This window comes from Coptis chinensis, chromosome 1 (genome assembly GCF_015680905.1).
Source record: "Coptis chinensis isolate HL-2020 chromosome 1, ASM1568090v1, whole genome shotgun sequence".
In the NCBI taxonomy this organism is placed as follows: Eukaryota; Viridiplantae; Streptophyta; class Magnoliopsida; order Ranunculales; family Ranunculaceae; genus Coptis; species Coptis chinensis.
The window spans coordinates 3,979,501-4,051,589 of NC_141456.1; the positions used below are offsets into that span (position 1 = coordinate 3,979,501).

A 72,089-nucleotide genomic window follows, 5' to 3' on the forward strand; every position below is an offset into this window, starting at 1 on the left:
CCAGTTTCTGATTTTCCATTAATTATTATTTTTAGGTTAATTCCAAACAGTTGGGTTCAATTTCTGATTTGGCATTAATTATGTTTTTAGTTTAGTTCGATGCGTTTGCTTTTAGTTTTCGATTTCCTGTTAATTATTCTTAGAGGTTAGATCGATGCATTTACATCCAATTTCTGATTTCCCATTAATTATTCTTTGAAGTTAGTTCAATGCAGTTGCATCACCTACTTAGCTTGCTCATGTCACTAATAGAGTGATCTTCCAAGAAACCCTTCCCTTTCTCACTGATCCAAAATAAAACCCCACCTTACACACAAATCTAAACATTCTTGGAGCATTATGTGATTGTTCTCTTTTTGGTCTAATATTTTAATAGGTTATGGACTATCACTACACAGTAACATAAGATTAGTATCAATTGTCTATACAGTACAAAGAGATTTGGGCCTTCTATAGATTTGAGAATAATGATGTTTCGTATTTTACCTAATATATGTTTTGCAAGGTCTACATGTCTTAGAAGTTGTCATTTTTTCATAACAATCATTAGTTATTTTCATTATTATCGTGTCTGGTTGTCATCATATAAAAACACATGATTGACATTTTCCCTTGACATTGAGGATATAAAACATGATATTGCTACTGAAAATATAAGTATCAGGACAGTGAAATCACCATGTCACAAACATGATTATCTACGTTATTGAACTCGGCTTTAATATTTAAATAGTGAACATTGTCCGGGTTGAATGTGTCTCCAGCATACTACTTGACTTCTGTAACCGTATTACCTATTACGGTTAGAACTTAAAAGTTGGGTACTCGAAACTCGTTTATAATTGATCAAACTTTGTTAACAATAATTTTTAGTTAAAATAAATAAAAATAAATAAATAAATATATATATATATATATATATATATATATATATATATATATATATATATATATATATATATATATATATATATATATATATATCTTGTAACTCTCTGATATGGGGGTTTTGTTTCTTTGGGGTTATTTTCTATGTGGGTTTTCTAGGGTTTATCCAGCTAAAATTTCTAATTTAAAAGAAAAATTGAGAAAGAGTGTTTTTGTGGGACTCCTTGTTGAACCCCATTACATGAATAATGGAAACTCCTAATTTGGAATTCATTTTTTTTTCGTAATTAGTAATAGAGTTTACAAAAAATTGGAGACTCTGTGAAGCCTTGAAAAATAGAGCCAAGAGAGTATAGCTTTACCTATTACTGTTTGAACTTAAAAGTTGGGTACTCGAAACTCGTTTATAATTGATCAAACTTTGTTAACAATAATTTTTAGTACAAAATCTTGTAACTCTCTGATATGGGTTTTTTGTTTCTTTGGGGTTATTTTCTACGTGGGTTTTCTAGGGTTTATCCAGCTAAAATTTCTAATTTAAAAGAAAAATTGAGAAAGAGTGTTTTTGTGGGACTCTTTGTTGAACTCCCATTACGTGAATAATGGAAACTCCTAATTTGGAATTCATTTTTTTTCCTAATTATATAATATTTATTTCAATGTAGAGTCTTATAATTCTATGACAATGTTTCACATAATTGATTACATATACATAAGTCGATCTTTTAGAGTTTCTCGGTTCTTATATAATAATTTAGATCTTAAATTTTTTTTAACCTGTTAGTGATATATTTACTATGATTTGTCTAAAACATTACTGGCCAAAAGAAGGAGTTTAAGAGGTTCTATTTGCTTTAATATAAAGCTGGGTTCATTCGACATTCCAATAGAGGACCAATTTATTCAAGGATAAATTAAAGACTATAAATTCACATTCACAAAACTAATGTCTCTAAAATAGCCTGTAATTAGAATTATTCAGCATTACTATGCAAATTGCATGTGTTTTGGTGCGTGTTGTTTTCAGAGTTTCAAATTTTGTGATGTATAGAAATGTATCCTTAGTAAGTCCTATTGAATCAGCTCAGATGTTGAAAGAGGAGGATAGAGGTGTTTCCTTATACCAAAGGGAATTCGGTTTTGTTCCTTGGTGGAACAAATTGTTTGAATGTGGGAAGAAATGCCTTTCTATTAAGCCAAAGATGGGAGATGCTTTGCTGTTTTGGAGCATGTGGCCTGATGCTACTCTAAATCCATCAAGTTTGCATGGTAATTTTTTTTGTTCCAGTGCAAATAAAAGATTTAAGGTTCAGTACACAACTTTAATCTTGCATTCTCTTAATAGTCTATTCTTTTCCATTCAAAGCTTGCACTTAAGGTACAATATTAGCTCAATTTGCGATGTTTCTTTTAAGTTTGTTTCATTGTTCAATACATAATAGAGTTTGTTTCTTGCATAACTCGACCACGTGCTTCTACAAATTTGATAACCCAACCTGCTGAATCATGGAGGTGGTGAACTCCTTCACATGTATATTCTCTTTGCTGCTAGAGATTGACATGCGCTCCTTTTGTGTGTGTAGATGGTGTATGGATGATGTAGATAGATGATGTAGATGGATGATGGTCGTTGAACAAAATAGAAGCGTATCAAAACCTAATTATCCCTCAATAAGTAAAGGATGAGTAGGGTATCGTTCCACTTTTTAGTGTATGTTATGTGAAAGACAAGACTGGAAAGGGGGTTTGAGGGATTAAAAACTATGATTGTAGAGATTTTAGATTCTAATGCTAAACTAAACTAAACTAACTAAACTATTGAGAATTTATAAGAGGGAATTCAAGATATTAGAATCCACCAATACTTTTGATCTATGACCTTATTCTTCATGGTTGTTCTCACAAGTAGACTACAATTAGGCAATCAAGCGAGTGCTGATGCCCTCTTGGACAAAGCATCGTTAATAATTAACTCTACTCAAGGTTGTTCCTATGTTCATGTTACTAGTATCTTCTTTCCTTTTATGTGAGCTTGAGCAGCTATTCAATGAATCACCATCTAAGGCAAACACAATGAATATTTCTCTTACTCTAAAACACTACACAACTAGAAGAAAAGTAGAGAATAATAGTATAATATTCAATTACAATATATAAAACCCTATTCTAGCATTATATTCAATTGCAATAAATAAAAGCATGTCACTAGCAAATATTCAATTGCAATAAATAAAACCCTAAACTAGCATGATATTCGATTGCAATAAATAAAAACTTTAATCTATACTTCCATCCCTTGGTCTGGGCAATGGAACTAATAACTAAAAACATAAAAACTAACCTGATTGAAGAACACCATAAACCAGAAGAATCATTAAACCTTAAGCACCGACTTCATCTCTTCCCTTAAAGGAGAAGATTAGCCTTCCATAAATAAGGAATAACACGAAGAACGAGAAGAAGAAAAGTCAAAGAACATAAGACTAGAAAAACTAATTTATTAAGACTCGACTAGTTAAAACCAAATCTTTTATTATTAATCTCTCTCTGCCTCAAGTTTTGGAGACAAGAGTATAAGTGAATTGGCAAATTACATGAGGCACTTAGGTCCTCTATTTATAGGGGTTACAATGAGTTCTAGAAGCATTCCAAACCGTCATTTGTTTCCTAATACAAATTAACTTCTTTCAGAGTCCAACTTCATCTCCAAAACTGAGAAGGAATTGGCTACAATATCGTTTCATGCGTCTGGACACACGATCCATGCGTCTCAAATGCATGAGTCATGTCTGGACGCACGATAGTCGCGTCTCAGATGCGAGACTCTATTTTTCCTCTTTTGCTCCATCTTTCTTTTCTCTTTTGAGGGTTTTGGTCCAAGTAACGAATCCTTTTGCCTTGGGCTTCCAAATAGGCTTTAAAATATGTCCAAGTCGCATCTTTAATAGCTTTAATTCCTTGGCCTTCTCCATGATTGTCCACGGGCTTCCCATGTGATCCTTAATGCTTCGAATTGCTCCATTTTACCCTTTTTTCTCTAATATTCCACAAAACTCTCTTTTTCACCTATAGAATCATAAAACATAACTTACAAACACTATTAGTCCACTAAGATGGCTACACAAGAGGTATAATCGAGGGTTAAAATGCACTTTTTGAGCACTTATCACAACTCCCAACTAGCCTTTTGCTAGTCTCTTAGCAAATAAGATAAAAAATAGATAAGTGATCAAAATCACATCCTAATAACAAAAATAAAATTCTAACTCACTTTCGTAGGCATCGCGATTGCATTTACCATATGCAACAAGGCTTTAAACCTTTAAGTTCCCCAAAAAGGACAAGTTATAGTCTCGTGAGGGTTTTCAGGTGATATACCCACAAAATCAATCAATAGCATGTTCAAGAATGATAGTATTTTTCAGAGAGAGAAATTCCTTACTCACTTAGTGCTTACTCCAACAGACGGTCTCTATTGCTAACTACATTGATGCAAATATTATAGATTATGATGGGAGATAGTAAAAATTGACAAAATTCTCAATCAAGGCTTATGTGTGTACTCAGTCAATCTCCTATACTCTTCTATCCAAGAAATGGAATCCCTAGTTTACCATAGGCAGATAATCTCGACTTTCAATCCTCACCGGTCATACTCTCAGAAAAGAATCTCTCAGAAGATGGTCTACTATTTTACCTCATGTATGTGGGGAAAAGAATAATGCATACGAACATCCCACATACTACCTTGAAAAACAGACTTCTTAATGAAAGTAGTCTCATGGAAAGAATGTCAATCACATATGAAGTGTCGGGTCCTTCACTTTAGCATCCTCTCACCTATTCTAGACTTCGTATCATACTGTAGTGATAAGTCATGGGTTGTAACTTGGATTGGGTATTGGTTTATGAAGGAAAGGTAAAAAGGATTCAAAGGTTGTTTTTGAAAAACACTAAGGGTTTTGCTTCATTCTTTGGACGATTTTTTTAAATTCTGTATTGCAGAGAAAATTCTTCCTTTGTCTTAGCTTTTCCATCCATTCTGTTCAATTTTTTTTTTTTTTTTTTTTTTTTTTTTTTTTTTTTTTTTTTTTTTTTAAAAAAAAACTCAGTGGTATATCCTTGATTAGTACTGGATATGCTTGTTTTCCACTAGCTTCTTTCATTTTGCACAGAATGATGGTATTCATTGTATCTCTCTGGTATTTCCTTGTAATCTTCCTTTTGTGTTATTTCTTTCTCTTTGTGCCCCTCGTATTCTCAGAAACATATGGGTATGGCTGATAAAGATTTTGGCTATACTCCTTGTCTGGAGTTGGGTAAAGGGTAAAGGGTTTTATGAAAGAAAATGACTTATTGTAAGGCTCAAAAAGGTTTAACATGATGGTCCTATTAGGTGGGATAAAGGCTAAATGGGTTCATTACTTGACTTATCAGTATGATACTCTGTTTCGAATAGACTACAAGACCTAATGACTATCTCCCCAGTTGATGTCACTTCGTGATTAACCAAATCAATGAATAATGAGACTATATTACAACGATATAAAGAACTGAAAGATGTTGAGTCACTAAGACTCGGATTTTTCATAAGAACTCTCCAAAGATTGGGTATAAAGCTCAAGTCTCATGGGCTAAGTCTAAAAAAATCTACTTCCAGTTTACTAGGGGTTAAATCTCTTTTCTAGCAAAAGTACACAAAACTGACCAAGTACTATGGTGGTGCCTTGATAAAGAATTCTATTAACAAGAACTATGTCCGAGCATAATAAATAGTCTAAGCGGTAATGAAATCAATAATATCAACTATCTATCAAATTCAATACTAAATATAGAATCTATATCCCAGACTCATCATTAAAATTCATTTTTCTCATGCTATTGATATAAAAACTTTTTTTTTTTTTTGAAAACTAATTTTCGAAATTCATTTCTCAAGTACACCCTCCCCCTACTTATGCATGCATTGACCTCAATGTATAAATAAGTAAATGAAATGGATGAGAAAAAGGTAGGATATTACCATTGATACTGAATTTTTAGGTCTTTTTACGTCAGATCCCCAAGACGTAATGTATTATCAATTTGGAGTGAGGAGATCAGATTTTCTTACCTAAATCTGACGAATGTTTGGAGGACGAGGAGGTTTCACCTTGTGGGTCGTCAAAAATACTCCTTGATATGCTAGAAAGATTGTTGGTGAAGTTGCTGTTCTACCTTGAACTATTTCAGGTCTAATCATTCTGTGATAGGCCTTGTGGTTCCTTTGTGTAGAAGATTGACGAAAATCTTTTTTTTTTCTAACAGGACAATAGTATCTTATGTGCCCTTTACCACCACAGTAATGATAATGGATGCCGGCCGATCACTTACTCAAGGTGGGCGGACCGGTTCACATACTTCTCTCGTTCAGACAATGATGGTGTAGAAGAAGTTTCAACAGTGCAATGCTTCTTATCAATATGGCCCACTTTTTGCTTCAGAAGACTCATTTCAGTTTCTAGATTCTGTTGTTTTTCCAAAACTTCTTTAAGCTGATTCTCTAGCAACTGATTTTTCTGGGAAGAAGTCTGTTGTTCATCCTTAAATGTAGAGTTCATCTTCTCAAGATATGATACTCTCTCTATCAATTTTCCATTCTGCTCACTTAAATCTTGAATTTTCTGCAGAGATTCCAAGAACATGGCTAGTAATTAATGCCTCTGTGGAGGGGTTCTTAGGTTCATCACATTTTTCTGTAGATTGAGCACTCTCAATTGTATCTTCGAATGGGAATGATTCTTATATCATGCTATCAAGGAAGTACACATCTCCACCTTCGGTGTCATCACAATCCTTATATAACAGGTGAAAGATATTTATGTCTATGGACATCTTACCAAAGTTGATCTTCATTTCACCGTTGTGACAATTTATCAAAGTTTTTGCGGTAGCGAGGAAAGGTTGGCCTAGAATAATTGGTATTTTATCAAAGGCCTCCTGGGTGTCTATCACAATGAAATCTACTAGATAGTAGAAATTGGCTACTTGAACAAGAACATCCTCAACTATGCATCTGGGAATCTTGGTAGAACGGTCAGCCAACTTCAATTTGACTTTTGTAGGCTTTAGGTTCTCTAGGCCCAACGCTTGGTACACATGTTATGGCAAGAGATTAACACTAGCACCAAGGTATAAAAAGCATTACCAGTGAATTTTTCTCCTATCTTGCATGATATTGTAGGACTTCCTGGATCTTTGAGCTTGACTAGAGCTTGTTAATGGATAATAGATGTTGTTTGTCCAGCTAAGAATGCTCGCTTTGGAACATGAGTACTTCGCTTTATGTTGCATGCATCCTTCAAGAATTTGGCATATGATGGCAACTGCTTGATCACTTTGAGAAAGGGGATATTGATGTTATCTTTCTCAAATGCCTCCTTCATCTCTAAAAATTGTTTGTCCTTTTTGCTTTGAGCAAAAAAAATAGGAAAAGGTGCCTTTGGTACAAACACATCAGCATGTGTCTGTTCTTCTTTCTCTTTGACATTCTTGCATATCTTGTCTTGATCATCTTGACAAATAGAAGTGGAAAGGATTTCCCCCACTTCCTTTCGAACTTCATTTGAAATCTTGACCGATTGTTTTGTAGCAATGTCATCATGAGAAGGTAAGTCAACCTTGTTGTCTATCTTCAATCCTGATCTAAGAGTAGTAACTGAGCTAGCATGATCATGGAGTTGATCAGTACTAGAAGTTGTCCCAATGTGGCATACATCTTCACTCTTCGATATTGGTTCCAATAAGCTAGGTTGAATGGTTTGTGTCTTTACAGACAAAGCAGTAGTAAGTTGGTCGACCTTAGCCTCTAGAGACTCCATTCTAGAACATTGACTTGCCTAAGATTGTTGGAGATTGAGCTGAGACTGTGCAAGAAGCTCTAGAACACTTTCAAACTTCTGATTTTTCTGTGATAACAAAGTAATTGCATTCTCCAGGTTGGCAGGTGCAGCATAATTTCTCCTAGGATCAGGCACTAACTCTCCACTTGTATTGGAATTTTGCAGAGAGTATAATTGTTGTTGAGGAACCAACTGTGAAGCTTGACTTGTCTGTGGAATATAACTTTGATCTTTAGAACCTGGGGGTCCAGTGTTCTGTCTCCAATAATTACCTTGAAAGTTATTACCACCTTGGTTGGGCCTCTGAAATGAGTTTATATTGTACTCTCCAACTGATGAATGTTGATAGTAACAAGGACATTCTAGAGTTGCATGGGAAGTGTCCGAATAGACTTCGCAGTATCGGCTAGCTTGCATGACTGGGAGAGATTTAGCTTGAGACTTGTTGATCTTGGAAAGATTCATGGAGAACTAGTTGAATTTCTTACTCAGAGTTTCAATGCTGGTGGCCAGGTTGGCCAATGTAGACTTCAATTCTTGATCTGATTGTTTATATGCTTGGTAACCAAATTGCTTTGGCTCCCCCTCCATGCTAGCTACATCCTCGTTGCTAGTAGTCCACTGTTGTGTTTCTTCAGCTAAATTCTCGAGAAAGTTGTAAGCTTCCTCTCCATCCATTGATGTAAACTTGCCTTTATGCATTGATCAGATTATCTGCTTGTTCATCGCCAAGAGTCCTCGATAGAAAAAAATGAGCCAGTGTGCTCTTTGTCGTTATCCATGATGTGGACCACGAGACTAGCGATTGTTGTTGAATTGATCGGCTGTGCAGTTAACCATTCAGATGCTTTACCTTCGAGTGAGAGTGAGAACATAATGATCTTGATACTCTCATCCCTGATATTCTGGTTCTTGAAAGTTCTGAGGACTGAAAGAAATTTGTTCATGTGAACATAAGGCTGAACATTGTCTGAACCATTGAACTTTGGAAGCATAGAGATTACTGATGCTCTAAGTTCAAACTGGTTAGATTCTGTCTCTGGAAAAACAATACTGTTGGGTGGGTTTCCAATGATTGACGAATAGAAATCGCTCAGCTTCTTCCACTGTTGTGCTTGCATGGCTAGGATAGCTTTAGGATTATTGGTGTCCAAAACACCTCCATCATTGCGTGTGGCCATTGTATCAATCTCGTCTATTATTCTTGTGAGTTGGTTGTTAAACCTTGTCCACTGTTGTGTTCTTACCGGACGATGATATGGGCGACAGGGCACTAGAAAATGATGTACGAAAATAACGAAAAACTATCCTACAATGCTTGAATAATATGCAACTATTTTAAATTATACTAATATGCAAAACTACTTTCCTTCAACTGGGTTGGGCTTTGCAACTAGTATCTCGCCCGTTTTCTAAAGCTGTCTCTTCTAGGGTTATGGTGAATCACTTGGATTGCTTAAATACCACGGCCCACAGACGATAGTTTGTTTGTCAAGATTCAGACAAGAAACACTAGAGTTTGATGTTTCGCTGTGTTAGTTTACAACTTCAATTGTTGAAAAGGTCCTAAATAAAATTATACTAGAAAGTAATAATACTAAACTACGATGCAACTATACTAAGAATGAAATAAAAAGAATGAAGATTCCACTAACTTGGATGGTAGATCTTGCCTTCGAGATGTCCTTCAAGCTTCTTTCTTTCTTAAAAGGATGGATGATGCGGTTAAAATTACCTTAATATCCAAAATTCTAATCTTGAAAGAAAACGTTAAACATAAACAACTTAAAACTGCAGCGGCACCATTTGACACGCGCTCCTTTTGTGTGTGTAGATGGTGTATGGATGATGGTCGTTGAACAAAATAGAAGCGTATCAAAACCTAATTATCCCTCAATAAGTAAAGGATGAGTAGGGTATCGTTCCACTTTTAAGTGTATGTTATGTGAAGGACATGACTAGAAAGGGGGTTTGAGGGATTAAAAACTATGATTGTAGAGATTTTAGATTCTAATGCTAAACTAAACTAAACTAATTAAACTATTGAGAATTTATAAGAGGGAATTCAAGAGATTAGAATCCACCAATACTTCTGATCTATGACCTTATGCTTCATGGTTGTTCTCACAAGTAGACTACAATTAGGCAATCAAACGAATGTCGATGCCCTCTTGGACAAAACATCGTTAATAATTAACTCTACTCTCAAGGTTGTTCCTATGTTCATGTTACTAGTATCTTTTTTCCTTTTATGTGAGCTTGGGCAGCTATTCAATGAATCACCATCTAAGGCAAACACAAGGAATACTTCTCTTACTCTAAAATACTACACAACTAGAAGAAAAGTAGAGAATAATGGTATAATATTCAATTACAATATATAAAACCCTATTCTAACATTATATTTAATTGCAATAAATAAAAGCATGTCACTAGCAAATATTCAATTGCAATAAATAAAATCCTAAACTAGCATGATATTCGATTGCAATAAATAAAAACCTTAATCTATACTTCCATCCCCTGGTCTGGGCAATGGAACTAATAACTAAAAACATAAAGAACTAACCTGATTGAAGAACACCATAAACCAGAAGAATCATTAAACCTTAAGCACGGCTTCATCTCCTCCCTTGAAGGAGAAGATTAGCCTTCTATAAAGAAGGAAGAACACGAAGAATGAGAAGAAGAAGAGTCGAAGAACATAAGACTAGAAAGACTAATTTATTAAGACTCGACTAGTTAAAATCGAATATTTTATTATTAATCTCTCTCTACCTCAAGTTCTGGAGACAAGAGTATAAGTGAATTGGCAAATTACATGAGGCACTTAGGTCCTCTATTTATAGGGGTTACAATGAGTTCTAGAAGTATTCCAAACCGTCATTTGTTTCCTAATACAAATCAACTTCTTTTAGAGTCTAACTTCGTCTCCAAAACTGAAAAGGAATTGGCTACAGTGTCGTTTCATGCATCTGGACGCACGATCCATGCATCTCAAATGCATGAGTCGCGTCTGGACGCACGATAGTCGCGTCTCAGACGCGAGATTCTATTTTTCCTCTTTTGCTCCATCTTTCTTTCCTCTTTTGCGGGTTTTGGTCCAAGTAATGAATCCTTTTGCCTTGGACTTCCAAATAGGCTTTAAAATAGGTCCAAGTCGCATATTTAATAGTTTTAATTCCTTGGCCTTCTCCATGATTGTCCACGGGCTTCCCATGTGATCCTTAATGCTCCGAATTGCTTCATTTTACCCATTTTTCTCTAATATTCCACAAAACTCTCTTTTTCACCTGTAGAATCATAAAACATAACTTACAAACACTATTAGTCCACTAAAATGGCTAAACAAGAGGTATAATCGAGGGTTAAAATGCACTTTTTGAGCACTTATCAGAGATCTAATTGAAAAGGTTATTACACATGCTTTTACAGATTTGACACATTTATATGTATGTTCTAAGTTGCTTAATAATTAGCACGATGAATACTTGGGTACTTAATTCCCCCGATGTATTGGTGCACTTACCATTTTTCCTTTTTTCCGGAAATTGGACCTTATAGAGTTATAGATCATATCTACCAAAGTGAGGACAAGTGGAAGAGTATATTGATTGGACTTGATGCTTTGAACCACAATCAACCCGAATCCATTAAAAGAAAGGCACTTTGGTTAAGGCTAAGGTCTTCAATCACATCACAATACAACTTTAGAGGTTGTTTATTACAAGGTAATATCTTGATTTTTGTTGCAATACCAGCCGCTACAGTCTAACTACAATTACTGAGTGATGGTATTTTTTTATGTCTTCAAAGTTTATGCAGTTTTAGTGTTAGGCTTCCTTTTACACGCAACTTGCATTGCATGTCTTCCTTTTACATATACCATTTTACATTGTTATTAATTGATGGTGCATGCATTCTAGCAACTATGTGGAAGACACCTATAGACGTGATGTGTCAATTTTATTTAGAGATTTTAGTTTTGCTATTGTTGGAGTACTCTTGCTTATGGTTATGGAGTTACATGTTATCAGCTCTGTAGAACAGTTTCAGCTCGAAGGTAACTCCAAAAGTTATTTGATATTAGTAGCACAATAGCACCATTGACTCAAGCTTAGAATAATAGTAAATATTTTGGAATTTTAGACCATGATGTATTGATATTAGAAGGATTGCTACTTAGCTAGCACGATAGCACCACTAACTCAAGATTAGAAAAATAGTAAGTACGTAGTAATGTGCATGAATAATATGAGATAATCCTATAATTTTTTTTTAATGCATGAATAATGGGATTCACTAATATTCTTTTTGATTATTTATTTTTTTAATGCGTATAGGTGTTTTCGATTAAATTGTTGACAACGGTTTAATATAACAAAACAGATCAACATAATCTTTGTTTCGAGAATACTACCGAGCTTGATTACCTTCACACGATTATTCATCAAATCTTCAGCATTGCAGCATATGGTGGAGATTTCACTATGAAATTTAGCTAACTTTCTCATTTTTTATTCCTCTGTATATGTTTATATATCTAGCTTAGCTAACTTGCTGTATATCTATTTGATTCAAAATAAAAGGAATAGTCTTAAGGGTTATTTGAATGTTGCAGGGCTTGCATGTAGCAGTCATTCTAAAAAACTAAGACTCCACCATATCTAAGAGTTGCAAGGACCAAATATGAGATAAATGGATTCAACAACCATAGAGCAACGACTTGATAAGATTTTCCTTGAATGTATCTCTACAATCTCGAGATGATTTTAGCTGTGGTTCCCCATGTTCATAAAGAGACATCTTCAGACAAACAAGGTATGTGAAAACCCTAACTCAATTCTAACACTTTTCTATTTAAATTACTGATTTACATTTGAAAACACGATGCACAACTCTTTTTCTCTCTTTGATTTGAAAATTGATTCTATTAATTCGATTTTTTTTTTTTTTTTTTTCATAGTGAGCAAGTGTAGAAGAAAGGAGAAAATGGGTTGGAAGCAGCTCTCAAGTATGCTTGCCCTCTGTCCGTAATGAGTCTGAAGTCCTTGGGAGACAAGGTCATCCGGGAGCAACATTTTACAATGTGAGATTTCAACGAAGCAGTAAATCTGTGCTTTGAGTTCTATTACCATTTCTCTTCACCAACATTTACACTTCGGCACTTCAGTTTTAAATCTCATATTGTGGAACAGGTATTCTATGCATAAACTTAGACTGCAATAGAAGTTATTTGTTTAGGCTTAAATATATAATATTTCAAATCTATGTTAGCTAGGTATTTCCTTCAACAATATGGAATCGTCTTTTGATAGTAGGAAGAAGCAAGGTTTGATGGAATTCCACAACTGTTCTTTCTCTTGGTTGCAATTGGTAAATTTCTATATATTTCTCTTTTGTTGATGTTTTCTTATGGTAATATATATTTTATTTGATGGACGTCTATTTTGTGTGTGTTATATGTTTTTCATTTTGAAACTTCTACATGTAGAATGCACTAAGGTCTCAGGACACAGAGATGCTAGCCGTTTTACTCTAATGTGGACACGTAAGATTTAACAAAAGTTTGGAAGAAAAAAAGAAATTCCACGCCCTCTTTTCTTAATTTCAATTGTTCCCAAGTAATAATAACCCAAAAAAAAAAATAAAAAAAAAACCTTTCTTCAAAACAAACCCGAAACCTCAAAACTCTCTATTTTTCTCTCAAAACATCTAACATCTCTCACTCGAGCTCCATTTTTCTTCTTCGGCATCTTCTACGTGAATTTTATGTGCTTCTTTCAACCAAGATAATAGGTAATTAATAATTAACATATTATTATGTATTGACTAAATAGGGTATCGTATTGATTGAATTGTTGTTTTTATTTGGAAAAATTGATCATTGGGGTTTTATTATGAAACTAGAAGGCGTTGTTGTCAAAGAGATAACTCAAATTTTATCATTCAATTTTTAATTATTAATTTGCATGCTTTTTATTTTATTTTTTTGTTACTAGCTGTTGGAGCATTTAGTATTTTAGATGGCGCAGTAACACTTACAATATATTACTATGTTAGCAAGTTCTTCGTCTAGAGAGTTGTGCCGAGTTTCCCATAATGGCGCTTGCTTGCATTGGAAATGCTATTAGTATAGATTAGAAGAAATAAAGATATCGCCACCTCTCCTTGACCGATTAACAAAGAAAACCGATATTGACTTCCCTTAGAATTAAAAACAGCCCCGGCTATTGCTCCTCTGTTAGGAAACCGATACTTAAGAATTTGATGATTAATTAGGATCCAACTATAACCCAAAAAGAATTCCGATTGGCGTATAATAACTTACCCAAAACAAAAACCCTTCTTAAAAAATTCGCAATTGATCTTCCTTCAGCACTTTCTTCCTGATCGAAAGGATTTTGTCACACTATCTATTGTTGATAAAAAATATGAGATTTCTTTTATGAACTTTAAGGTTGTCAGTAGCATGTCTTTGACCTTGATGATATGCACAATGGGCATTCGGATTATACCACCTAGGCAAAGGATCAGGAATAGGCATGTGCTCCAACAAAGTTAGCAACCCCTTTCGAGGAGTTAAGGTAGAATTACACTCATTGGTTGATTGAGGGGAGTGAAATTCCTCCCGGGTTTAACCTGATTTTTATTTGGGACTTGAGCTGGTGGGTTACCAGGTTGACTATTGACTTTGCGGAATAGCAGGGGAGGCATAGTTTGAAAGAAAAGAAGAGGGAGAGATGGAAGGGCGACTTATAAGCTTCAGGTGAAGTTGCACAAGGTCAATCCCGTGATTGGCCTGTGATAGTTCATAGCTCTTATTATGCCCTCCTCACTCATTCAGACTTGCCGCCTTGAAGGCGCATACACATGTTAAGGTTCTAAGCGATATTCTTCTCCAGGTAATTTCAAAGTTCTTTTTTTAGGTAAAATAGTTGCCAATTAGTAAGACCTAATAAGAAGGGTTTTGAAGAGAATGCTTATTTTGCTCTTGATTACCATAGGGTGGATATATATATAAACACACATCAATCCCTACTATTTGTACAAGACATTTTTGTCAAATACACCAAGTCCAAGCCAATAATTTGATGTTATATGTTCAAGTCCTCTATATACCTGTTGTGAAATTAATAGTGTTGGAATCCACTATTATTTATGGAATTTTCTACTTTTGCTCTAATATTGAGTTTTTTTTTTTACTCCGATTATACTTTACTTTTTTTAAGTGTTCTTTCATTGAATGTCCTCAGATTTCAGAATTACGACATTCCTTTGCATGGTTAGTAATTTCCAGACATTATTCGAAGGACCTCTTGGTTTATGGTAATCAACAGTCACTACTTTATTGTTCTTCAACAATGAGTAAACCAGTTCTTACTATACTGATTTAGTGTCATTACTATACTAATGTGACGATGTATTTTAAGTTTGATTTTAACTTTTTAAGCAATTTTGTAATCTTTGTCTCCTCTTTGACTTTAAATTGATAATTCAGTAATTAATTAGCCACAATCATTGAAAAAGTTCAGGTGGGACTTGGACACTTGGTACATATCTTAATTGTTGTACCTTCTATTAGTCAGAGATTTTAAATTACTGAAACTAAATTGTTCAAAAATAATGTACCTGGTGACATATTGTTGATGGCATTTTACTATATATAATCTATTGTGCGAGCCTACCAGCACAAGTAATGCTATTGAGACCTTAAAGGAATGGGGAGATATGGGGGTAGCGCAACTATCATGAGTATTGTGGAAACAAAATGGTGGAATCTGTTAACTTATGAAGAGAGTTTAGATTGAAAATCAGTATCTCAATAGTTAACTGTTATTTTTGGGCTTAGTCATGCATGGGAAACATAATGATGAGATTAACTTAATCCTGCTGGAGTTCATAGCCACAACATTTTAATCAAAGGATTTAATTGAAAGAATTTGTCAGGTGGAAATTGATTTCAAGGATCTTATTAAGTACTACAATGATGAAGACTAGCGGCGGGTTTAAAACGTTCTTTTGTTCGCTATAACTTGACTTTGAAAGGTACATGTATGACATGGCTCATGGAATTTGCAGATAAATAGGCTCATAGGAATTGGCACCCCCCGCACTCAAGCATGACTTCTTAGAACATCTTCATCTTCTGTTATTGCAAGCTCAGTGACTTAGATGGTGTCTGGAATTTTTTTGAATTCATCTCTATTTATGTCTACCGTTTCTGTTGTGTTTGTGTGTGTGTGAGTGCAGCCAAAATTTGGGAATCTTTCTCACAATGAACTAAAGATTTTATCTTTGTAATATATTATATTTTGTCACCGTAATGAATATTATTTTATTATTATTTATTTTTCGAATGCAAGTTTGTGCAACCAGCAGTTTGGATAGTGGTGTTAGCCACATAGGCACACAGTATCCAAAAAGGTTGAAACAACAATAGTACAGGAAACAAGACAAGCATTGGATTAATAATCATAGTCATATATCTATGTACATATGAATTTGGTTAGGTACGGTTCATTCAAACTTTTTATTTTAATTAGTACAAGTATGTGTTACAAGTTATTCTAATATTTTAGCAAAATTGATTTATTGTCGAGGGATTTGGGGATAATGTTATCTGTGTGTTGGGAAAAATATTAAATAGGGCCGTGTGAGTATTAGGATAAAATATTTCACCACATTGAGGTGCATGAAGGGCACTACATCTTCAGCTCAAAATTACTTCTGTGTTTATAATGGTATTCGTATTTTTAATTTATTTTTTATATATTTATATTGGAATGCCTTGCTATGTATTTTGGTATGAGTTGTATCAATTCATCACAATGCTTGATTATAAGTTAGTGATTTTTTTCAAATGTTATATAGTTTTACACTTCGGTAATCCTGAAGTTTCAAAATGATACTGACAAGAATTCAAGCAATATAATTAAACTTATTATATCTAACCAATAAAAAATATTTTACTCCTACCTACCAAATGTAATGGCAACTACGACTATATAGTGTTTGTCTTTTAGCTATTTACAAAGTTCTTGAAAATTGCTTTCAATTGAATATTTGCTTTGAGTCGAAAGTAAAAATTACCAAAAAATATAATTTACATATCTCATACATAGCTTTGCATTATTATAATTGTTTTTTCAAAATAAAAAATAATCATATACCAAAGACCCGCTTGTAGGGCCGGGTTCAAAAACTAGTTAGCTATAAAAGAAAAACAAACAATTAAGTTGGTTTTGCCCATATGCAACATTATTACCCTTTGGACATATGCAACTTTTGTTACCCTTTTGGACATACTATCAACATTATGCAAAATATATTCAACTGCATAGAAGAACTTTTTAATTCAATGACGGTTTTGCCCATATTTTGGTCATTGTGAGAATGTAATATAACTAAGTTGGTTTTAACTTATTTTGTTAACTACTTAATGAAGTGTTTATTACCACTCAAACATTCCACACACGTCTTGTTTGTTGTTGTGTTGTTATTATGATTAGTGACGAATGTTTTTTTAGACTTAATTTTGCTTCAGAAAAAATTCGCTCCTACGTGTTTAGGAGCGAAAATTCTCCCAAGCACATCTCCACCACATATCTGTCCACCATATTTTCAACTACTAATTAACTCTAGCTAATGAAAATCTAAACAAAGATTTATCTAATTATCTCTCCAAAACAATTTTTTTTCTACAAATCTTTATTTTTTCAACAAAAGAAAAATGTTCTAAGTGAGACCATGAGACTCAAAATATATTCTTCTATCCCTCATTTTTCAGCTTTGGCGGAAAAAAACAAAAAATACAAAAACAAATACAAAAATCCTTATAAAATAAAATAAAATTTTCACTAACATTCATGTAAAAAAAACCCAAAAAAAGTTACAAATTCTAGTTTCATTGGCTATTAATATCATCAATATTTTTGTTTGTAATAAAGATGCAATGTGTAATTGCGTTTACATTAATAAACTTTTTAATAATTATAATAAACTTGAAGAGTTTTTCCTATTGATAATTATTAATGTTGGCAGCCAAAGTTTAAAGAAGGGGGAAAGAGATGAAGTGAATACATATGACTATACGAGGGAAAATTTACGAATTTATTTGTGATTTTTTCATTTTGTGGATAAAAAATGAAAATGAAATCCATTAATCTATGGGGAAAAACATTAGATTGGTGCCCATCCATCTCTAGAAAAAAAATCACTTCACTAGCTCTGTACTTACGCTACCCATTCCCATCTAAACTTTGTTTGCCAAGAACGTTGACAAGTATATAAGTAGATAACAATGGCCTTAGCATTCACCTAAACTAACTTATAACTTCTTTACATATGTGAATTGTCGAAGAGGACACTGTCACTATAGGACAAAATCGAGGGAAATGAACGAAATGGGGACAAAGTTACTGTAGCAAAATTCGCTTTTTTACTGTAGCAACTATGGATAATCCAAAAAAACCCTATGATTTAGAGCCAGAATTACCCAACATAAATGATAATGAGGACGGAGAGTTGATAGCAAAAGCATTTGAGCAAAAGTATGGCCATGGTTCGCTGGAAATATTTATGAGGAAGTGAATCCATAAAATTCACAAAGATCTATTAGTGCAAACTGAAGAAGAGGAGCATGTTAGCTTAGATGTGACCAACACAGATAAGTTGGTGACTAAACAGCAACCCAAATCTTCCTATGCAGATATAGCGAAGACCAAATCTTCCTCTGAAAGCATCCAAACACCTCTTGACCTACAAGGTAGCATCTTTTGCCCTTAGGGTTTCTTGGATGGAAAATCAAATACGATCCCAGAGAAAGGCCCAGTGAATGCTTCACTAAATGCTACAAGGAGCACCACTGATACAGACGAAGTACAAGGCACTCAGAGCAATGATGTACATGCCCAGAAATCATATGCAAATGTTACAAGGGCGACTTATGGTCGAGATGTTTATACAACAACACTCCCAACTCCTGGACATCAAGGTGAGTACCCTACCATCTCGATCCAAGCTGATGATGTGGATAAGGGTTTTGGAATATTGTAAAATGGGGCTGGTAGGTAGGCTTGATATGTCTAAACTTAATATGAAAGATGTGAACGAGAAGGTAAAAGAACTCTGGAAACCAAAAAGTGAGTGGCAGGCTACACCACTTGGAAGGGGGTATATAATGTTTCGTTTCGCTGATGAAAAAGACTACCTAAGGGTTTGGACACAAGGAACTTGGGTGTTCGATTCTCAAATCCTTAGATTGAGTAAATGGACCCCAAATTTCTCCACAAACAAGGAGAATCATTTGAATGCCCTTGTTTGGGTAAGATTTCCAGAACTCAGTCTTGAATATTGGGAGCTTAAGACATTGTTTTCACTGGGGAGAGCTGTTGGGAGACCTATCCAAACAAATGAGAACAGCAAAAAGAAAATTAGGATACTATGCCAGTGTTCAAGTTTATGTGGATTTAACTCAGAAAATCCCAGAAAAGATTTGGGTTGAAGTTGCAGGCAGAGACATTAAATTCTGGCAGAAAGTGGAAACAGGCAAACTCCCTAAGTTCTGCAATCATTGCAAACGAGTAGGTCACTTGGTGATGGAATGCAGAATCCTGAAAGAAGAATTGAACAAGAACAAGGAGAAAGAACTAGTTGTGAGCACTGAGAATGCCAACACTGGCATGTCTAAGAGACAACGAAAGAAGCAAATGAGGAAAAATAAGGATACAATTATTTCAAATGTTGGGGAGAGCATAACCAAGGAGCAAGGGCAAACCAGTGATGGTGAGCTTTTGAAAGAGAAAGATATGGTTAATGAAGTTGATCTAAATGAAGGCATAGTTGAAGTTCACACTTCAGCACCCATACAGAATCAGGAGGAAGCACCAAGTGTACTGAATGAGGAACATGTTGAGACTCAACGAGTTTCAGCAAGTATTGAAGCACAATGTATAAATACATCCCAGAAGCAGATTCAGGAGGGTATAGAAGTACAAGAAGAAATTCTACCTACTGAGATCCATGTACCTGAGGAACATATGGTATGTTGTATTAATGACAATTCCCCCGCACAAGTTGTTGTTGAACCTCTGCAAGTAAGCAACAACTTTTCTGTGTTGGAATTGGAAGAGGTTTTGGAAGCTGAGAAGTAGAATCCTCCGATAAGGACGTCTGAGAGAACAATTAAACCCACAGTAAAAGCCAAAGATATGCAACAATAAACACACAAGAAGAAGAGTAAGGGACCAAACTCTGCTCAATCCTCGGGTGTGAAAGTATCAGACAAGGTGCAAGGTAGTTCTTCCCGCCAAATTTCCAAATGAGGATTATTTTTTGGAATATTAGGGGGGTAGTGAAAGTAAATGCTAGAGAGAGACTGAGGGAAATGATTTCTTCTCATAACCCAGACATAGTTTGCTTGGTTAAACCTTTAGTGAAGCCAGAAACTAGTTACCTGAATGATTTTAGAATGAACTATTTTGAAAGTAATATTGTTCATAATGACTCCTCAAGTAGACTGGGGAACATTTGGATTTTTACTAAGATTGGTATAAGCATGAGGGTGGTGTTCACATCTGAACAACATATTTTAGTCCTTGTTAATGACTGCATTTTGTCGGTGGTACACGCAAGCTGCTCCCTTACTTTAAAAAACTCTAGAGGGAACTCTAGAGGGAACTTAAGGTTATTAATACTACCCTACCATGGGCTGTCATTGGTGACTTTAATGTAGTGCTGCAAAATGAAGAGAAAAAAGGAGTAAGACTGCCTAACAGAGTAGCTATGCAGGAGTTTAATAACTTAATAAATGAAACTGAGTTAATGGAAAGCAATTGGGGAGGCATTAAGTACACTTGGTGTAACAATCAGTGGGGGACTAGAAGGGTTTTGAGCAGATTGGATAGAGTCCTGTATAATGAAGCATGGAATCTTAAGTTTGCCTGATGGAAGTACAGTGCTGGAGCCAGATATGCATCCGACCACTCTCCACTTCTTGGATCACATCCATATGTCCTAAAACCAATAAATATACCATTCAGGTTTAATAAAATGTGGTGTACACACCCTACATTCCTTAATATGGTTAAGCACAACTGGGACCAAAATTTTGAAGGCTTTCTTCAACCTATTATCAAGGTCATAAGAAAACTACAGCGGCTGAAAGGGGAAATCAAGAAGTCGAATACTGAGGTTTTTTTATTGGTGGATGCAAATATCAGGAAAGTTCAAGCTGAATTACTTCGATTGCAAATGCTAGCAGATCAAAGTGACAATGAAGATGGAATACAAACTGAAATGATCCGGAAAGAAGTAGAGTTGGATGCAGCTAAGGATAATAAAGCATCTCTACTGAGACAAAAAAGTAGAACCAAATTTGAGGAAGAAGGGGACAGGAATTCTGCATACTTTCACAATATATGTAAGATCAGATTGGGTGCCTCGATGATAACAGAAATTATGCAAGAAGATGGAACTCTTTTGATTGAACAAGAGCAAATAAAGCAACATGTGATAAGTTTCTATGAAGCCAAATACCAGGAAAGGGAAGTCAGCCAAGACCTTGGGCTATTGAACATCATTCCCAAAGTTCTCGATGAGGATGACAATTACTTTCTCACAAAGATTCTCAACTATGACGAAATTCAGAAAACTATTTTTTTCTATGAAAGCAGATAGTTCTCCAGGGCCGGATGGGTTTCAAGGGCATTTATACTTCAAATGTTGGGTAATCATCAAGCAAGATGTGTGTGCAGTTGTTCAATCATTCTTCATTCAAGGATGTTTACCTAATGGGTTAAATGCTAACTTCATTGCATTGATACCTAAGGACAAAGATGCAAAGAAACTCAGCCAGTATAGGCTCATCTACATGGGGAATTTTCTCTTCAAGATAATCACAAAGTTGTTACAAATAAGGCTAAACACTATGGCAAACAGAATCATCACTAAGGAGCAGACAAGTTTTGTTCCCGGTAGAAGCTCTCAAGCTAGCATTGGGTTGGCCTCTCAACTGATGAATGAAATGAAGAATAAGAAGTATGGTGGTTATGTGGTTCTCAAGCTAGATATATCTCAAGCCTATGATACTATGAATTGGGATTTTCTATTCCAAGTCATGCAAAGGCTAGGATTTTCGGAAACTTGGATCAAGTGGATTACAAAAATTGTGAACTCAGCTCACATCTCTATCTTATTAAATGGTGGACCAGTCAGGTATTTTGCTATGAGGAGGGGTTTAAAGCAGGGAGACCCTTTATCTCCTCTTCTCTTTGCTCTTGCTGAAGACACCTTGAGTAGAGCATTGCATTATCTGAGGAGCATGAAGCATTTGATGCCTTTGACCACTATCAAGCAGGTGGATGCACCTAGTCATTTGCTTTTTGCATATGACATCATCATCTTTGAAAATGGAGGTATTAGGGGCATTAGAAAACTAAAATACATTTTGGAGAGGTATCAGGAGGCATCACGTCAGCAAATCAACAAAGCAAAGAGCAAAGTTTTCTTTGGTAGTTTCACAGATGAAAGGAAACAGGCAGTACTTGAGGAATTGAGTATGGTGGAAGGGGGCTTACCTGAAAAATATATTGGTATTTCGTTACATAAAGGAAGAATCACTAGGGCATGTGTTGCCCCTATTCTTGATAAGGTAAAGAAAAAGCTTACTAGCTGGATTGGCAAGAGACTATCATTTCAAGGGAGAGTTACCTTGGTTAAGTCTGTGTTGTATAGTATCCCAATTTATAACATGGCAATTTTCAAATGGCCAATGTCTATAATTAGGGGAAGCAGAAACTTTGATGAAGAATTTCCTTTGGTCTGGTGATCCTACCATTAAGAAAGGAGTAACCATTAGCCGATAGAGATAGAGTGTGCAAGCAATTCTTTGAAGGAGGTTTGGGTATCTAAAGACTCAAAAGCATGAATACAAAGAATGCAAATGAAATTGGCATGGGGTGTCCTTTTGCGGGTGATTTTGGATGTATTCTTGAGAGCTAAGTATTTCAGTAAAGATGGGGAAATAATCACCTTTCACAGGCCTACTTCTATATGGACTGGTATTAAGGAGGCATTAGCTGAAGTAATCCCAAGAAGTCAATGGGTGGTAGCAGATGGTGAGAATGTTGATATGTGGAGAAGTAATTGGTTATGGACAAAATATCTACAAAAGTTGCTTAACATCATCGCAGAAGAATTGAAAGGGTGTAGGCCGAGGGTTTGTGACTTATTAAAGGATGATCAATGGTGCATTCCAGACATCTTACAAGAGGTAATGGCTAGTGTGAATGTGGGAGTCAGTTTAGTGCAAAAGTGTGATTCAAGCTTCAGTGATTATGTGGTGTGGTGTCCTGACATGAAAGGAAATTTCTCTACAAGGTCAGCATATGAAGAAATCAGAACTAAGAAACAAGTTGTTACCTGGAGTAAATGTATTTGGAATAGTTATATACACCCAAGGCCCACAGCAATAACATGGAAGATTTTACAAAAAGGTGTTGCTACTTGATGAGAGGGTACAAAAATTGGGAGTACACATGGCTTCTTTGTTGCAGACTTTGTCGGAATGCCCGTGATACACATGGTCACCTCTTATCGGTTTGTGTTGCTTCTCTCAAAAGTTGTGGCATGCGGATAGCGAAAGCTTTTAATACCAGCCATATATTGTGTTTGGATGATGCTTTGAAGGTGAATAACCAATGGAGCCCTAGATTTTCCACCGACCCAAACAGTTATGGCATGCTTGTATAGTGGCTACCGACGAAAGTATATGGAAACATAGAAATTTGATACATTTTGAAGGAAAAAATCAGGAAACATTCGCTTAACCAACTACAAATTTGAATCGTAAAGTATTACATTTGAACTTCGGGTGAAACTCTCGACACTTGGCCAAACACCACAACTTCATATCACTACCATTTTCATAGATGTAGAAGTTAGAAACAGGTGTGATCAAATTTTTGGGATTAATGAAATCGGATGTGGCTCAAGAGTAAGAATGCACCAATTGTTAAGCGGTGTATTTGGATTCCACCGCTCCAAATATATTGAAGTTGAACACTTGATGGGGTTCTCTAGGTAACCCGGGACCTCACCGGGTATTGGGATTTCGTGATAGGGACAATATGGGTGGCTTCAAGCTTACGGTGTGGAAGAGTATTGGTGTAGGTACCAATTTTTTTATCCAGAGTGTATGGCCATTCTTGAGGGGTGGAGATTGCAATGTCTAAGGGATGGTACAAGCTATGGATCGAAACCGATTCAAAATACGTACAAGCTTTTAGGAGTGGAAATGTACCATGGACATTGCAAACAAGATGGAACAATTTTATTTCGCTTGCGGTTCCCAGATATTAAGATCACCAAAGATCTTTAGAGAAGCTAACTATCTTCAGGCAGATAGGTTAGCCAAGACCATGGAGATTTGTTGGCTGCTAATGAAAAGCGAGTTGTATGTGAAGGAAAACCGAGTTGTATCAGGAAAACTATAAAAAAAAATGGGAAGGCCCATACCAGACCTTCTATAGATTTCAGTGAATGTAAACTATTACTATTCTTATAAATGGTAATAGTCGACTGCTTGAGTTGGCATGAACATTAGAGAATGCAACATGTTGCATCTCCAAATACCTTTTGTATTTTGTTACTTTTCTTTTAATACATTTTGACTTACCCAGCAAAAAAAAAAAAAAAAAAAAAAAATTGTCGAAGAGTTAAACTTAAATCCATTATATTACCAGTACAAACACCGAAATTTGTCTTAAGTAGTTGAGCTAGGAAAATAGTCCCACATTGCCCACAAACATACAAATAGTAGGACAATTAAAGCTTTATAAATGGGTAGGCTTGCATAATAGCCATAAGCGTATGGGATCAGGCTTGTAGTCGTGAAGGCAGTTAACAAATAATCGTGTGTAAAGGGCCCAATGCCGATTTTAGAACCGATCTGAGCCGAATTTAAGGTTGGCTTTAGTTTGGTTTTGGTTCCGAATTTTAAGAACCGAGAATCGGTCTCTATTTCTCAATGTTCTAAAAAACGCTAGGCAGTAGTTGGGCGGTGGGAGAGCGCCTAGGCCTTCTAGGCAGTGCCTAGACGGGATACGGTAGGTGGTTTTTTTTTCCTTAATATATATAGTTATACACACCTATACTACAATAAATGAATAAAATCATTTACCATAACTCAAAAAATAAACACAAACAAAGATATTTATTACAAAAATGCGTAATAGTTGAAGAATATCAATTTCATATAAAAACATACTCTTTGTTATAGTGACATATAATTTACATTAGACTTTTAGTCTTTTAAACTCATTCAAATTTTAAACTCATACAATTGTCTTATATAAAACAAACCATTTGTCTTTTCACATAATTACATCAAACAAAGCTTAAACATGCTATTCAAAATTATCAGAGATGCTTTTTAAATTGCTAAAGTTGTATTGAAATTAGTTGTAACCAATATACCTTTTTTCCATTTTTTAAGTTGATGTTTTCCACATTGTTTTGGTCTCCCAGAAATTCATCACACTTTTAATTGGAATTTTGTAGATTTCGGATGAATTTTAGTTATTTTGATTAACCCACTATTCTTTTGGTAACTGATTTAGTTTGTAGTCTTTTTTTTGTTAGTAGTTGCTTCTTTAGTTGGGACTAATAAAAGAGGTCAAAATTGTAAAATTCAGTATGAAATTTGAGACATATGTCAAATTTCAGTTTTTATGGAGGAAAAACGATTTTTTTTTTTTTTTTGCTATTTCTTCTTAACTTAAGAAATTTGTGGCTGTGTACCTATACCCAATTTCTTCAAAAAATAATTAATGAGAAATTAGAAATTGTATGTAAATGCATTGAACTAACCTAAACTAACATCAAATAATAATTAATGAGAAATCGGAAACTGGATGCAAATGCATTGAACTACCTTAATTAACGGGAATCGGAAACTGGATACAAACGCAACGAAATAACCTCAAAGAACAATTAACGGAAAATCGGAAACTGGATGCAACTACATTGAACTAACCTAATTAATGAAAATTTTGAAACTGGATGCAAACGCAACAAACTAACATCAGAGAACAATTAACGGGAAATTGAAAACTGTAAGCAAACACATTGAACTAACATCAAAGAATAATTAACTAAAAATTGGAAACTTGAAGCAACTACATTTAACTAACCTCGAAAAATAATTAACGGGAACTCAGAATCTATATGTAAATGCATTGAATTAACCTCAAAAAATAAGTAAAGGGAAATTGAAAACTGGATGCCATTGTATTGAACTAACCTCAAAATATTACTCATAGGAAATCAGAAATTGATGTAACTGCATTGAACTAACTTCAAATAATATTTATTGGGCAATCGAAAATTGGATGTAAATGTATTTAACTAACTTCAAAAAAGAATTAACGTGAAATCGAAAACTGGATGCAAATGCATTAAATTAATCTCTAAAAATAATTAATTGGAAATCGAGTTCGATCTGGTCGCAAATGTATTAAACTAACCTCAAAGAATAATTAAAGGGAATCAGTAATTGGATGAAATTGTATGAAACTAATATTTTTTTTGCATGGAACTAACCTTAAATAATAATTAACGAGAAATCAAAACTATATGCAAATGCATTGAACTAACCACAAAGAATATATAATGGGAAATTCAAAACTGAATGCAACTACATTGAACCAACCTCAAATAATAAATAACGGAAAAAATTTGAAACTAGACGCAACTGCACTGAACTAAGCTAAAAAAATAATTAACAAAAAATCAGTTTAGACGCAAATGCATTGAACTAACCTCAAAGAATAATCAATGAAAAATCGGAAACTGGATGCAAGTGCATCAAACTAACCTCAAAGAAAGTCGAAAATTGGATGCAAATGCATTGAACTAATCTCGAATAATAATTTACGGGAAAGCGAAAACTGGATACAAATGCATTGAATTAACCTCAAAAAATAATTAACGGGAAATCAGATTTCTTAAATAATAATTATCGGAAATCAGAAATTGGATGAAACTGCATGAAACTAACCTTTTTTTTTCTTGCATAGAACTAACGTGAAATCGGAAACTGAAAGCAAATGCATCGAACTAACCACAAATAGCAATTAACGAGAAATCGGAAACTGAATGCAAATGCATTGACCTAACCTCAAAGAATAATTAATAGGACATCAGAAATTGAATGCAAATGCATTGAACTAACCTCAAATAACAATTAAAAGAAAATCAGAAAATTGGACACAACTGCATTGTATTAACCTTAGAGAATAATAATTAACCTAGAAATCATGACTAGATGCAAATGCATTAAACTATCCTCAAAGAATAATTAACGGGAAATCAGATACTGGATGCAAACACACAACGAACTAACCTCAAAGAATAATTAACGGGAAATCAGTAACCTAATGCAAATATTACGAACAAACCTCAAAAAATAATTAATGAGAAATCGGAAACGGAATACTAATGCGTTAAACTAACCACAAAGAATAATTAATTAACGGAAAATGGAAAACTAGATACAAATACATTGAATTAACCTCAAGTAATAGTTAACAGAAAATTGAAAACTGGGTGCAAATTCTTTGAATTAACCCCCAAGAATAATTAAAGGAAAATCGGAAACTCAATGCAACTGCACTAAACTAACCTAAAAAATAATTAACGAGAAATCGAAAACTGGATACAAGTATGCAACTGCATTGAACTAATCTCAAAAAATAATCAACGGGAAATCTGAAACTAGATGCAATTGCGTGTAGCTAACTAAAAGAATAGTAATGCAACATGAAATCAAAAATTGTATGCAACTGCATTGACCTAACTCTCAAAGAATAACTAACGAGAAATCAGGAACTAGAAGCAACTACATTAAACTAACCTAAAGAAAATCACCGGGAATTCTCATAAATTGGATGCATATGCATTGAATGAACTAACCCTATTTATTTATTTAATATTATTTTTTGCATGGAACTAACCTCAAAGAATAGTTACTGTGAAGTCGGAAACTGGATGCAAATGTATCGAACTAGCCTCAAAGGATAATTAACGTGAAATCGAAAATTAGATGCAAATGCATTGAACTAGCTGAAAAGAATAATTAACGGGAAATCGAAAACTGGATGCAACTGCATTGAACTAACTCAAAGTATAATTAAGGAGAAATTAGAATGGAAGCAAAGGCATTGAACTAACCTCAATGAATAATTAACAAATAAAAAAATTGGATACAATTGCGTTGAACTAACCTAAAAACATAGTTGTATTATGTATCGTTGGAATGTTCGACAAGTATAATTTTGCATTTAAAATAGTGTTTATCATATCTATTTTCGTATGACTGGGAATGACTTGGTATTGAAGTAGCTTAAGTATGATTTTCGCCTTATTGAACATTCTAACAAAACTTTAATCAAACTTCGATCTATTATTTAACAACAAATAGAAGTCAAAAGGTTTTATTAAAGTTGTGTTCTATCTTTTTATGGAGTATGGGGTTTTTACGTTACAAGAAATTTGGATGTGTGATCAATATAACATTTATATCTTATAATTGTGCATAGTTACAAATATTTTTCAGAATAATTTAATATAGTGGCACCCGTTTGTAGGACTATATCTCCATAATTCTATATGTAGTTGCATACAACTACATATATATGGAATTCATAATTTGCATACAACTGAGAGTTGCCAACTTGTCCTACTGTCACTCAAAGACTCCTAACACCTTCATGATGCTCCCTAATTCTATGCAACTGAATGACGACTTCATTCATCGTCAAGCGTTCTACATGTGAATGAGTGGAACATGCGACTCCAAGAACTAATGCTAAACTCAAACATTCGTGTAATCTATCTGGTCTGTTGTTCTCGCCAGCAATGTTGAGTATTGCATCATTTTCTTGTACAAGCAGGAGCGGGTCTACAATTTCCATAACCTGATTAGGCAAATTCTTGTCAACGTAGTTGTGCAGGCTAAGTCCATTGAGAAACATGTCATCCGTTGGCTTCTTCCCAGTAAACATCTCTAACAGTAAGATGCCGTAACTGTACACATCTCCTTGCAACGAGACCGCACTACCCATTCCGTACTCTGCATTTATATCCACTATCAATTAATAAAACATATAGGGATATAATGTGTATGAACATTGAACAAGTGCTTGTTTAAGGTCCTTGTGCTGCATCAGAAGTTAGAAGTGATTTTTGTAATAGGAAAGCATACACTTTCACCAAATAGTAAATTACTTAACTAATGTTGATGCATGAATATTGAATTCATAGTTACCTGGAGCAACATAACCAATTGATCCTTTGATTGCAAATGAGCTGATTTGGCTTTGAGAAGAATCATCACCAGTGATAGAAAACATCTTTGCTATTCCAAAATCAGCTACATGAGCAGTCATGTCATCATCCAGAAGAACATTGCTTGGCTTTATATCACAATGGACAATCTCCTGTGCAGAATAGTGGTGAAGATAATCAAGTGCAGAAGCAACATCGATCGCTATATTAAATCTCTGTTTGATACTTAAAATTCTTGGCTGAAGTTGGTGCTCATTGATCTTTGGATGTATCCACTCCTCTAAACTCCTATTAGTCATGTACTCAAAAACTAGAGCTCTGAAATCATTCCCTTGAAAGTCCTCACTTGAGCAAGTTGTTATGATTTTGAGAAGATTTCTATGGCGGAGATTTCTCAAGGCTTTGGATTCAGTTAGGAAACTCTTTGAAGCTCCTTCTCGATGAAGATTTAGGACCTTCACAGCAACGGTTTTGTTCATGTCTTGGATAACGCCTTCAAACACAGAGCCATAACTCCCAACACCAATTAGATTGTCCACAGAGAATCCATTCGTGGCTTTAAGGAGCTCTCCATAAGAGATCCTTTCATATAGCTGGTCGAACAATGTTGCTTTTGAAGATGGTTCTTTTTTCGCCTTTGCTCTTCGCCAGCGTACAAAAAAAGCACACGATAATACAAGAAGACATACGCTCCCAACAATGATAGGGACAGTCACTTTTGTTGGAATCTTCATGTGTATTTCAAATACTTGTGTGTTGTTTAGTCCCACATTGATGAGCCACCACTAGCAAGTGAGGTATTTGAGGTGAACCTCTAACATAAGGGCGTGCCCTTAGGGTACAAAGGCTTTTGTGTTAGGAGGGAGGACTCACCCAAGGCCACACATTGCCATACCCGGGCCCGAACCCGAACCGAGGAAGGCGGACGGGGCTTGGGCTTGGGCTGTTTGACTAGTGGGTAGTGGATTATCAATTGCCTAAACTTGTTTTGCTTTTGCGCAAACAAGTTTCGCTAAGCTAAAGTTCTACTTTGATTAGGTTTTGTGAAACCGAATTAAAGAGGTGTCCTTCTCCATCTATGATTCAGTCATGCCTCTATATAAACACAGCTATGTTCATTAGAGGGTATTGATCACAGAACGTAGAACTTCGTGTATCTGATCTTCAACTGCTACTTCTATATTGAGAGAGAAGATGAAAGTCGTATCGCCTCCATACACACCAAATAAATAAAAGTTGAAGTCGCGGATACACCCTTCTATTACCTACACGAAACAGATAAGTCTTTGATTGCTTCAATCTTCTTCTTTTCTCTTCTTCCCGCCAGAGAGAGTTATATTGTCGTTCTAGAGGGTAGTCTATTCTAGTGCAAAGTTAGATCATTGTTAACCATTGAATCCTCGTGAGGAAGACGCAAATTGTTGCCTTTCGCACCATTGGAAGGGGCTTAAATCTTTCCTTAAGGACGACCTTTAATCCGCCTTTGGTTATTACCCTTATTCTCGTCCTTGTCTTCTATTGTTTTCTTTTATCTGGATACAACAATCTTAAGGAAAGATCAAGATGTCTACACCTGTTGACACCACGCCGATCAAAGAAACTAATTCTGGAGTCATGGAAGTAACTTCGTCTATGAGAGATGCTGCACCTATTCTGAATGCTCGCAATTTACCCAATGTGTCCAAGATTGAATCCTTCAACGGTTCACACTTCAAGAGATGGAGAGAAAGGGTGTTCACAGCCCTAGATGTACTCAACTACGCAGTATCTCACTGATACAGCACCCATGGAGGGTTCTAATGATTTCGAAAAGAAATCAAGCCGCTTATTTCAATGGGAATAAGGTATGTCGTCATGCTATTTTGAGTACCTTGTCCAATGAGATTTTTGATATTTATTGTTCAAATAAGAATGCACATGATATATGGGAGAGTTTGAACAAGAAATACATAATAGAGGATGCTGGTACTCAGAAATATGCTATTGGGAATTTTCTTAAGTTCCATATGAGAGAGGATAGAGATGTAACGTCTCAAATCCATGATTTTCATGTGCTGATTAATGATTTGAAAACTGAGGGTATTAATTTACCCGAATCCTTTGTTGCTGGATGTTTGATTGAGAAACTCCCCGAGTCTTGGAAACACTATAAAAATAGTATGAAGCATAAGCGTAAGCAGATGACTCTTGAGGATGTGATCATTCACATTCACATAGAGGAAAAGAACAAGACTCGGGATGAGGTGTTGTCTAAGGAATTTCATTCTAAAGCCAATATCGTTGAAGGTAATCCCAGCAAATCTAACAAAACCTCTAAGAAGCAGAAGTCCAACAAAAATAAGAATTTCAAGGTCAAAGGCACTTCTTTTAAAAGGAGTGGTAATCGCAAATGGAAATTGTTATGTTTGTGGTAAACCCGACATAGGGCTTTTCGGTCTTTTGCATAAGAAGAAAGACACCGATGATCCTCCCAATGCTAATCTAGTTGAGGGAGATGATATTGTTGCTGCTGTCGTGTCACAAGTGTTCATAGCCACTGGGAAGAGGAACTGGGTACTAGATTCCGGTGCCACCCGCCACGCATGTGGTGATGTTGAAGCCTTCTCGGATTACATACTAGTGAAAGATGAAAAGGTCTATATGGGTGACTCTAGGTCTGTTCTGTTGAGGAACAGCAAGGTTCTTCCGAAGTTAACTTCGGGAAAACCCTTTCACTTAGTAATGTTCTTCATGTTCCCGAGATTCGGTCCGAATCTGATTTCTGTGGTTCTCTACTGGAAAAGTCAAGGCCAAGGTGACTTTTTGAGAGTGACAAGTTTGTTCCGACAAAGAATGAGGGTTTTGTTGGTAAAGGTTATTGTAATAACAGTGGTCTTTTCATGTTGAATGTACTTGACAACATTATTATTAATAAGAATGAATCCGCTTCCGCTTATTTGCTTGACTCTTTTTAATATATGGCATGGTAGACTAGGACATGTGAATGTTCAAGATATGAAAAGGATGAAAGCATGTGGTTTATTGTCTAATATTTCTGATTTTTCTAATGATAAATGTGAAATATATTTGAGACTAAAGCCAATGAAGAAACCCCAATAGAACCGTGGTCTAGAGATAAACCGGATTACTAACTCTTATTCATAATGGATTTGGGTGAATTCGTAAGTACCATGTCTAGAGGAGGAAGTTTTATTATATTACATTCATAGATGACTTCTCTAGGTACACCATGGTATATTTACTTAGACACAAGCATGAAGCGTGTGAGATGTTTCTCAAGTACAAAGTCAAGTTGAAAACCAAAATTTTAATCTGTAAGATTAAGAGACTTCGGTCCGATAGGGGTGGAGAATACGTCTAAACCCTTCCGGGACTTTTGTGACAAGAGTGGCATTATTCATGAGACTACTCCACCATACTCTCCTGAAGTCTAATGGAGTAGCCGAACGTAAAACGTAACACTAAAAGAGATGATGAATGCTATGCTTGTAAGTTCGAGCTTCCCACGAACTTGTGGGGAAGCAATCCTATCTGCTTGCCATATACGAATAGGATACCTAACAAGAAAACAGGGAATAAGACACCATATGAGTTATGGAAAGGTCATGTACCTACCCCGACATACTTAAAAAATGTGGGTGTCTTGCTAAGGTTCTTGTGAACTAACCTAAAAAGAGAAAATTGGGACCTAGAACCGTTGATTGTATGTTCATTGGTTATGCTCATAATAGTCTTTGCATATAGATTTTTAGTAGTAAAATCTGATAATAACCTTGTCGATGCTAACACTATTATAGAGAGTAAAAATGCTGATTTCTTTGAGAATTTGTTTCCTTTGAAAATCGGCATTGAGAGGTTGGTAGCTCTAGTGAACAACAATCAACAGATCCCGAAATTTCTGAACAAGAAATTCGGAAGAGTAAAAGAGACAGAAATCCACCAATTTTGGTGATGACTTTTACACATTTCTTCTTGATGATGATCCCGACGATAATGAGGCAATCAGTTCTTCGAGATGCACCTTTCGGGAAGGATGCTATACACTCGAGCTAGATTCGATTATAGCTAATCACACATGGGAGATAGTTGATCTTCCTCCGGGCTTAAACCTATAATGCTACAAGTGGATCTTCAAAAAGAAATTGAAACTAGATGGTTCCATTGAGAAATACAAGGCTAGACTTGTAGTCAAGGGGTTCTCCCGAAAAAGGCATTGACTATTTTGATACTTATGCTCCTGTAACTAGGATTTCTTCTATAAGAGTTCTAATGGCTCTAGCTGCTATTCATAATTTATTTATTCATCAAATGGATGTAAAACTGCATTTTTGAATGGTGATCTTGATGAAGAAATATATATGATGCGACCCGAGGGTAATGATAAGTACCGGGAATGAGCATAAAGTATGCAAGTTAGTTAAGTCTTTATATGGGTTGAAACAAGCGCCAAAACAATGGCATGAAAAGTTTGATAGTGTCATGATGTCTAATGGATATCACATAAATGATGCTGATAAATGTATTTACTTCAAATCTTTTGATGTGAATTCATATGTGATTATCTGTCTATATGTGGATGACATGTTAATCATGAGTCCTAGCCTTGATGTTGTGAGAAACACCAAGATGTTTTTATCCTCCCAATTTGAAATGAAGGATTTGGGAGAAGCTGATGTGATTCTTGGAATCAAAATCATCAGAAACAGTGATGGCTATACGCTTTCACAAGAGCATTATGTTGAGAAGTTTTGAAGAAGTTTAACTTTTATGATAGTAAGCCCGCGGTTGGACACCTTATGAGGCAAATAGTGAACTTCAGAAAAATGCTCAACATGGTGTACTTTCATCTAGATATGCCCAAATTATTGGTAGTCTCATGTACTTGATGAATTGCACTAGACCCCACATTGCTTATGCAGTTAGCGAGCTAAGCAGATACACTCATTGTCCTAGTCGAACATTGGAGTGCGTTAGAGATTAGCCAAGTACTTGAGAGGAACAATGAATTACGGCATAAGGTTTAGACAAACTCCACCCGCGATAGAGGTTATTGTGATGCAAACCGGATATCCGATTCTCATGATATCAAGTCCACTAGTGGTTATATTTTCACCCTAGGTGGAGGTGCGATCCGCTTTGGAAATCTTCTAAGCAGACCTTGATAGCTCGCTCAACCATGGAGTCCGAGCTTATTGCTTTAGATAAAGCAAGTCTCGAGGGCCGAAATGGCTTAGAAACCTCTTGGCGATCTTCCTATTGGTACAAAACCGCCGAAATGCACTCTATGCATTGTATTTGTCAGCCGCCTAATAGCAAAGGCAAAGAGCAAATTGTATAATGGGAAAAGCGGGCATATTCGTCCGAGACTACTACTCTCTATAAAAGCAAATCTTGGAATCTGGAGTTGTGGCTCTAGACTATGTGAGGTCGAGTTAAATTTGGCGATCCTCCGACAAAGCCACTTAACAGAGACAAGTGGTTGATACGCCGAGGGGATGGGACTTTGCCTTAGATAGAGGGCTTACGACGACGGCAACCCCACCTATGTGATTGGAGATCCCATGAAGTAGGTTCAAAGGGAAAACAAGTCACCCAAAGCCTGGTATGCTATTGTCTTTATTTGAGACGTCACCCTATGACTAGATAGCATTTTTGTATACTTTGTATAACTTGAATAGCAATGAGAAAAAGGATGAGTTATTTTACTCTTAATGGAATCCATAGTCCATTATTTTTATGAGATAGTGTATTTTAACCGCTATGTACACTTGATGGATATCCACCTACGTGAATGTAGAACTGGCCTCGGTTCTTATGGGTATTTAGGCAAATATTCTAGAGCATTCACTTAACATAGGTAGCCAAAAAAAAAGCAACACCGCTGAAATGCATATAATGAAAAGAGCAATGTGGGTGCATGTCCTCTATTTTACTACAAGGAATGTTGGTTCAAAGATTTTTTAATCCACCACTTTCACGTATTATAAGACATGTTACCCTATGACCGGTTCAAGCCCTAAAAGCACCAAGATCTTATGCATTGTTTTTTCGATTCTCCTGCATTTCGTTAACCCATTTCTTTTGTAATATCCTATTCCAAAATAGTGGGGACTATAAGTATTTTGAAATAGTGGGGATTGTTGGAATCTTCATGTGTATTTTCAAATACTTGTGTGTTGTTTAGTCCCACATTGATGAGCCACCACTAGCAAGTGAGGTATTTGAGGTGAACCTCTAACATAAGGGCGCAGCCCTTAGGGTACAAAGGCTTTTGTGTTAGGAGGGAGGACTCACCCAAGGCCACACACGCTACATACGCCCCCGCAAGACGAACCGAAATGAAGTCGTGGCGTGGGCTTGGGGTAGTGGATTATCAATTGCCTAAACTTGTTTTGCTTTTGCAGCAAGTTTTTATAAGCTAAAGTTCTACTTTGATTAGGTTTTGTGAAACCTAATTAAAGAGGTGTCCTTCTCCATCTATGATTCGGTCATGCCTCTATATAAACACAGCCTATGTTCATTAGAGGGTATTGATCACGTAACGAGAACTTCGTGTATAACTCTGATCTTCGCTACTTCTATATTGAGAGAGAAGAGACGTAAGTCGTCTTTGCCTCCATACACACCCGTGAAATGCAAAAGTTGAAGTCGTGATACACCCCTTCTATTACCTACACGAAAACGATAAGTCTTTGATTGCTTCAATCTTCTTCTTTCTCTTCTTCCCCGCCGAGAGAGTTATATTATATTAGTTCTAGAGGGTAGTCTATTCTAGTGCAAAGTTAGGCTGCCGTTAACCATTGAATCCTCGGAGGAAGAAGACATTTGTTGCCTTTCTCGCACCATTGGAAGGGGCGAAATCTTTCCTTAAGGACGACGACTAATCCAGCGCCTTGGTTATTACCTCTATTCGTCCTTGTCTTCTATTGTTTTCTTTTATCCGCATACAACAACTTTAACAGAAACGAAGTTTTTTTTTTCTTTGGATGCCTTTTTTGCTGCATGGAGGGAGCTCCAATTCTAATATTCCGCCCGCAAGACAAGTTCTTGTTTCCACCAAGTGAAATCGCAGTTTGCATTAGCATTTGCAAAGACGCTTTGGTCGAACTTCGTCCCCTCAAGCTGGTTGAAGGACAAATTCAGGTATAAAAGAGGTAATTGCTCTAAGTATTCTGGAGTCTCACCCGACAAGTTGTTACGAGAAAGATCAATTTTTTCTAGACCTCTTAAAGCACTCAAGGACTTGGGTATATCTCCTTCAAAGATGTTATTGTCCAAGTAAAGGGATTTAAGGTTCAAACAATAACCAAGTGATTCCGGAATATGACCTGACAATTTGTTTCCAGAAACTGACAACTCTAGAAGATTTGTTAAATTACCTACTTGTGGTGGCAATGAACCAGTGAGTGCATTCTCACTCAAGTTAAGAACAATCGCAAGGGAAGAAAGGCCAATGACTTCTTTGGGTATCTTACCAAAGAGGTTATTTTGAGAAAGATCAAGAGCAATTAAGTTTTGGCAATTTCTAAGAGTGGGCGGAATGCTTCCAGTTAAATTGTTAGCTGATAAAGTAAGTTTTATAAGTCGAGTCAAATTCCCGAGTGCTATTGGAACTTTTCCGGATAACACATTGTTATTAATAAATAGATAGAGCAGTCTGTAGAGCTTTCCTACATTTGCAGGGATGTTTCCAGTGAGTTTATTGTACCCCAGACCCAATACTTGGAGGTTAACTAAATTCTCAATTCCTATTGGAATGCTTCCATATATGTTATTTCTTCCCAAATTTAACCAGTTTATTTTAGTGGACAGATTAGATATAGAATCTGGGAATAGACCTACCAAAAGATTATCATCAAAATTCAGCATCTCTAAATTGCTACAATTGGTTAGGGAAGTTATGGATATCAAATCATCTCCATCTCTGGTTCCTAGTTGGTTTTCACCGAGAATTAATTTTCGAAGACCAGACAACCTTCCTAAATCCGTTGGCACTGAACCAGTGAAATAATTTGTAATCAAAGAAAATAATTCAAGTCTTGTAGCATTGGATAACGAAGCAGGGATATTGCCTCCAAACTTGTTTTGGCCCAGAAGAAAGAACTGGATGTTTGGAAGAGTGAGGCCAATGTTTGGAGGAAGGTGTCCCTCTAGATTATTGTTGGCAACAGCGAAAGCAATCAAGTTTGAGTTGTTGTAAAGGCAAGAGGGAACCTCATCTGTGAGTTGATTTTGAAAAGCCATAAAGTATTGTAAGTGCGAAATTTGGCATAGGTTTTCTGGAATGCCTCCCTGTAAGTTGCTACGTGTAAGGCTAAGTTTAGTAAGAGAGGACAGGTTCCCAAGGGATGGTGGGATGTTTCCAGTTATATAATTCAGGCCCAAACCCAATCCCTGGAGCTTTCTTAGATAAGAAAGCTCTGCAGGAATGTTCCCAGAGAGCTCATTGTCAATGAGATTGATCACTCTCAAGTTGAAACAACGAGTGAGATTGGTTGGAATTACACCATTGAAAGAGTTGTTATTGAGAAAAAGGATTTGTAGACGAAATAAACGACCAATTTCCTGTGGTATTTCACCATGGAAGTGGTTTAAAGTAAGGTTTAGTCGTCTAAGGAAGGTGAGGTTCCCTATAAAGGGAGAGAGAGTACCGTCAAGTTTTTGTGCTTGTAGGTCCAAGATGGTGACTCTATCACGGTGTCGACGGCCGCATGTGATTCCCTTCCATTCACAGTGGTGGAGTGAGTCATTCCATGAACTCAAAGCTCCCATTGGATCGACTAGTTGAGACTTGAATGCAAGTAATGCAAGACGGTCAGATTCGTTTCTTGAAGAAATAGTGAGTGAGCCTGATTTCAGTAAGTTCATTAGAAGTATCTGTGAGGTTCTTCTATAATAGCAGGGGCCAACTCTGGAATATTTAGTTGATCTACAACCGCATCCTGCCTAATGACAGGTGTGATCAACTCATCTCTGTGGATATCCATTAAAGGAATATCAACATGCTCTTCTTCAAAAGCAATATTCCGTTGTTGTGTGCTCCCACTATCCTCAACATCCTCAATAAATTTGGCATTATCCGTCTCAATTAGGGTATTGGAAGAGGGGCAATAAAACTTGAAACCCCTTGACCTTTCCGAATAACCAATAAAGTAGCAACTAACTGTTCTTGAGTCCAGTTTTCTTTCATTAGGCCTATATGGCCTAGCCTCAGCTGGACAACCCCAAATATGTAAATGCCTTATACTGGGTTTCTTTCCAGTCCATAATTCATATGGGGTTTTAGTTACTGCTTTACTAGGTACTCGGTTAAGGATATATACTGCAGTCTTTAAGGCTTCACCCCAAAGAGACTCTGGTAAGGTAGAATGACAAATCATACTCCTAACCATGTCCTTTAGAGTCCGATTTCGTCTCTCAGATACACCATTTTGACGTGGAGTCCTTGGCATGGTGTATTGAGGAACGATGCCACATTCCTCCAAGTATCTTGCAAATGGTCCTGGATGTTGGCCTTTTCCATCATACCTACCATAGTATTCACCACCACGGTCGGATCCGATAGCTTTAATTTTCTTAGAATGTTGATTTTCAACTTCAGCTTTTTATAGGCCTTAAATACATCCAAAGGATCATGATTTTTCATGAATTAAGTATAGATACCCATAACGCGAATAGTCATCTCAGAACGTGATAAAATACCGTTGACCATTCCAAGAAGTCAGAGGAAATGGACCACAAATATCGGTATATATCAAGTCTAAGACACTTGAACTCCTACGGCACCAAACTTCCTTATATTTGTTTGTTTACCCTTTATACATTCAATACAAACTTTAAAGTCTGAAAAATCAAGGGCACCAAGAACTCCATTTGACACAAGCCTTTCAATTCTTTGTTTAGAGATATGACCCAAACGCTTGTGCCACAATGTAGAGGAGTTCTCATTAATTAATCTACGCTTAGTACCATAGTTATTAACATGCAAAGTTTCATTTAACCTTAAGTGAGAGGCATCCAAGTCTAACTTGTATAGATTATCAATCAAAGAGCTCAGACCGATAAGATTTGAATTTTGAAAGAGACTAAATATTCCTTTTCCAACCTAACAAGTATAACCGATTTGTCCAAACAGAAATAGAAATTAAATTCGCCTCCTAAAAGACGGTACATAAACAGTCTCATCTAAATCCAAATAAAAACCAGACTCTAATTTTAATCTAAAGACTCCAATGGCCTCAACACATGCCTTATTGCCATCACCCATGTAAATGAACCTTTCGGTATCACTTGGCTTGCGGCTCCTTAGACAACCCTGCATGGAAACACTAATGTGAATAGTTGCTCCCGTATCTATCCACCAAGAATTAGAAGGTACTTCGGCAAGATTTAATTCAGAACAAACAAAACTAAATTCATTACCTGCTTGCTTTGCTTTCCACTTTATATACTTTGGACATTCTTTCTTAATGTGACCTGCAGGTTTCTTACAAAAGTAACAGAAAGTAGCCTGAACCTGCTTATCTTTCGCATTCACCTGTGGTGTCACATTATCTGCAGTTCCTTTACCCTTATTATTCCATTTTCTTTTCTTAGTGCCTGAATTGCCAATAGAGGAAGTGGCCAAGTGAGCACTTTCTCGCCTTCTCTTGTTTTGACCTTTCCTCTTCTTGCACACACCGAAAGCAATGAGCTCATTAAGAGTCCATTTCTCCCTTTGAGTATTATAATTGATCTTAAAGGGACCAAATTGTGCAGGAAGAGAAATAAGAATGAGGTGCACAAGGAGATCATCAGAGAACTCCAACTTTAGTGCCCTCATTTTGGCAACAAGATTAGATATTTCCATAATGTACTCTCTAACATTTCCTTTGCCAAGATAATACGCATGGTGACAAGTTTGCTAAGAAGCGCATTTGCCTCCACCTTTTCCGATGCAACAAATCGGGTCAAACTTGGCTTAGGAATTTCTTGGCATTTTCTTCCTTAGGCATTGCACCACCTAAAAGTTTCCAATAGAGTGCTTCATTATACTAAGACTAAGGCGATTGGAGCTCCCCACTTTTCAATAGGTAGCCTTTTCCTCCTCTCCACTATCACCCTTAAGGTTAGCGGTGCTCATCAACACGTAATGCATAATCCAAATCCATACATCCAAGAACGATTAGAACATGCTCTTTCCATTTTGTAAAGTTGGAACCAGTAAGAACTGGAATACTAGTTAAATTGGCAAATATAGAAGATGTATTCACTGAACATGATACAAAAGATAACTCACATTAATACATATGTCATTTTCTTTAATGCATAGACAATAATAAAAATCTGTAATTATTATCATTCATTCATTAGTCTAAATGAAAAATTAATAATCAAATAGACAAATGACAAGAAAGAAAAACATTTATAAAACTTTAGTAGTGGGCCTTAATAAGAAACCTAACACACCGTTATAATTCAAGTCTTTGGACAAGCATTTAACGTGTAAGTGGTTTTCTCTAAACACATAAGGCTAATCGACATATGTAAAACAAAGTTAGGCTTGGCCAAACAATAAGTCTTCCTTAGGGCCGACTATTGAATGCATAAGTAACTCCTAAAATTATTTTACATATATTAATTACCTTATACCGCCACTAATCCGCCAAAATAATAAACTTCCTTTGGGCGATTATTATTTGCATGGATTAAGACGCAACCATATACAATCTAATAAACTTTACCATTAAACCCAAATAAATTTTCCATGAAAGAGGCCACTTAGGCAACATATCACGTGAACTTACCCAAATTTCATGGTTTAGATTGCTAATTTTCAAATGTTTGGAACATGCTATTATTCAATTCTATTAATTAACATGATAATAGTAGAAAAGAAAATTCCAATAGCAAACTTAAGAAATCCAAACATGATCAAACTGAAATTTAAGTCTGTCTACTTTATTGGGCTCAAAAAACTCTTCGATTTGACTATTCAACCTTCCAAAACGGACTTAAATTGAGTTATATACAACTGAAATAAGGTAATTGGGCTCAAAAATACCAAATAGGCCCAAAACCGGGTCAAACTAGGTCCATTCAGCATGAAGTAGGACCCGGTCAAGACAAGTCAAACTTTGTTTCAGAAAGTCGAGACTTGGCATACATACATGGGTCAGACCCAAGCCTAATATAGTTTATGGGTCGAGATGGACTTTGGGCTATGGGGCAGACTTTAATAAAACACAATCTCTCTTTTAGTGGGCTTTAATATAAAACAAAAGAAAAGGCCCAAAAAAAATTTTGTGTTTAGGATCGGTTTTAAAACTCAAAATTTTGGATCGGTTTTAAAACTCAAAAAATTTGGATCGACGAGTTGACTCAAAAGACAACTCATCGTCCCCTTCCTCGAGTCTGAAGCAACAGTGGAAAACAAATCCTTGATGCTTCGGCAACCTTACTGCCACCCCTGAACGGCACAACCAGATGATGCAAACACAAATCCAACCGTACAGATGTAATCTAGAGTGTAGTACGACCCTACCCACCAAATTTCAGCACAATCCAAAGATAGATTACAAAGATCCATGGATTTAAAGTCGAGAAAAAACGAGTTTTTAACGGATTAGCGGCAACGAATCAAAGGTATATTAATCGAAATCCGTCATCCACCTTATGAACATGATTCTTGGATAACGAAGTTGCGACCCTATGAAAACCTTTTACCGGAACAGATTCGGTGATCCGATAAAAAACGAAAAAAAAATATATATTTCGCAAACTTAACCGCATAACTAAAAAAAAATCGATTTTTACTCAATGTTACACAAGAAATTAAATTAAACTGTATGTTTTCTTCATGAGTAACATCTAGGCGACCGATACCAATTGTGAGGATTTCTCCAATACCCGGTCACATGTCAATCAATAAAGAAAACCAAATAATAATAGACATACCCGCCCATAGCGTTGATCAAGGAAGTCCTATAAGCGGCGGCGAACGTTGTTGTCTTCCACTCCAAAACCCTTCTTTGTTGTGTTCTCTCACACAAATGGAAAAACTTATGAGAATCGGAATAGGGTTTGGGGTGGGGACCTCAACTTATATATTATGGGTGTATTTCATTATATTTCATCATGATAATAAATACGCTTTAAGCCCAAAAAGTATATGCACATATCGTTAAGCCCATACTCACTTTATACACGTGTCATGACTTGACACGTGTGGTTTGAGACATGTAAATGACTCAGTCATGTTACTTTAAGATCACAGTTTAGTGAGTCTTCTCAATGTCACTCGGACGTAGTTCGACAATTAACAATTGTGTAATGTGTATGATCTATGTAGGTACACCTTAAAGAGAAAAGTTCTAACAGTATCATCACTACAAAACACAACCAACGTGACCGTTTGAAAGAAGCCTGACCAGAAAATGTTAGATGTGAAAGAACCTCCGTGAACGAAACCATGGCTAAACTTTAAAACGTGTTGTGATGAGCAGAAGGTAAGCACGCATTGAAAGTGACTCGGGAGACTTATTATTGTTTTTTTAAAATTTAACATGCGGTTCGTATCTTAGTGACTCAGGAGTCGGGAGACTTTGTACCGTGGTTGTTCCGCTGATGTGACTTGCAGGACTTTCGAGTTTGGAGTTTGGAATAACCTGGCAAGACCTCTATGTGCATTATCCGATGTTATTTTATTCAATTCTTTTTTTCTTTTTTTTTTAGTAGATTTTGGGGTTATCATTAAAAGTTTTAAAACATAGGGATTGAGAGCATCTCTACGTGGTAGTATATTCTGTGTTTTTCTTCAAACTAGCCATTTGGCCCGGCCTATGGCCGGACTTGCTACATAGATAGCTAATGACTCAAAAACTTAAAGTCCACTTGAATAAATAATATATGTATATTGATAGCTAATAATTCACTACATACTTTGTTTGAAGGGTTTATGTTTTTATATTTTTTTTTAAGAGATTGCAATCAAAATACTATACACACACAATACCTGTATAGATGAAAAAATTCCGATTAAAGAATAAAATATCTCGTCCTCACTTGGCATGCAAAGAAACACCAACAAAGAGAATAATGGATTACATGCATGAGTAAATAAACCTATATTAATGGTACGTCGTTGGCATATATTCAAGGGTTAACTAAGAATAGGGAGGCATGTTGTCTTGGATTGCAGGAGCAAGAGCATATCATCACTTTCCGGTAGAACTCTTTCAAAGTTTTAAAATCAAATAACACATCAACAACTATAGGCAATACCACCATCTTGGCAATCACTTTCTTTATGACCAATTTTCTTAAGACCAACGTTGCATGCCTACATATGGTTTACATTGCCAAAAACTTCAAGCTACTTGACTACTTCGACTAAATCATGGAACCATGAAATGTAATTAAAATGATCTACTATGAAGTTGATTAACACTTCGACTAAATCATGGAACCATGAAATGTAATTAAAATGATCTACTATGAAGTTGATTGATGTTAATTTAATTTGTAATCAAATTTACATGTGCAACGATTTGGAATATAGATTAGCCAAGAGTGATGAAATCAATGCAAACTTGATTACAATCGACGAATCAATGCAACTTATTGCAACCTTGGGCAGACCCATAAATGATACTCTGTGAAATGTCATATATTCTTCCTCTTAATTACAGTCTTACATCAGTTTACTCTGTAGGCAGTAAACTACAACCAAGATATGGGACATATAATACGAATCAATCATAGTTGTGAACACCCAACCTTCCTAGATGACTCCAAGAAGAAAGTAAACATAACATATAAAGTATAAAGTGCTTTGTATGGGCTGCTTCTACAAAAGATTAAGAAAAAAACTTTGGTACAAATATTAACACATTTGTATGTGGATATGTCTTTTTCATATAGTCAGCAACATCAACTTCAACGAAGCATTTGCATACATTTAGTAACATTAAATTCAACAAAGCATTTGTATCCAATGGCACGTTCAAGATTGAAAGAAACCATAACACCAAAGTTGTCAGGCATGTAAAAGTCTCCTCCACCAATGCCGCAACCACCATCAAGAACTTTCTGGCCAGTTTTAAGATCTAACTTTGCAATGAACTCTTTCGTTGTCTTTGCCCAATATATGAAGGTCCACTTACACATTTATCATGAAACAAAAGGCAAAAAATATAAAATAAACTCTGAAAGAAAAGAAAGTTCAAAGAAACAGTGCATGCTCAGAAATAGCAGCCAAGATGTCAAGACATTTCTCCTTGATTGGGCTTCTGCAAGTGCTCTGTTTCGAGGATTGAAATCCCAAGGCATTGTCTTTAAGTGGAGCTCCAATATGTTGAAACAATCATAACTGGGACTTTATTGTTTACCTTACTACCTTGCTAAGGAACATGACACATAGTGGGCTAAGAGGTATGAGCCGGATTTATTATGCTGCTGATTCTTTTAACCTCTTCTTCCTCTTCCTTTTCCTTTTCCTTTTCCTCACCCCCCTGCAAAGGTAAAAAGTTTTTCAATTATAAATAAGAAATCACTTTACTCAAATAATTCAACTGCATGAAGATACTTACATGACCCTTTTCTGGATTAACATTATTATCTATAAGCTGCCTGCAATCTTCTTCATCCTGTTGTCGTTACCTGAGAACTACAAGCTGGCTGGAACCTAAAGCCTATGATAAACTCCTTGTGCACCCGGCCAGGTCTTCAATGGAACCTAACTAATATGAGGCTAGATTCTCATGCAGGCGCCCCTCAAGCATATAATCAAGGCAGATAAAATACCGTGTTGGCTGTTGGGGTATGCAACCCATGCCCCATGACCTCCTCTTATGGGAGAAATGCTCACCAACCACTCAGGAACACCGGCTGGATGCAAAAGAAATAACCTAATCAATCTTTAGATAAAAAAAAAATGCTAAACTCAAGTCACTACTCCAAGATACTCATGTTAGTTACAATACTGCACCATGATCTAGAGATTACCAATGAAAAGGTGAAAATGTAGACCTGAAACTTGTGTATTTATAATAGTCCAGTGCATGATAATGTTATATCAAATTATTCTAAAAAATATTAGCAACTATACAGCTCTATGAGATATTAAAATTATATTAATCACTCATTCAAATTTCTTGCACCACTTTCTATAAAAACGAAGTACCAAACCTTGATAAAACTCATCGACTTCTTTTTGTTGTTAGGTTTAATAATAGAAGTTTGATTGAAATTTTGTGAAAATGCTCAATGTGCCAAATATAATATTGAAGTTACTTGAATAACAAGACATTCGTAATCATAATAAAAGAATTATGATAAACACTACTTAAAATGCAAAACTATATTTGTCGAGACATTATATTCCCCCTACATATAATACAAATATGTTTCAAGATTATTAGTTCAATGCATTTGCATCAAGTTTCTGATTTTCCATTAATTATTTTTTGAAGTTAGTTCAATGTAGTTTCATCCATTTTTCAATTTCCCGTTAATTATTATTTGAGGTTAGTTCAGTGGAATTGCATCAACTTTATGATTTCCCGTTAGTTAATCTCTGATTTTAGTTTAATGCATTTGCATCTAATTTCTGATTTTTCATTAATTATTCTTTAAGGTTAGTTCAATGCAGTTACATCAAATTTTCGATTTTATGTTAATTGTTCTTTGAGGTTAGTTCAATGCATTTACATCAAGTTTCCAATTTCCCGTTAATTATTTTTTGATATTAGTTCAATGCAATTACATCAAATTTATAATTTTTCGTTAATTGTTCATTTAGGTTAGTTCAGCGCAGTTTCATCCATTTTTCGATGTTTCATTAATTAGTCTTTGAGATTAGTTTATTGCATTTGCATCCAGTTTCCGATTTTCCGTTAATAACTCTTTAAGGTTAGTTCAATACATATGCATCTAGTTTCTGATTATTTATGCTTTGAGGTTAGTTCGATGCAATTACATATGGTTTCTAATTTCCCGTTAACTATTCTTTGAGGTTATTTCTATGCATTTGCATTTAATTTCCAATTTTTCACAAATTATTCTCTGACGTTAGTTCAATGCAGTTGCATTTGGTTTTTTATTTTATGTTAATTATTTTATGAGGTTAGTTCAATGCATTTGCATCTAGTTTTCGATTTTCCGTTAATTATTATTTGAGGTTTGTTTGATGCATTTACATACCGTTTTCGATTTCTCGTTAAATATTTTTCAAGGATTTGCATCAAATTTCTAATTTCCTATTAGTTATTCTCTGATGTTAGTTTGTTTAATGCAGTTGCATCCAGTTTCCGATTTCAAGTTAATTACTTTTTGAGCTTAGTTTATTGCATTTGCATAAAGTTTCTGATTTCCCATTCATTACGTTTTGAGCTCAGTTATGTATTTGAATCTAGTTTCTGATTTCTTTTTAATTATCCAATGTGGTGTGTAATACCAACTTCTACCGATCCATCTGTAGTGTTTTTGCAAATATGACATAAAAATAAATTATGTTTGATTTACTATATGGGATTATTGAAGATTATCCAGTTCCCGATTTTTCGTTAATTATTCTTTAAATTATGCATGACTCACTATATGTAAAATCTTCAAAGATTATCTACGAACGGGTGTTGTTATATTAATTATTCTGAAAAATATTTACAACTATGCAGAACTATTATATATTAATATTATATTGATCACTCATCTAAATTTCTTATAACGTGAAAATCTCACTCTAGCTCTATTAAAAAAATAATAATAACTCACATTTGATAAACCCCTTCAACTTCATTTTGATATTTAATAATAGAAGTTTGATTGAAATTTTGTGAGATTGCCTAATAAGGCGAAGTTCATATTGAAGTTACTTGAATAGCAAAGGAGTTCCCAACCATACGGAAAGAGATAAGATAAACATCATTTTAAATGCAAAACTATATTTATCGAGACATTCCCACAACATATAATCCAACTATATTTTGAGGTTAGTTCAATGCAGTTGCATTTTTCGATTCCCGTTGTTTATTTTTTGAGGTTAGTTCAATGCAGTTGCATTCAGTTTCTGATTTCTCGTTAATTATTCTTTGCAGTTAGTTCAATATATTTGCATCCAATTCAATTTCCAATTTCCTGTTAATTGTTCTTTGAGGTCAGTTCAATATAGTTGAATCCAGTTTCAGATTTTTTATTTATTATTTGATAAGGTTGCATTTGCATCTAGGTTCCGATTTTCTGTTAATTATTGTTTGAGGTTAGTTCAATGAATTTGCATATAGTTTCCGATTTTCCGTTAATTATTTCTTGATGTTAGTTCAATGCATTTGTATCCAGTTTATTTTTTGAGATTAGTTCAGTGCAGTTGCACCCGCTTTCCGATTTTCCGTTAATTATTCTTTAAGATTAGTTCCACGCATTTGCATCATGTTTCCAATTTATAATTAATTTTTCTTTGAGGTTAGTTTAATGTAATTGCATTCAGTTTCTGATTTTATGTTAATTTAATTTTGAGGGTTAGTTCAATGCATTTGCATACAGTTTCCGATTTCCCGACAATTATTTTTTTATATTAGTTTGATGTATTTGCATCCAAGTTTTGATTTCCCGTTAATTATTCTTTGAGGTTAGTTTAATACAATTGTATTCATATTCCATTTTCTATTAATTACTTATTAAGATTAGTTTAATGCTTGCATTTGAATACAGTTCTCGATTTTCCGTTAAATATTATTTGAGGTTAGTACGATGCATTTGCATCCAATTTTCGGTTCCCTGTTAATTTTTCGTTGACGTTAGTTTCATGCAGTATTATATATATTTTAAAATATTTGTCATTATTGGCTTGCCATTATTTTATTTTATTTTATTCATTTTCTATTATATATTTTGTATAATTTAATTTTCCATATGTAATTTGTTTTGGTTTGGTATATAATTTATTTAAGCCCAACATCCACTTTAACTGAATCTCGTTATTCCGCCGAATATGTGTGTGTGTGTGTGTTTTTATAAAATTTGAAATTACATTATAGTGTTTGAAAAATTATAAATTCATAAATTTAATTTGAATATGTCGTAATTATTGTGGTCGGAATTGTGAATTTTGGAATCCTTAAGTATTAATAAATATCTAAATCCCACAGTGGATGATGACACATCAAATCGAAAGGGTTTTATTAGGAGAATCGTTTTCGGTGGAAACTATTATTTTTAGTAATTTAGTTTTTTGTCTCATATTTTTTCGTAATTAGGAAATTAGCTATATTGTTTAGGAAAAATTGTAGACTCTGTAAAACTCTTATGTGATTATTTTTTTCGTAATTAGCTATAATGTTTTTTCCTAAAAATTAGAGACTTTGTGAAATTCTAGATGGGATTGTTTCATTATTTATACCTTACTTTTTTCGTAATTAGTAATTAAGTTTAGAAAAAACTGGAGTCTCTACGAGTGCTCCAAAAAATAGATTGGTGAGGGTATAACTATAATATATATCTAAGGATAAAGATATGAACTGACTTGAATGAGTGAGGAGAATAAAGAGTTTCGGTGGGAGAAAGAGGTTTTGTGGTTTCTTTTGGGTCAGAAACGCTTCCTCAATTGAAGAGGTAGAGCTATGTAATAAGAATCATAATTATGGAAGTATATTGACTCATCCTGGTGAGGTTTAAGAGAATTTGGTAATAGGAATCGACCATAAATAGTTTAATATATTTAGAGAAGAGAGTATAAGAGTTTTACTCGTAAAATGAAGATGTTGAGTTTAGCTTTCCTGCTTTAGTTTGAGACTACTAACTTTTGTCTAGGCTAGTAAGATTTCTCTTAAATGTCTGTAATTAGATTGTGAGTGTTGTGAAAATATTGGAGACTATATTAAGCTACGAAAAATAGAGCCAAGAGGATATAATTATAATATATATCTAAAGAAGACAGGCAACGTGAGCAAACCTATTTTACGATTGAAGACCACAAACAAAATAAAGCCCAACAAAACGACCATGAGGCCCGTACGTACATCGGAACGAAATTACAACAACACCCTGAGGCATATATATATATATTCTTCTTCTGTTTCACATCTGCCGCTACTACTGAAACGTCAAACCCTAATAATAAGTAAAAAAAAAAATGGGTGAAGCTCTGGCACTGCGGGCAACATTGAGAGGCCATGCAGACATGGTAACAGCAATATCAACTCCCATAGACAATTCCAACATGTTCGTTTCCTCATCACGTGACAAGTCACTCCTCGTTTGGAACATCACAGCCGAAGATTCTCAATACGCTGCACCCAAACGTCGTTTAACTGGTCACTCCCATTTCATCCAAGACGTTGTTCTTTCATCCGACAGTCAGTTCGCTTTATCTGGCTCTTGGGATTCTGAACTCCGTTTATGGGATCTCAATACTGGTGCCACTACTCGTAGGTTTGTTGGCCATACTAAAGATGTTTTAGCCGTTGCATTTTCCGTTGATAATCGACAGATTGTTTCTGCATCGAGGGATAAGAGTATTAAGCTGTGGAATACGTTGGGTGAATGTAAGTACACAATTCAAGAAGCTGATGGGCATAGTAATTGGGTCAGTAGTGTAAAGTTTTCTCCTTTTATGGAGAATCCCACGATTGTTTCTGCTTCGTGGGACAGGACAGTGAAGGTTTGGAATTTATCCAATTGTAAGTTGAAATCTACTTTGGCTGGTCATACTGGCTATTTGAATACGGTGGCTGTTTCACCTGATGGGTCGCTTTGTGCAAGCGGTGGGAAAGATGGGGTGACTTTGCTTTGGGATTTGGCTGAAGGGAAGAGATTGTATTCGCTTAATGCTGGTGGGATTATTTATGCACTTTGTTTTAGTCCTAATAGGTATTGGCTATGTGCCGGGACGGAAGATGGGATTAAGATTTGGGATTTGGAAAGTAAGAGTATTGTTCAGGATTTGAGGCCTGAACCCCCTGCACAAGGAAAGAAGGCGGTAATATACTTTCACTTCCCTTGACTTAAAGTTGTTATTTTTGTTTATATGTTGTTTGCATCAAGTCTTTTAGTATGTTGTACATTGTAAATGTTACTGTTATTCTGCATAATACTGCATTTGGAATTGATTAGTTATAGGATTTTTTTTCCTTGAGAGCAAAAAACATGTGTGTCTGATTTACAAATATTATTGTTATTCTGCATAATACTGCATTTGGCATTAATTAGTTATAGAATTTGCTTACCTTGAGAACGAATAGAGTATTCGATCTCCCTTCTGAGTCCAATGCCTCCGACTCCAGCGTTTGTGTTTCATTTTCAAAATTTTATTTACAGAAGTTGTGTTGTCGATGCTTGTTCTGATTGCTATTGTGAATGCAAATTTGCATGTATTGCAATCTGCAAAAGAGATTGTACAATGTGGAAATAGTAGAAAGTCCTTAGAGACCCATGCTATGTTTAGCACAGACATGAACAGGAAAGTTTTCACTTTATTAGCAGACACCAAGCGCAGCATAAATTGAAAATTTTATTTTGATCAGCAGAATGGCATTTATAACTATTAGGTTTTAACTTTTAAGTAATTCATCCAGAGCGTTGCTTGATGTTTGTAATGCACTTGTTTCAATCATTATGCTGCTGAGTGTTATCCGACTTCTTTTGCATTTTGTAAATAGCTTGCAGAGTTGATTTATGGTGCATGGTGCTTTTAGTTTCTCACATTTTTATTTGTAATATGATTAATATCATATGTTACTGCTTAATTATCTCCTGCACTTCTATGATAATTTGATATCGATGATCACTTTCCTTCTATTGTTGTGTACAATTTGGAGGATGGTGCTCATTTTATTGGGTGGTGTTACTGATAGATGTCCCTTCTTAGTATACTACCGAACTTCTTGAGCCTAATAATCGTGTAAATATTGTATACATCGGAAAACACATTTCCTTTATCTTTTGCAAAGGTAGACTCTGCGGGACTGAGTGATCTTTTATGAAGACTATTAGACAGTTGGCTTGTCGACTGACCAATGTTATTAAAGACTACATAAATTAATTGGAATGTTCACATAGATTTAATATTGTGATGTTGCCTGCTATATAGTTTATTTATTTCATCCTGTCTCTTTCTGCAGATGCTTTACTGTACCAGCTTGAACTGGAGTTCTGATGGGAGCACCCTATTCAGCGGCTATTCAGATGGTACAATAAGGGTTTGGGTAGTTGGATACCGCGGTTAGGTTTTTTGAGGACTGTTGTTTTTCAAATTGAACGCCAAAGGCTGCTGCAGTGCTGAGGCATTCTTTTTGTTTAAGGATTTAGGTTTTCATAATAGTGTTTATTCCGACTTGAAGTTAGCGATGGTTGATAGCTTTATGAGCTGTTTTCTTTTCTTTGGGGTTGTTTTTGGAGCTCCATTTCTATAGCCATATAAATAAAATGGCTGAGGATTGAAATATTAATATTGTTATAGATATTTCTGATCCATATATTATCACAGCTAGATATGTGTTTGCAAGGGAAGCACTCAATGCTGGGGTTTTTTAGTCGGGAAATTCTCTCATTCTGAATTTCTACAAAAGCAACGTTTGAGGCGCCGACTATGTGCTTCAGGGCCTCACGAAGTATGATGAACAAGTGTGTTGGGTGTTTATGCTGCTTGAAAATTTTCAATTGCAGTACCTTCTTTGTTACTCGATGGTTTTTGAGACTGTTGTATGTGTTTCACGCGGGTGCTGTGAGTTATCATGGTCAGTGGAATACTACTTTCTGGGTTTTAATTCCACACTCTACTTGCAATCTCAGTATTTTGGTAGCGAACTTGGAATATAAAAAACACTGGACGACATGTGAGCCATCGGAAGAAAACAGTATAGAACTTCAAAAGTTCAAATTAGGAAGCGTGGGTGCCTTCTCTTAATTTTGTGCACTTTACCTTTTTATTAAAGGGCCCAACAAGAGGGGAAAAAATACACTGGAAGATCAAGTGTAAAAACACTGCTAGTAATCAAAATTGCCTTTTCCTAATATTGAATAGAATTGGTCGATGCAGACTTGATCAAATGCGTAATAATATCTTGATTGATGGAAAGAAGAAATTGTTAATGAGTTTTGTTGGGTACTCCATTTCTTTGGAATAAATTTCTCCAACTGTACAATACAGGGGTCCAGTGATAGTAATTGCCTAGGGTTTTCAAGTTCTAATTCTACTCGAAAACTAGAAGTTCAAGACTTGAAAGTCTATTTAGACTGTTTGCTAGATCACCCCACTTTCACTGACGTAAGTGGTCATGCTGACAAAGCCAAAAAAAGCGTGAAATCATTTTTTCTTATTGCAAATATGTAATATCTTACAAAACATCTCCAAAGGATGGAAGTGATGTGTTAGAACTTAGAAGCTCGTATAATCATTGTGGGATTCTGGTTATTTATCATATGACACCCATGACCTCAGCAGAATTTGCACTTGTATTGCCAAATTAACTACAGGCCTTCTATGATGAAAGGCTGGCGTTGCTCAAGAGCAGGTGACTCGAGCTGTTGGGAGGGTTCAACCTGTTCTAGTGGAAGAGGATCAACTTGCTGCACTGCTACAGACATGTCAATAGGTGCGGACTCGAGTTGGTCCACAGAAGGAGGCTCAAGCTTCTGGTACTTAGGCTTGTTTTTTCGTAACAGTAGGTAGGTTGTCCAATACCAAACTAAAAGTATCCTGCCCTGTGCCATCAATGTATCCCTAATACGACTTCCTCCAAAAGAGAGCCTCTCAAGCACCTGCAAAGAACACACATCATCTGATGGTCAATGAGATGTGTATCTGATTTCTTCTAATATAGAAAAAGATTATGGAAACAGCGATAGTTCTTGGTAACTTCTTAGCGAAAATGTTGTAGACATTTATCAAAAGTCCTTGCGATGGTTGTCAGTCACAGTCAGTACACTATGCACTTATCATAATCTTGTAACTAAAACTCCCACTTAGAGACAAATGGGACACATATATAGCTTCAACACGCAAGAGTATGATTCACTATAATCAAAACTAAAGACCTTTCTTGTGCCCAGCTAACTTTCCAGGAAAATATGGAAAGCACGTGTATCACTGCAGAGAAAGTGTTTTATGTTACCTGTTCTCCTGCTTGAATATCAAAGGAATGCTGACTATCGAACTGTAGAGAGCTAAACTCGTTTATGCAAAGTCCTTGAAAGGCCCTGAAATAAAAGAATTGTTCCTATTAAGTTGTGGCTCATCAAGTTGTACGAAACTCTGAATGAAAGTAAGAGGTTCTGGAACCATAAGCAATAAACAGTTACCATCTAATAAGAGAAACTCGAGGGAGCCAACGAAAGATCAATGGTGTGTTCTCAGAATTCACATAATAGCCTCCAAAAACAATAAAAACTGTCATAAGGGATGGTCCTAATGCCATTGCTGCCTCAGTGGTTGGAACCATTGCCCCAACAGTTAGACCCATCGCAGATGCAGCGAATGATTCCACTGTCACTATCCCACAGAATTTCCCAAACCTTAAAATTCAAAAACGGGAAAATGTGTCACAATGTAGGAAACCATGTCCTTTGTGCTTAACAACTTCTGCTAAACTAAATATATGGATAGTGAAGCACAGTCATGAAGTACCAGATAAGGATCAAATAAGCATCACATGTAGGTTATGGGAATGATGTCAGAAAATCAAGCTGGTAATGTGGGAATAACATGACGGGGAAGGAGAATACCTGGATAAAGTGGGATGGAGTCCAGCCATTGGATACAAAACTGTGCCAAATATTAAAGGAAATGCTGCTCCAATGGGAATTTCAGCCAACAGCTTAGAAAGTAAATATGGACCTAATGCATAAGATCCCTTGGCACGCTCTCTATCCACTATCGCACGTTCCTTGGGGAAAACACCCACAGTCTTTGTAAGTGCAGCCATTGCCGTGTTTATTGCAGCAACCTTCATCAAAATCAAAAAGTTCATGCAACAGATCAATATGAAACTCCTTTTCAGGATTAAGCATTTCACTCCAACAAGTCAATTTTAAGTTTACAATCTGATCTAATAGGTGTTGCGATCTATAGACACGGTACTAAAATTATTAGCTTTACATAGTACTCTAGCTTAAAATGATATCCATGAATCTCGTCTTGTACAATACAAAATTCTGCCTCCACCTTGATCTGATAAATTTTACTGCCATAAATGGTATGAGTTATAATACAGTGGATTTAACAAAAATTATAAACCACTTGACGTTTAATATAACGAGATAATCACAGGTAGTAACAAGATTCATGCTTATTTTTCAAAATCTAGTTGTTCTAGGCTTCTAGGTATTCCGTAGTATTTAGTAGCATATATAAATCTTCTTCAAAATGATCCAAAAGAAAGTGGCCCATAGGGCAAGGCATACATATGAACAATGTATTGTGGAGAAAGATGAAAATCGTATGTCTACAAGCTTGCTGAACCAATGCCGTACTCTGCCTATTTAATGTAATAAGGATTAAGGAGGTTTGCAGCAAGAGGAGAATATCAGAAACCGTTACAACTTTTCGCACTTATTCTACCTAACCCACCTTGTTGGCTGGAGGAGAAAAAAGGAGCTGTGAGTTACTCACTGGGAATCTTAGTAACATCACAAAGAACATTCTTAAGTTAATATGCACCTAAAGAGAGAGGATCTATATAATATAATTTAGACATGAAGGCCACACACACGTGGATGAAAAGATATGGAACACCCTAACTAATACAGCAGGTAATATATCCACATAGCCACATCAACAAGCAGATATATCAGTGTAATGGTTCCATTTTATACCTGAAGTAACCCCATCCTGTCCTGTATAGATGTCTGTGATCTTCCCATTCGCCAGAAGACGGAGCCAAATATTATAGCTGATGCAATAGACATCCTTGCCCTAACTTTATTCGTAGGCCCATCACGAAAAGCCTAAGTATCAACACCTTTAGCATATCAGGTACTAAGGGATAAGACAACTATGTTGATAAGAAACAATTTTTTGTTTTTATGTTTTTTAATATAAGAAAGATGATGATACAGAGGTACAATATCTCTACAGGACTATGTCTAGTTGGTCAATGAAACATTAATGTAGATAATACATATCATTTCATACAACAGGAGTGATAGTCACCTGCATCCAAGCCCGTTTAAGGAGCAACCGAAACTGCCTCCACCAGTTACCTTTCCTCTTTATTACCGACTTCTTGATAAACTTTGTATTTATGCTAAAGTCTTGCTTTCTGGTAAGAGGAGTTGCATAAAGAATTGTTGATGTGTTCCGCGAGAATGCCTCGACAAGACCATCAATCCTCTTTTGAGAAGAGTATACACTTTCAGCAGAACTATAGTCGACTGATATGAGATCAGCCAGAAATTCGGCAGGGTTCACGTGATCTGGGCAACCATACCTGTTTCATCAAACCATCATATAATTAGTTCACTTAACTCACAGTAAGAACTACACGATTTCGGCTGCAAAATATCTTCATATATGTATATGATCAACCCAACTTTGTCTTACAAGGTTTTCTTTCACAACCTACTTTTGACAACTTGAAATTTGATCAACCAAAAGACCCTAAGGCAGACTGTACAAGGTGCTTCAGAGGGGAACATCTAGATTTTAGACTATTTTACCAGTTCACCACTAATAATCTCATAATTTACATGACAACAGAAACCAGTAATTTAGAGAGGGACTAGAAGAACAAAATAAGATTTTTAATAACATAATGAGCATGAGACAATAGAGGCTTAGCTAACCCGAATTTTGAGAAGTATGCTAGTGGTTCTTCATGTGCAGGTCCAGCGTAAACTAGTGCGCCTTCTACTAGCAACAAAATGTCGTCGAATTTCATATACACTGAACCTCTAGGCTGGTGTATCGAGCAAATTACTGTATGTCCATCCTGTGCAAGTTGTCTGAGTGTTTCCATCACTTTCTCTGCTTGAAATGCATCAAGGCCTACACACATCACCAAGTTTAATTATATACTCTAAAATACTGAAATAAAACTAAAACATCATCCTTGAAATAGTTTCTAGACATGATTATCAGCAATGAAACTAGACCAGGAACTTGTGAACTAGCGTGTTTGTCTGGTTGATATGCATCAATCATAACCTAACGTAAGTATACCAGTTGTAGGTTCATCTGCAAATACAACAGACGGGCTTGCAATCAGTTCACATGCAAGTGATAAACGCTTCTTTTCCCCACCACTGATTCCACGTATTTTTGCATCACCAACATTGGAATCAGCACAGTTCACCTATTTCAGGAAGAATTCAAAACCAATGACACGATCAAAAGGCAGAACTTAATATATGAGAGTAAAAGAGAGTCAGCAGAGTCAAACAAGGACAAACTCAAAACTAACACCGAACAAAGTAGAGTGATCTGAGTATCTGACCAAAATTGTAACCACAAAGCGAAATCTTACCAAGCCTAAACGGAACAGAAGGTTGTTCACATACTCCTCCCTCTCTTCTACAGAAGACACCTCAGGGAGCTGGAGTTCAGCAGCAAGAGAAAGTGTTTCCCGGACTGTCAGCTGAGAGAAGAAAAGGTCCTCTTGTCTTACATACGCAAACCTGCAAAACTACATGATCAGAAGCATGTATACATAATCAAGGCCCTCTCGTCTCACACGCAGTCTTATATTCAGGTCCACATTTTACTCCTCAATTTATGGAGACATCATTCCCTCTATAGATACAAGATTATGTTCCAATGAAGTAATAGTACAACATAGTAGAATTCTCAGCTACTTCATCTTCATTTTTATTTCCTCCAAATTCTTTCAACCAATAAATGTAAAAAACTTTTCTGTGTGCCCCAACACATGTCTTGCTCTACATTTTAAATTTATTTTCACAAACTCTCAAATTATACATGAACCACTCTAGTATATGCATCTTATTATACTTATTTTTATTACCTCCAAATTTTGTCCACAGCATAACTATGAACATAGTAAAACATATACCTATACGCATTATTCGACCTCGACTGTCCATTAACTTCCAAAACTCCCGAAAGATGCAATTTAGGCGAGGCACCAAGTTGGCCCGCAAGAACATTAAGCAGCGTAGTTTTCCCCGAACCAGATGGTCCCATTATAGCAAGTAACCTTCCAGGTTTAGCTTCTCCACTTACATTTTTAAGTAAAAATCTGACCTGCCCAACAAACTCAAATATCAAACTCTTACAAACATACTCAGCTAAAAAACAAATCACATGTATTTGAGAATTGAGCTACTTACTGTTTTTCCTGATTTTTCAGAGAGGGAACAAGTTATGTTCTTCCATTGAATTGTTACTGGGACAGGTTTTCCGGTCAGTGGAGCTTCATCTTCTTGTTGTTCGGGTTCGGGTTCGGGTAAAGAGATGGGCCAGGGCCAGTGAAGAAGCGGAAGAAGAGAGCTACAGCTACTGCTGCTAGAATTTGGCCCACGCCATTTCCGGGATTAGTAATTATCTGGCCCACTTTCTTCCCGCCAAACGTCATTCTTGCTCTGCTCTTCTTCTTCTTCTTCTTGTTCAGTTGGAAATGAAGATAAGTTTGTTACAGTAAAAACTTGAAAGGACTAAAATGGCAACACTTGGGAAATTACTAGAAAACCCACAATGGGCTGCCTCGATTTCTTTGGATTATTGGGCCTTGGACCAAGACACAACAATTGAAATGCCAAGCAAGGCATTGTCTTGGGTCACGTTGTTTCTAGTTATGGTATCCAAGTTGACAGGTTTAAAATTGATGTGATTTCTACTCTACTTATTCCTAAGTCTGTTAAAGATGTTAGATCATTTTTAGGACATGTGGGTTTTTATCGTTGGTTCATAAAGGACTTTAGTTAAATTGCTAGACCTCTGAGTAACTTACTTGCTAAGGATGCTCTTTTTGATTTCATTGAGGTATGTATTAGAGCTTTTGACTATTTGAAAAATGCTTTGACCACTGCACCCATTATCTGACCACCTAACTGGTCACTCCTTTTTGAGTTGATGTGTGATGCTTCTGATTACGCGGTTGGTGCAATCTTAGGTCAAAAAGTAGATAAACTCTCTCACGCCATTTATTATGTTATTATAACTCTCAATGATGCCCAACTCAACTACTCAACCACCGAGAAAAAATTATTGGCAATTATTTTTGCTTTCGATAAGTTTTAACACTATTTGATTGGTTCCAAAGCGATTGTTTACTCCAACCATACGGCTTTAAGGCATCTTCTTTCTAAGAAGGATGTCAAACCACGATTGATCTTATGGATCTTGTTACTGCAGGAGTTTGATCTTGATATTCGTGATAAAAAAAGAACTGAAAATGTAGTTGTTGATCATCTGTCTAGGCTAGTGACTTAGCCTATTGAAAAATGGCCTATTTCTGAGAGTTTTCCTAATGAGCACTTGATGGTTGTTGCTCAGATCCCATGGTATGTTGATATAGTGAACTTCCTTGTCACTACTCAATTACTTAATCATTGGAGTAAGCATGGTAGATCTAAGTTTTTGGCCACTGCCAAATATTTTGTTTGGATGACCCCTACATTTTTTAGTGTTGTTCATACCAGATAGTACGTAGATGCATTCCTGAGTGGGAACAGAGTGATATTCTCTCATTTTGTCATGGTCATGCATGTGGTGGCCATTTTGGCTCCAAAAAGACCGCTGCAAAAGTGTTGCAATGCGGATTTTATTAGCTTATATTATTTTGTGATGCCCAGACTTACTGTCAAGCATGTAGTAAATGCCAACACCTAGGGTGTATGTCTCATAGGCACGTATATGATGTATTTTCCCCTATTATGATTGTGAAAGTTTTTGATGTGTGGGGTATTGAGTTTATGGGACCTTTTCGTAACTCTCATGGCTTTGAGTACATTTTAGTGGCAGTTGACTATGTCTCAAAGTGGATTGATGCTATTGCATGTAGGACCAATGACCACAGAGTTGTTGTCAATTTTATAAAGGAACATATTTTTTCAAGATTTGGTACTCCCTGCGCTATCATTAGTGATGAGGGAAAACACTTTTGCAACAAAGATTTTGAAAGTTTAGTGAAGAAATATGGGGTTACTCACAAGGTTGCCTTATCTTACCACCCCTAGACCAATGGCCAAGCCGAGGTTTCCAATAGAGAAATTAAGCAGATCCTTGAAAAGACGGTTCGACCATATAGGAAAGTTTGGAGTTTAAGACTCCCTGATAGGGGTGTCTCTTTTTGCCGAATTTCCGATTTTTCCGAAATCCGACCCGAAATTGGTCTGGCTCTGGGTGTAGTTTTCATGGGCCGATTTTCCGATTTTTCGATTTCCGAAAATTCCGAAAAAAAAAAAAAAATTGGATCGGATTTGGATATAATTCTAAAATCCGATCCGATCCGAAAATTCCGAAATTTCCGATATTATTGCCAATTTCTTCCGAAAATATATACTTCTCTCACTATCCACTTGATTAGATCTCGACCGTCATTCATTTTATAGTTTTTTACTTCCAAAAATAAAACAAAAACATAACCTAGCCGCTACTTTCCCACTTGAATTGGACCACTCTACTGTCATTACACCGTCTACCATAACAACAATGATATGAAAAATAATGTCATTGAGTCATACAATGACTTCCAGACCAATCCAAAAGCCAAATTCCAATAGATATAATATTATGTAAAGCTACTTAGAGTCCAAGACCATAATCCATTATTTATCACGGACACTTCACGCTTCAATTTCCACACACGAAAAAGATTGAAACATTACAAATACCCGGACCTCAAATGTAATGCAATGCTTGCTATTGGTGGCTGCGAGGTTCTTTTTCTCGTTTTTCTTGGATCACTTGTTTGAATGAAAATGGGTTTTCTCATTAAACAAGTGCGTATTGTTGTTGGTACATTGGTGTTGTGGACATGGTTTTCTCTCCCTACAATGAACATTGGCGTATGATATTCTAAAAATAATTGAAAGTAAATAGATCTTTGAAAATTTACCAAGTATTCCGAAATTTCGAGTTATTCGAAATTTCGAAAGTTCAAATTGGAAATATATTTTGAATCCGAAAAAAAATTGGATCGGATTTGGCTAGCATATTAGGTTCCGAAAAAAATTTGGAAAAATTCCGAAGGAGGTTAATCCGATCCGAAGTCACCCCTACTCCCTGATTTACTTTGGGCCTACAGAACTGCTTTCAAAACACCTTTTGGTATGTAACCTTATCGTCTAGTCTTTGGTAAGCCTTGTAATTTTCATGTACGTAGAGTTATAGTATAAAGCCTATTAGGCCGTAAGAAGCCTAAATTTTGACCTTGTCAAGGATGGTGACCATAGGAAGTTGCAATTGAATGAGCTCGAGGAGCTTAGAAATGATGCATATGACCTCTTTAAAAAGTACAAAGCCAATAAGAAGAGGGTGCGCGATAACCAAATCATGAGGAAGGAATTTTTCGTTGGTCAAAAAGTTTTACTTTATAATTCCCGTCTTCATTTGTTCCCTGGGAAATTGAAAACTTGTTAGTCTGGTCCTTTCATAGTCACACATGTCACTCTTTATAGAGCAATCATAGTTGAGAACCCAAAAGATGGTAGTACTTTTAAAGTAAATGGTCAACGTTTGAAGCCATTTTTGGAGTTACGTTCCCCAGAAGTAGAAGAAGTACTTCTGGAAGATCCTGTCTATATCAAGATTGATCATCTCTTTGATCACCGCTACGTCGGACTGACGACGTAAACCTTAGCGCTTTTTGGGAGGCAACCTAAAGTTTTGTACCTATTCCAAACTCTAGGCTTATGGGTGCACTTGTATATATAGTCTGTGACGCCCCGAGACCCCAGCACACATCCCAAGGACGATGAGTGAATCTCGAGGCCGACACCATCACAATTCTACCGAAATTTCGGCAGAGTTTTCTTTGTTTAATCGACATTCGTAAACCCTAAAACCTGTCATAAACCTGTACATTTCATAATACCCTTCCAACAACCATATATATACAAAATCTTCACCCTATACACCACTGTGATGCCCATATACATATCCCAAAATGTTTATGATGAACTACACTCCAATACATCAATTAAATACATCAAAATGAGCGGAGCTCTATATATATACAACCAAAATGACTAGACTATCTCTATACAACAAAAAGTATGAACTTGACTCTGTCCTCGTCAAACATAAGGAAATCCTCCCAAATCACCATAACTGTCATCACTAGGGTTAGGGAAAACCTCCTCCGCAACTGGCTGGTCTAAAATGTTAAGTAGGATGAGCAAACAACTATGCCCAGTAGAAACGCACATAGCCAATAAATAGTTACTTATAGAAAACATTTAAAACATGCAGGGTTTCCATAAAAGTATTCCAATATCGTGACTATATATATACATCACTAACTAGCAGAAATCATCTCGACATGCTTCATTGATATACAAAATATAGTTTTTCACAATCATCATACAACTATTGTGGCGGCGCATCCTATTAGAATGGTGAGGGTAATGACGGTACTTTCAGCCCCAATCCGCACAGCAATCTCGGTTCAATTACTTTCCAAAGTGTGAACCATGCACCGTTGTTTTCGATTTTACCCGGCAGGGGAGCTAAAATGCCGTTGTTGTGTTCAGATACACACAAAATCCCCAAAGCTTTTAGGGCTCGGTGGGCCTGTGACCCACGACCCCATACGGGCCGTCCACCTAACTTACGGTGGTCAACCGTTCGACGATATTGACCGCCTTCGGGATCGACACACATCCGGAGTGGACTAAACTCTCACTCCTCGCGTCTAAACCTCATCGAGGTAGCATGTAACCCCACACAAGCTAATCACCATACAGTGTGACACGCATACAAGCATGGTTATCTAGAAAAGTAGAAAAGGAATTCCGGACTACATCCATGATGCATCCCTTTAAAGGTGGCCCACCACCTCGAAGGTGTACACCACAGTTGGAATCCTAGAGCGCCCGCCTCCTGAATGCGACAGCGGTTCCTTCTTTATAGGAATTCACAATTCCTTTTCTAAATCCCCGTGATAAGCATAGTAATATCTATATATATACTCATTACCGATTGTTTTCAAATACTCTAGATACATATTTAGTTTTCTTTTAAAACTGATTGATTAAATAGGTGTGAGTTCACGGATTTCCCACCATCGAAGTAAAACAACTTATGACTCCCAAGCGGGCGGTCATAGTAAATAACAACCGATGATTCCCAAACGGCGAAATCATCATAAATAACACAACCATCCCTGAACAATCAGAACCTCCCACCTAGTTACAAACACCGGGTAATCCTCACCCACATACAAAATCCATCTCTCTGTCTCCTTCTCGGAGACAAAGAGCCTTGACCCTTCCCAAAACCAGTTTTCTCTTTTAACAAAGAAAACAAATCTCCGCTACCACGATTTTACCAAAAACCATTTCACACCTAAAGCTATCTATATATACGGTTTATATCGAGGAAATACAAAGATTGCAAAACATGAATATCATATATACATGCATGGTTGATACGCAACTATCTATTTCCTATTTAAACAATTTAAATCATGCATGAAATAAGCAGACCATATATTGGTATGTAGGTTCCTACCTTAGCAAACTCCTTCTCCTCAAGCCCACTTAACCAAATCGAGCCCACTTAACCGAATCAACTCGAATTCACTCCTATAACAGCATATACATATACGTCGGTTGTTAGAATTGATCGAACAACGAGGAATTCTTAACTAGTGTAAGCCGAGAAGAAATCTCGACGTTAAGAATTGGGTTTCGGATAAATTTTCATCTAACTACCGTTAACAGAGCTACAGGCCATTTCTGGCACTAATACTCTGACAGTCTCTACGGCTATTTCGGGCCATGGCAGGCCCTCATATCGACGCTAATCCTATCACATCCCAATTCCAAGTCCAAATTTCAACTACAACCAATCCCACCCCTTCGATTCATATTAAATCTAACAACGATTACTGTCGTGTTCCTTATCAATCGTGCATTACTCAATCAAATCCTAAACAAGTTTAAACTGACATAACTTCTCTAAAATAAAGTGAATATAGATAATTCTTACCGAAATCGAAGAAGAACGGCTCCCTAGCTAGCTAGCTGCTCCAATCGATATCGCTCAACTCAATCTTCTCGAAGCAACAAGCATTTCAACCACCAATTTCAATTATTATTATTATTTTTTTTTCCAATACATCACAATCCCATCCAAATTTCAACACTCTAAACATAATAACTTCATCAAACAAAGTATAGAACTAGAAAATCTCAAAATCTCTTACCAAATCGAAGAATGCTTCATTTAGCTTTCTTCTCCGGCTGATTCGTTAAGCCCATCACCTCTCCAAATAGCTCTTGTCGAATTATCACACCCCATTTCAATTATCATTCATCAATACAACCAAATAGAAATCGAAATCGAAGTTCGGACTATTTCTTCAGAAGCTAAATTCACTAACCTTTCGCGAAAACCCGACGTCACTCCAAGAATTTTCGAAGCTTCACACTTGATTTGAGTGCTACTAAGGATTGGGTGTTTGAATTTTGGGTTTGAATCGATTGGAGAGGAACTAACTCACCTGTCGCCGTGATTTGGCTTCGGTATGCTCGAATTTTCAGGAGATTTTGAATTCTCTCACTTCAGTTTAGTGTTTCTAGGTTTGAGTGTGAAGAATTGAGGGTTGGATCGATGGGAATTGAGAGAATTTAGGTTTCTCTCTCCTAGGGTTTTTAAAATGGCGAAAATTGGGGAAGAAGAAGAGAATTTAGGTGCGATTTTTGGTTTCGCGATTTCGTTTTTTCTATTTGGGCCGATATATTTAGGCCCAAGCCCAATATATTCCAATTAGGCTTAAGGTCCTAATACTCCTAACCACCAACTCGTTTGACGTCGCGTCGTAATTATTTTTCCGGCCCATCCCGCTAAATTTAATCTTCTATATTCTATCTCCCTGCATGCTATAACGATGACCCAATCATGCGTGTAAGCTGTTAACTTCGTGCCGAACGAGCCTTGAGAAAACCGCTAACCGACATTTTTGGTCAAATTTTCGTATAAGATTTGCTTATCTAACGGGGCTTAGGAATCGGAGTTAAGTTTCATTAAGTTACGTACGTTTGAAATATAAATCCGACGACCAATTTACATAAATGACCCTAGATTTATTATGAAATTTACAAAAATACCCTTAACGAGAATTTGAGTCTTTACATAGTCGTTGTAGTATAGTTGCATTTCCTTGTGTTTTCATTCTTATTTTATTGGCAGGAAATATGATTAGTAAATAAGCATCAAATAAGGTAAAATGTTTTAATTTCTCTCTTTCAAAGTTTACATTCATTTTGTCTTTAGCATCATTATTGTCATTTTGGTAGCTTAGTTTTCAACATTGGGGACAATGTATCATTTAGATTTGGGGGTGTTGAAATTTAAAAATTTCTCTACGTAGTTGTGAATACCCTATTCTATCAAATAATAGCTCTTTGAAATATCCATTTATTTTCTTGTGAACCCCTACCTAAACCCATTACAACTCATTCAAGACCTCTAGCTTCCTAGGCTAAGTGTGGTGTGAAAGTAAGAAGATGATATGATGATCAACCTCGACTTCTTTGGTTAGTCATTAAGAGTGTAAGGATTGAGTGTGCCTTTGCACACTAGAGAGACCTTGACTTGGAGTGTAATAATATGAGTGATACGTGTCTATGACAAAACCGGTGAGAACCCAAGTTAATGAGTCTTTCTAAAGATACCAAAAGTGAAGTTACTTGTGCATAACACTGCATCTTTTCATAGCACAGTGTTTATATTGCTTAATGCTTGTGTTTATTGAATTCTCATTAACTTTGGTGTCACGAAAATTGAAGTTTATTGCCAAAAGAGATGAAATTAAAGGACTTTATTGAAATAACTTAGGGTGATAACCTGGATAATCGAGTCTTTGTAGTCTAATTTAGAACACCAAAATTTTGTGGGTATATTCTCTACAAACCCTCACGAAACAACACTCATCCTCTAGGGTTAACCTTGAGGGTTGACGGCTTGTTGCACAAGCTAAGTGCAATCGTGATTCCTGCGGAAGTGAGTTAAGATTTTGTTTTGTTTTGTTTTGCTCGAGGACTAGCAAAATATAGGTTTTGATAAGTGCCTAAAATTGTATATTTTATATATAGTTTTATAGACACTTTATAATATCATTTATGCTTAATTGCATATTTTTAGCGTAAAACTATACATTTGCTTTATTCCATTGCATTATGCACATTTTTTGGTTATAAAGGATTATTTACATATATGTGCATGTCTTTGGAAAAGTACCATGCAAAATATGTTTTATTAATTTGGTTTAATATTTTTTGTAGTAAATAAAAAATGTTGGTCAAAGCCCAATCAAAGTCCGAGCCCATGAGCCAAAAATGATCATTTAAAGAATCAATAAGTTAGAGCTCATGGAATAAACTATGCTATCAATAATGGAAGGAAATGTTAGAGAATTGATAATTATTGAAGAAAATCAATAAATGATAATTGCAACTACTACTATATATTCTTACCATTTTCACCACATTTAATATGTTCATTTCCATTAATTATTTATTATTCCTTGATACATTATATTTTTGCCACCATATATATATATTCCCCCATATCCTCCATATTCTTGTCAATCACTCCATTCCTAATTCAAAACCATATCATTCCATTTTATCCTTTTTGATTACCAATTTATATTTCCTTTTTTCCACATGCCTTGGTAATATATCTTCCATATTTCATTTCCTAAATTATTTTATATTATATTTTTCCCCATATCCCAAACATTATTTATATTTTGTGTGAAGATATTATATGTACAAAAATCTTGTTGGTGGAAGTTATAAATAGAGAAGAGAATTGGCATTGAAAAGACACCCATTCTATCTCCATTATAGTATTCAATTAGTAGAAATTTTGTTTTGTACTTTTAGTCAATTTAATTAATGAGGAAGAGTGCTCCAGAGTGTATAATTTTTTGAATATCAATATCAAAGCAATAAAGGTGGTTTCAATGTTCATTATATCTCTTATCTTTAATTATTTTTTCATGTTAATTAATAGCATGGATGGCTAAACTTCCATCCCATGGTGGAAAGGGAAAGCTCTCCATGAAATTATTGTTATTTTGTTTTTTCATTTTTGTTAGAATCTCCACTATATGTGTTTTTCATGAAATATAATGATATCTCATTTTAATTGATTTTTACACTAAAATGTGTATGATTTCTATCATCGTGGAAAATACGGGGTCTCATATTTTCCATTGTTAGTTTTTTTTTTTTTTTTTTTGTTAAAAATCTTTTAGACTCAACTTTATTAGTTATTAAGGGATTTTTTGGATTTTTGATAATTCTTATTGTGGACATTGAATGCCTAAAAATTCCTCATTTGGAGTCAACGAGAATAGAGGATTGAATTTAATATTGAGATGTTTTATTATGCTTTTAAAGTTATATTTTTCACTAATTCTAGAACTAGCGTTTAAGATTTAGTAAAGTTTTGGAGAAATTTAACAAGAGGTATAAAAATGAAATACAAGAATTGTTGGTGAATTAGTAACTTTCTACCAAGGGTTTTGATAAATTGATCTTTGAAAATTAATTACTTTAGTTAGTCATTATTTCCTTTATGAGTTAATTTTATTTTTAATTTAGATAAGAAATTAGAAATCCTCAACAATTGTTTTAATATCAATCACCAAGTTAGTTATTGGTTTATTAAATATTTTCTCCCCTATTTATTCACTTCAAGATGTGGATCGATACCTCACTTACCTCACTTACCGTTATTCTAATAATATTTTATTAATTATTTTGCAGTTTTTAAGATTTTCGTTGATTGACAAGTTCTAGACGATAGAATTAAATATTCAATGAATTTGTGCAAATCACATACCTTATGCTGATGTATGAACAATCATTGTTCATGCCCAGTGAATGTATCTCATACATGCAATATATTGATGTATGAACAATGATTGTATTATTAGATTACATTATGTTGAGGTATAAGAAATGATTATTCATACACCAAATATGTGTTATGATTGTTTGTACATTATGTTGAGATATGAACATTGATTGTTCATATCCCAATATATATGAACATTGATTGTTCATAATCCAATATGAATACATTATGTTGAGGTATGATTTTAATGTTAACGCCCCAATAGAAACAATGATTGTTCATAACTCATGTTAATGATAATATGAATATGAAACATTGATTGTTCATACTCCAAATAAGTATTCTCATTGATTGTTCATACTAATAATTATATTGGTCATTTGGGTTGAGGCATGGACATTAATCTTATATTTTCAACCCAAGCCTTAGCCTCGAAATTTGGGTGTTCATAGCTCGGGTTTCTGTATGGACAATAAAAATAGTGATTGTTTCATAAATCAAAATATTTGATTGTTTGAACATTGATTGTCCATTACAATATTATCTCTAAAATAGTGTTCTCAATCTTATTTTTATAAGTATGAACATTGATTGTCCATACATTATGTTTTGTTGGTTTTTTTGATTTTCTAACCTAAGTATGAACAATTTTTATTTTACAAAACAAAACCCGGACCACCGGATCGAAATGTAGCCCGGAACCATAAAGTTGATTTAGTCTATCGGGTAACAAATAACCCAAGTTCCACCCTTACTAATAAGTGTTCTTATTGATCATACATTTTTATGTTGAGGTGTTCATACTCGAAATAGGTATGAACAATGATTGTTCATGTTCATACTTATATATATATGATCGCTTTCGTTGGTAGGGCGTTTATTATTTCGTCTTGGGGGTATACTTGATATTTCATCTATCCGCCATTTTTAATTTCAAGATCAAGAGGGTACCTTTCATTTACCGGTTCTTGTGACCTTTCATCTTTTTCCCCTGATCCGGATTTGTCCTCTCCCTAAATTTATAAACACAAATAAATGGAAAATAAAAAAATGTCTTATAAAAGATCCGAAAAGTTAGTGTGCTTTTTTCTCCTAATCCATCTGAGATAAACAGGGAATTCCTGAATTACAACAAAAACACAAATAATGGAAAATGAAAGAAATGAAAAGATTAGTCATGGACAAGTATCAAGCGGAAACACCTTAACAATATTATTGGCAATTCCCCATATTAATTATTTCATTTTGATAGAAAAGTTAGGTGTCTGACTTTGACCCATCAAAAGGTCTCTGACTTGACCCATCGTCCTCAAGCTCTAGAATGAAGATACCCAGTAACAATATAATTGAAGTCCACAAAACCACATCCGGTTAAAAAAACTCTAAAAAGCATCTCCCATCTCTCCACTTGGAATTTAACTCATTAAAAGCCGAACCCACAAACATATCAGATCCAATCTTCACCAAAAACCCAAAAACTATTATCGGAAATCGTCAATTAAGCGGTATAAATCTCCCGATTTTCCTATCCCGCTCAGACCTCAAACTTTTTACCTGATCAGATCGGTGTAGTACCACATAGTGCTTATGTGCCGATTAAACAAACCACAAAATTATGAGATTCCTTTGGGAAGTTAATTCTCTAATAATAAACTAATACAAAAATTTCCCTAACTAGGCTCCGGGAATTACTATCAAAACTTGTTGGGGCTGGTATGAATGAATGAGGATGGTTATTTGTTCTCATGCACGCTTCACATATTGACAAATCTGGTCAGAACCCAATAACTTACACTGTGTTCCCTCTTCCCTTGAACAACCCCTCTCAGACAAGTACCAAAGCTGTACGTGTATTCGCTATTTCACTGTCTGTGTGTGTGTATTATTATAGTCTCTCCCCATGCCTTCCCGACAGTGATCACACCTGAATTTTACTTAAAATATTTCTAGCATTTTATTTTACACCGTACCACACTTATTGCTGATACCGCCAGTTTTTGGAAGAATAACATCAGTGGAATCTGAATATTTAGAAGAAAAGCGGTAGAGTCCATATTCCAACGTTAACAACTTTATAGAAAAGTGACTACAACAAATGGATAAAAGTTGGATACACATCTACTGATCCACAGTGTGCAACTACAAACTTCCCTAACTGTGGTGCTCTGCTGGTATTGCTCTCCAGTAGTGTAGTTGATGTAAGTTGTTATCTATCATGATATAAGACCTTTGATTTGTCATATGGTTAATTAGAGAAACAAAACATGGACCCTTGTATTGTAGGGAAGGTGAGCCTATTTCTCTTCCACACTAGATATATTTTGTTGAAAACACTAGATCAGACACGAGAGCTGGCTTTGAGGATGTAATTAATGTCTCTGTAATCCATGCATTTACCTTAATTTGGAGATGTGAATATATTTGTCTATTTTACTGCTGGGTAAACGTTACACCTGTTTCAAAGTTTGAACATATACATGGTTCTAAGAAATATAGAGATTTGGAAAGCAAAAGTCAAAAGCAAGAAAATGGAGAACCTAATTAAAGCTCTTAAGTGTTAGATTTCTTCTAAATATTCCATTGACTAGATCAAATAAAAGAATCAGCCAAATCATTTTCCAAAACAGACTCTTTCAGATAAAAGTTGTTCAAATGTGTAAGATGGCAAAATATGAATTGATGGTAAGCGAACCCTTAAGCAACTGTGTTGAGGAAGATTTTCATTTATAATATATAGGGTTTAAAGTGAATCAATATTATTTAATTGTTAGATTCTCGTGTAATATTATTATTTTCTCATCACATGATTTCAAGGTGATTAGCTACCACATTAGCTGTGTAATTTATTATGTCCATGTATACACCAGAGAACAAAGACCCACCATTCCCCAAAGCAATATCACTCATTAACCAAGCAGGATACTCAGCAACTCATCTTATAGAGAAACAAACCCAGGACCACCTTTTCATCACAAAAACTATCTTCAGATCTCTTCTCTAATGGCAGGAACCAAAACCCATAGAAAACCCGGCAAGATAAAGCACCCAAACCAAACAAAGAAAGCGGATAAACAATCAAAGAAAGGACCTTCTTGGGCAGTTGTAAGAAGTCTTTTTACGTGCAAGCATCTTCAAGCAGGAGAGCAAAAGCAACAACCACCAAAAATCATTGAAGAAAAAAACAAGAGATGCAAGATAAAGGTGTGTTCTGGTTCTCTTTGTAATAATACAAAAGTCATGCAAAGGCCTGAAACATGTTCTCTTGATGATAGTAAGAAATGGGCTTCATTGGCTACTTGTAATAGTGTTGGTTCTGCTTCTAGTAGATCCATGAGAGCTCCTCTAAGTGAGATAAATGGATCAGTTGTTCCTTCTTCTTCATCTTCGGCATTGTCGACGACCATGTCAATGTCTTCTCGCTCTTCTGTCGGAGGATCGTTTAGAGGAATGCAGTTTAGGAGACTTTCAGGATGTTACGAGTGTAGAATGGTTGTTGATCCATCTCGTGGTGTGTCAAGAGACTCTTTAATAAGGGCTACCCTCTGCTCTTGTCCTGTATGTGGAGAGATTTTCATGAAACCTGAGGCTTTGGAGCTTCACCAATCTGTTAGACATGCAGGTAGCACACTTACTATACTGCTCTTTGTTTTTTGAATTTGAGTTGCATTGCGTATTTTGTCACTATATATATATGCTCCTAAGCGAGTAATCATTGTTGGTAATTAACAATAAGAGTGCATTTGAGTTTCATGGCATTCCTTATCGAGCATTTGAAATAATTTTAGCAATTCTTTAAGTATTTAATAGGTTCAGCACATACACCACAAACTTTTCAGTTTTATCAAATTGCTAACAATAGTAGGCTAAAATCATGTTCTAATACCTATTTCACCATTCTGACTCATTTTTTTTCTCCTTGAATTTGGTGTGGGTACCTAAACTTTCTCCCAGTTTCTGAATTGGGTCCTGAAGATACTAGTAGGAACATAGTAGAGATTATATTCAAATCAAGTTGGCTGAAAAAACAAGCACCAATCTGTGAGATCGACAGGATCCTCAAAGTCCAGAATAGTCAAAAAACCATCACTAGATTTGAAGCTTACAGGGATTCCATCAAGGCAAGAGCAAGCCAACATGCCAAGAAGCACCCAAGGTGTGTGGCAGATGGTAATGAACTACTTAGGTTCCACTGCACATCCTTTATTTGCTCTATCGGCATGAATGGATCCTCAAACTTGTGCAATTTGGTCCCACAGTGTAATGTGTGCAGCATTATAAGAAACGGGTTCAAGATCGAATCTGAAGTTGGGATATATACTACAGCAACTAGTGGAAAAGCTCATGATAGTGTTAGGACTATACCAGAAGGCGAAAAACGGGCAATGTTGGTATGCAGAGTGATTGCTGGAAGAGTTAAAAGAAAGGAAGACGCAGGTGAAGAAGATTTTGATTCAGTTGCTGGAGCTGCTGGAATCTACTCAGATTTAGATGAGCTATTTGTGTCCAATCCCAAATCTATATTACCATGTTTTGTTGTCATCTACAAAGGTTATTAGTGATTATTTTAGCTGAAGATGTTCTGTTTATATTACATAAACAAGTTGTTATGTAATCTGCTTAGTTTCTATTGCATATTTACTCATTATTATGAATTAATACTTGTTCTGTTCTATGTAATATTTCTGTAATTTCAACCGATAAAATCAATCGGGCTCTACAGAATGTTGTTAGACACGTGATTTATTTCCAATCTAATCAATTTAACACATCCCGCCCCCTAAGTGGGACCTTAACACGTTTTGTTAGTCCTATGAACTTTAGGTCATTAATTTCAGAAGTCATGTTTAATAAGATAATCTTTGTAATCATACAAAGCTCTTTAATTTTCGGGATGGACCTTCAGGTGAAGTCCCTAGGATGGACCGATAAAGCCAGGTGAAAATATCCCGTCGTCCCATATTTTAGAAAAAGATATTTAAATTACGCACTAGCATTTCAATAATATTTCC

The 72,089-nt window shown here is 35.7% G+C and overlaps 4 protein-coding genes and 1 long non-coding RNA gene across 5 annotated transcripts; 3 read left to right on the plus strand and 2 right to left on the minus strand.

Moving 5' to 3' along the window:
* Positions 1-12,791: 12,791 nt before the first annotated feature.
* On the plus strand, positions 12,792-14,663 carry LOC147521431 (uncharacterized). Its single transcript, XR_015193996.1, has 3 exons — positions 12,792-12,967; positions 13,051-13,145; positions 14,478-14,663. It is a non-coding gene; the product is annotated as an uncharacterized LOC147521431 (long non-coding RNA).
* Positions 14,664-28,392: 13,729 nt separating this feature from the next.
* On the minus strand, positions 28,393-38,569 carry LOC147521432 (putative receptor-like protein kinase At3g47110). Its single transcript, XM_086565702.1, has 4 exons — positions 38,054-38,569; positions 36,159-37,994; positions 29,098-29,845; positions 28,393-28,902 (listed from the first exon to the last, which is right to left on the minus strand). The coding sequence occupies exons 1-4, from the start codon at positions 38,567-38,569 to the stop codon at positions 28,520-28,522; spliced, it is 3,483 nt and encodes a 1,160-aa protein (XP_086421828.1). The 3' UTR covers positions 28,393-28,519.
* A 10,596-nt stretch (positions 38,570-49,165) lies between these two features.
* Positions 49,166-51,563, plus strand: LOC147521433 (small ribosomal subunit protein RACK1-like). Its single transcript, XM_086567153.1, has 2 exons — positions 49,166-50,070; positions 51,212-51,563. Exons 1-2 carry the CDS (start codon positions 49,225-49,227, stop codon positions 51,314-51,316), a joined length of 951 nt encoding a protein of 316 aa, XP_086423279.1. The 5' UTR covers positions 49,166-49,224; the 3' UTR covers positions 51,317-51,563.
* An 823-nt stretch (positions 51,564-52,386) lies between these two features.
* On the minus strand, positions 52,387-57,662 carry LOC147521434 (ABC transporter G family member 7-like). The gene is given in 12 exon segments (XM_086566523.1): positions 52,387-52,850; positions 53,204-53,288; positions 53,391-53,603; positions 53,814-54,034; positions 54,903-55,034; positions 55,240-55,516; positions 55,872-56,073; positions 56,248-56,380; positions 56,552-56,702; positions 57,098-57,288; positions 57,375-57,496; positions 57,499-57,662. Coding segments are annotated over 12 exon segments (2,139 nt in total). The 5' UTR covers positions 57,620-57,662; the 3' UTR covers positions 52,387-52,559.
* A 12,278-nt stretch (positions 57,663-69,940) lies between these two features.
* On the plus strand, positions 69,941-71,750 carry LOC147521435 (uncharacterized). The gene is made up of 2 exons (XM_086566899.1): positions 69,941-70,699; positions 71,032-71,750. The coding sequence occupies exons 1-2, from the start codon at positions 70,081-70,083 to the stop codon at positions 71,634-71,636; spliced, it is 1,224 nt and encodes a 407-aa protein (XP_086423025.1). The 5' UTR covers positions 69,941-70,080; the 3' UTR covers positions 71,637-71,750.
* Positions 71,751-72,089: the final 339 nt, after the last annotated feature.

Bases quoted from the DNA above. Each gene is read 5' to 3' on its own strand.
- LOC147521432 (XM_086565702.1), bottom strand. From the start codon at position 38,569: ATGCCAAGGACTCCACGTCAAAATGGTGTATCTGAGAGACGAAATCGG. The intron at 37,995-38,053 runs GTTGTAGATCAA...AGAACCTCACAG, and splicing joins CTGTCATTAGGCAGGATGCG to ATACTTCTAATGAACTTACT. The intron at 28,903-29,097 runs GTAACTATGAAT...ATATAAATGCAG, and splicing joins AATTGGTTATGTTGCTCCAG to AGTACGGAATGGGTAGTGCG.
- LOC147521433 (XM_086567153.1), top strand. From the start codon at position 49,225: ATGGGTGAAGCTCTGGCACTGCGGGCAACATTGAGAGGCCATGCAGAC. The intron at 50,071-51,211 runs GTAATATACTTT...CTCTTTCTGCAG, and splicing joins CTGCACAAGGAAAGAAGGCG to ATGCTTTACTGTACCAGCTT.
- LOC147521435 (XM_086566899.1), top strand. From the start codon at position 70,081: ATGGCAGGAACCAAAACCCATAGAAAACCCGGCAAGATAAAGCACCCA. The intron at 70,700-71,031 runs GTAGCACACTTA...ACTTTCTCCCAG, and splicing joins CCAATCTGTTAGACATGCAG to TTTCTGAATTGGGTCCTGAA.